The sequence below is a fragment of the Pleurodeles waltl genome, chromosome 7, assembly GCF_031143425.1.
Source record: "Pleurodeles waltl isolate 20211129_DDA chromosome 7, aPleWal1.hap1.20221129, whole genome shotgun sequence".
Classification (NCBI taxonomy): Eukaryota; Metazoa; Chordata; class Amphibia; order Caudata; family Salamandridae; genus Pleurodeles; species Pleurodeles waltl.
Window position 1 is genome coordinate 552898691 of NC_090446.1, and position 72089 is coordinate 552970779.

The window sequence follows — 72089 nt, forward strand, 5'->3', positions numbered from 1 at the left end:
TATGTGAGGACATGCAGCCAGGACAGCAGGTCCACCACAGCAACATTAGTAACATAGGTAATTTTCATGAGTCAAACTGATGTGTACATAACAATTTTATGAGTGGAATTAACCCCTTTGCTGCCAGGCCTTTCCCCCCTCAGGTGCCAAGCCTTTTTTTGGCAATTAGGGGCAGTTTGCGCTTAGGCCCTCAAAACTATTTCTTCACATAAGCTACCCCTGCCAAATGTGTGTCCTTTTTTTCCAACATCCTAGGGATTCTAGTGGTACCCAGACTTTGTGGGTTGCCCTGAAGGAGACCAAGAAATTAGCCAAAATTCAGCGAATTATTATTTTTTTTTTTTTAAGAATGGGAAAAAAGGGCTGCAGAAGAAGGCTTGTGGCTTTTCCCTGAAAATGGCATGAACAAAGGGTTTGTGGTGGTAAAATTACCATCTTCGCAGCTTTCAGGAACAGACACAGTTGAATTAGAAAACCCAATTTTTCAACACAATTTTGACATGTTACTGGGACATACCCCATTTTTACTATTTATTGTGCTTTCAGCCTCCTTCCAGTTAGTGAGAGAAATGGGTAAGAAACCAATACTGGATCCCAGAAAGCTAAACATTTATGAAAAGTAGGCAAGATTCTGAATTCAGTAAGGGGTCATTTGTGTAGCTCCTACAAGTGATTCCTACAGAAACTAACAGCTGAAATCAAAGAATATTGAAATTAAGGTAAAAAAAACAGCAATTTCTCTCCACGTTTTACTCTGTAACTTTTTCCTGCGATGTCAGATTTTTTAAAGCAATACACTCTTATGTCTGATGGACTCTTCTAGTTGCAGGGATACATAGGGCTTGTAGGTTCATTGAGAACCTAACTACCCAGAGCCAATAAATGAGCTGCATCTTGTAATGAGGTTTCATTTTATACTGGTTATACAGCAATTCATTTGCTAAAATATAAAAAGTGAAAAATAGGTATCAAGAAAACCTTTGTATTTCCAAAATGAGCACACAATAAGGTGTTGAGAAGCAGTGGTTATTTGCACATCTCTGAATTCCAGGGTGCCCATACCACCATGTGAATTACATGGCATTTCTCAAATAGACATCTTTTTTACACACTGTCTTACATTTGGAAGGAAAAAATGTAGAGAAAGACAAGGGGCAATAACACTTGTTTTACTATACCATATCCCCCCAAGTCTCCTGAAAAAAATGGTAACTCACTTGTGTGGTTAGGCCTACTGCTTGCAACAGGAAACGCAAAATGGACACATCACATTTTTACATTGAAACCTGACATGTTATTTGCAAAGTGCCTAGCTGTAGTTTTTGGCCTCTAGCTCAGCCAGCACCTAGAGAAACCTACCAAACCTGCGCAGTTTTTAAAACAAGACACCTAGAGGAATCCAAGATGTGGTGACTTGTGGGGCTCTGACCAGGTTCTGTTACCCAGAATCCTTTGCAACCCTCAAAATTTGGATAAAAAACCCTTTTTCCTCTCAGTTCGGTGACAGAATGTTCTGGAATTTGAGAGTAGCCACAAATTTCCATCCAGCATTCCCCCAAGTCTCCCGATAAAAATGGTACCTCACTTGTGTGAGTAGGCCTAGTGCCTGCGAAAGGAAGAGCCCCAAAACACAACGTGGGCACATCACATTTTCACAAAGAAAACAGAGCTGTTTTTTACAAAGTGCCTAGCTGTGGATTTTGGCCTCTAGCTCAGCCGGCACCTAGGGAAACCTACCAAACCTGAGCATTCTTGAAAACTAGACACCCAGGGGAATCCAAGATGGGGTGACTTGTGGGACTCTGACCAGGTTCTGTTACCCAGAATCCTTTGCAAACCTCAGAATTTGGCCAAAAAAACACTTTTTCCTCTAATTTCGGTGACAGAAAGTTCTGGGATCTAAGAGGAACCACAAATTTCCTTCCACCCAGCGTTCCCCCAAGTCTCCCAATAAAAATTGTACCTCACTTGTGTGGTTAGGCCTAGCGCCCACGAAAAGAAATGCCCCAAAACACAATGTGGACACATAACATTTTCACAAAGAAAACAGAGCTGTTTTTTACAAGGTGCCTAGCTGTGGATTTTGGTCTCTAGCTCATCCGGCACCTAGGGAACCTACCAAACCTGCAAATTCTTGTAAACTAGACACCTAGGGTAATCCAAGATAGGGTGAGTTGTGAGACTCTGAACAGGTTCTGTTACCCAGAATCCTTTGCAAACCTCAAAATTAGGCCAAAAAAAGCACATTTTCTGCTCATTTCGGTGACAGAAAGTTCTGGAATCTGGGATGAGCCACAAATTTCCTTCCACCCAGCATTCCCTCAAGTCTCCCGATAACAATGGTATCTCACTTGTGTGGGTAAGCCTAGCACCCGCGACAGGAAATGCTCCAAAACACAACATGGACAAATCATATTTTCCCAAAGAAAACAGAGCTGTTTTTTGCAAAGTGCCTAGCTGTGGATTTTGGCCTATAGCTCAGCCGGCACCTAGGGAAAGCTAGCAAACCTGTGCATTTTTGAAAACTAGACACCTAGGGGAATTTAAGATGGAGTGACTTATGGGGCTCTGACCAGGTTCTGTTGCCCAGAATCCTTTGCAAACCTCAAAATTTGGCCAAAAAAACACTTTTTTCTTCTCATTTCGGTGACAGAAAGATCTGGAATCTGAGAGGAACCACAAATTTCCTTCCACCCAGCGTTTCCCCAAGTCTCCCGAGAAAAATGGTACCTCACTTGTGTGGATAGGCCTAGCGCCCGTGAAAGGAAATGCTCCAAAACACAACGTGGAAAAATCACATTTTCACAAAGGAAACAGAGCTGTTTTTTACAAAGTGCCTAGCTGTGGATTTTGGCCTCTAGCTCAGCCGGCACCTAGGGAAACATACCAAACCTATGCATTCTTGAAAACTAGACACCTAGGGGAATCCAAGATGGGGTGACTTGTGGGGCTCTGACCAGGTTCTGTTACCCAGAATCCTTTCCAAATGTCAAAATTTGGCTAAAAAAACACTTTTCCTCACATTGCGGTGACAGAAAGTTCTGGAACCTTAGAGGAGCCACAAATTTCCTTCCACTCAGCGTTCCCCCAAGTCTCCCTATAAAAATGATACCTCACTTGTGTGGGTGGCCCAGGTGCCTGCAACAGAAAAATGCCAAAAACCTTTAGAGATTAAGGGGATAGCACAGCAACTTGATAAGCACATATTTTTCTTTTATACATCTTTTAGGCTGACTTTGCTTTGGGGGCCCAAACAAGTGAGATATCATTTTACTTGGGAGAATGAGGGGGATGCGAGGTGGTATGAACTTTGTGCCGCAGCGGTGATCCTACAAAGAAAAGTGAGGAAAATATGCTTTTTTAAGCAAATTTTGAGTTTTGGGTAAGAAAATGTTGGAAGATCCAGGCAAGCCACACCTCCTTGGACTCCTTGGGGTGTCTATTTCTATCACATGTCTGGGTTTGGTAGATTTCCCTAGATGAAGGCCGCACCCAAAAACATAGGTGCCCCCCCAAACACAGTTAGTTTTGCAATAGATCATTTTGATGTGTCCACACACTTATGTGATATTCCAAACACTAAAATTGTGAAAGAAACACACTTAGATTATGTTAAAAAGACCCCTCAGCCACCAACCACGTTGGAGGCTTGCTTCATCATCGGGGTCCCACCCGAGACACCTAACTTGTCACAGGTGTGCTGCTACGCCTGATTACAGCGGAGCAGGTTTTGTCATTTTTACCACACATACTGGTCGGATTTGGCACGAGGGTGAGTGATGGTTCAGTGGATCAAATTTTATTAACAAGAGATTTCACGAAAATGAAATGCACTGCTAATAACTGAAAGGCCAAAAAATGAACCAATGACTCACAGCTTGTGAGCTGTAAAGCCATGACAAGGCACCAACCGCTTTACAGTCCATTCACACACCTTTCATACATGACATGCACAAGACCATTCATGCCGCCAGCCACGGGCCCAGCACATTACAACACTCGCATTGACAGACAGCGCTACTCAAGGGACCATCACTTTCATACGCCCACATGTCTAATACAGCAATCATGCCAGCTGATGAGTGTGTGGACTGGCGTTTGGCTGGCACCGCCAGCCAAGGGCCACTCCACGCACACTGACAGCCAAGCGCCACCCCACCCACACCACCAACCAAGCGCCACCCCACTCACACCACCAGCCAAGCATTACACCACTCATACCGCCAGCCAAGTGCCTCCCCACTCACGCGGTTAGCCAAGCACCACTCCACTCACACCGCCAGCCAAGTGCCACCCCACGCACACCGCCGGCCAAGCACCACCCCACGCCCACTGCCAGCCAAGCACCACCCCACGCACACCACCAGCCAAGCGCCACCCCACGCACACTCCGCCATCACTTTTGTTTTGTTGTTTAACAACAAAGAAACCACTAACTATAAATAAGTGCAAAACTACAAACACAAAAGCTCTAACTGAATACATGACAGTAATGCCAAGCGTGAAACTGAACATATAACAATATAAAACAGCAGCAGTTTAGGCTCACGGAATTTCCCAATAATTCTTCTGTGTGTGGTAGATCCTGAAACAGCCACCCACACACAGCCCAGTGTGAGCATGTGAACTGCTAATTTCTTATACCAAACATAAGACTTACGAACAGCAGTGTAAGGTTCCAACCTCTGATCTACTCGATCAACACCACCCATGTGCTTATTATAATCTAAAATGCACACAGGTTTGCGCACTTCAGCAACTTGACCCCAAAAAAACACAGGTGAAGTATTCTCATCATGGATGGTAGTTAGCATGTACACATCCCTCCTGTCTACAAATTTCAGAGCTAGCAGCTCATCATTCCGCAAGGCACTGCACTGTCCCTTCTCAAGTTTTTTACAGACAAGCTCTCTTGGATAGCCTTTCTGATTAGAGCGGATTGTGCCACAAGCAACAGTGTCCACTCTGAACAACTCCTTCAACAACTGAACTCCAGTGTAGAAGTTATCTACATATAAATGGTAACCTTTATTAAACAGTTGTCTACCAAGTTCCCACACAGTTTTCTCCCTCACTCCAAAAGTGGGTGGACAAACCAGGGGGGTCAATATTGGAATCCCTACCAGTGTAGACACAGAAATTATAAACATATGCTGTACTACTTTCAGACAGCATATACATCTTAATTCCATACCATACCCTCTTGCTAGGAATGTACTGCCTAAAAACCAAACAAGCCCTGAACAGGAACAACGACTCAGCTACAGATATTTCTTTGCCTGGAACATAGATCTCTGAAAAACGATCTACCAAATGATCAAGGACAGATCTAATCTTAAAAAGACGGTCAAAATCAGGGTGATCTCGTGGCAAAAGCATTATCTACAAAATGCAGTATCCGAAGAAGAAGCTCATACCGGTAACGACTCATGATTGCAGGAAATGTAGCAGTTGCCATCAGGGGACTTGTAGACCAGTATGAAGACAATGATGGCTTCCTTATCAGCCCCATCAAAAAAAGTTTAACCCAAGAACTTTTTCAACTCTTCCAGATTTGTAGGAATCCACCAGCTAGCTCCAGAGTGTGGCCTAAGTCTGGCAGAGTTGTCCCTCAAATACTGATCTGCATACAAATGAGTTTGCTCAACAATCTCTTCCAAAAATATATTGTCCATAAACAACTCAAAAATGTTGACAGGCAAAACGTTTTCCATATTAACTCGACACCCTGGGAAACCAGTAAACGCAGGCAACTGTGGCTGCTCCATGTTTGGTTCAATCCATGTGTCAGGACTTCCAATGGGAAGCCTTTCAGCCACTGGCTTCTGCACCATTTGCACATCATCAGCACTGAGAGAACTTCATCAGATGATTCCTCTCTGACAGAAAATTCACTTCCAGAATCTTGTACTTCCTCCTCTACCTCAGATGCAGAGTCAGTCTCATAATCCTGGTCAGAAGACGACTCAAAAAGCACACCAACAACCTGCTGAGTGGTCATCCTATGGCTAGCCATGATCCTTCCTACAAAACTTGACTGGACAAATGCACCACAAACAACCAGCACTGTGTAAGATAAGTAACAAACAAAGTGTAGCTTTCTCACTAAGAATTATAAACTCAAAAACTATACCGCTCACTTGCCTGAAAAAGCTTGACTCACCAGCAACTACTCTGCACAGCCACAGCAATCACCAATGATATCCCACTAAAAAGAGAAAAAAAGCAAATTAGACATAAGACAAAACAATAATCATTTTGCATAAATCTAAGGACAATTTCACACACAATCCTGCATTCAGTTCAGCACCTACAAACATGTCCTTCATGCATGGCAACAATAGTCCTTTGGAGCAAATTTATTTACTTACCTAAAACATGCAACTACGCAAACCACAGGACAACCACTGCCAAAACTGCAACAAGCCAGAGCAAAGGAAGCAAAAGCTTTGAACTAGAACAAAAAGAAGAAATACACTGTTATTATCATAAATGCAAATACTTCACCAGTTGACAAACACCCTGCCACCAACCATTTTTTAATTTTCCCTTGTGTCTAGTGTTCTCTGCTTGGGGGCAGATCGGCCTAAAAGTGCCTTAGAACATATTGCCCCCTTTGGGGGGGTGACCCTTTCCAAAGAGGCCACCCCCCACACAAAACACACACATGATCCCTGGCGCTGAGTGGATTCTGCCCCCCCTCCCCTTGGGTGCAGATGGGCCTAAAAAGAGAAATAGGCCAATCTGCCCCCAAAGGGGGCAGAACTGCCCAATAGTGCTTTTTGGCACTTGGGAGCGACCCTTGCGCAAGGGGGCACCCCCACAATACAAAAAAACAAAAGAAAGAAAAAAGAAAAAATCTCTGGTGTCTTGATGGTTTCTGCCCCCGGGGGCAGAAGGGCCTACAAAAAATAGGCCAATCTGCCCCCAGAGGGGGCAGAAATGGCATAGATTATAGTGCCCCCACACACAAAGCACACACACATGATCTCTGGCGCTAAGTGGATTCTGCCGATGTGCCTAAAAGAAAAATAGGCCCAAGGGGGCAGAACTGCCCAATAGTACTTTTTGCCCCTTGGGGGCGACCCTTGCCCTAGGGGGCACCCCCAACACAAAAAAAACTAAAGAAAATAAAAAAGGTCCCTGGAGTCTTCATGGTTACTGCCCCCTGTAGGGCAGAAATGGCCTAGATTACCTTGCCCCCTTTGTGGGGTGACCCTTGCCCAAGGGGCAACCCCTGACACAAAGCACACACACACACACACACACACACACACACACATGATCTCTGGTGCTAAGTGGATTTTGCCCCCCTTGGGGGCCGAAAGGTCTAAAGAAATAGGGTGATCTGCCCCTAAGGGGGGCACAACTCCCCAATACTACTTTTTGCCCCTTGGGGGCAACCCTTCCCCAAGGGGGCACCCCCGAACACAAAAAAAACAAAAGAAAGAAAAAAACAAATCCTTGGCTTCTTCATGGTTTCTGCCTACAGAAAATAGGCCAATCTGCCCCCAAAGGAAGCAGAAATGGCCTAGATTACATTATCCCCATTGTGGGGTGACCCTTGCCCAAGGGGCCACTCCCCCACACAAAGCACACATACAAAAAACAATCCCTGGTTTCTAGTGGCCTTCTGCCCCCCTTGGTGGCAGATCTGCCTAAAAATAAGGCCAATCTGCCCCAAGAGGGGCAGAAATGGCGAAAAATACATTGCCCCCAAAAGGAGAGCGACCCTTGCCGAAGGGGTCATTCTCCCACGCAACAACAACACACACGCACACACTAACACTAATTCCCTGGTGTCTAGTGGGCAATCCTACTGCCCGATAAAGGAAAACCCTTTTATTTCCCTCAATGCCTTTTTCAGAGGGATCCCCCCCACCCAGAGGTAAAACTTACCTCCTTCCCTGAAGACACGCTGGAAGCAAATGGCTTTCACTGCGTCTTTGCACCCTTTCATGATGTCAGCTCGTGATTGCATGCTGACGTCATGGGGGAGCGTGGGTGGAAGGGGAAGCGATTCCCCTTCCAGCCCTGACCTTTGGGGGGTGGCCCTCTGGGGGAGCGCTAGCAATTACCCCGATGGTCAGCAAATGGACATAATGGTCACGTCCGTGGTGCCTGAGAGGCGCAGCCATGCACGTAACCATTACGTCCATGGCCGTCAAGGGGTTAAGGCACAGTGTCGCAAACACTGTACCTACCAAACATGTACAAATTGCCGACATATGGGTAGTTCACACACAAGTCCCCATGAAGTCGTAGCCAACAAATAATGACATATGAGGGGTAACATATCCGACATAGCCCTCATCATCCACCCTCAATCATTCCTGTGTTTTGTTTGTCATGGGAAATGTAATGTCTCCAAAGTCAAACAACTACACACATCAAATGAGTCAACACATATCACAAACACATATCATGACTGTTGTACATCACTGATTGCCATCTGATGTAGCTACCCATTTGTAACACATTCATACATGAGCATTACGTCAAATGTATTGCATGCTGTTCCTTCTGAAGCACACATATTGTTGTTACAGTTCATTCACACACAAAACACACAGGTCATGATTTATACTTTGGTAGCGTCGCACTGCCGTCATTTATTGAGGCAAAAGTGGAGCAAACTTATAAAATACAATAGTATTTTGTAAGTTTGCGCCTCTTTTGCATCAGAAATTGAAGGAAATGCGGCGCAAATTTAGGGCCAGATGTAGTAAGCTGTTTGCATGGTGCAAACTGCAAAAATCACAGTTTGCGCCATGCAAACAGCCTTCTGCAATGCACATTCACAATTTGCGAGTCGGTACCGACTCGCAAATTGTGAAAGCGACCCGGAAATAGGAAGGGGTTTTCCCTTCCTATTTGCGACTCGCATCGCAATGCAGAATTGCTTTGTGACCGCGAATGCGGTCGCAAAGCAATTTGCAGTTACCACCAGTGTCACACTGGTGGTAACTCATTCGCAAAAGGGAAGGAGTCCCCATGGGACCCCTTCCCCTTTGTGAATGCTGCCCAAAAGGTTTTTTCAGAGCAGGCAGTGGTCCTATGGACCACTGCCTGCTCTGAAAAAACGAAACCAAATGGTTATGTTATTTTTTCTATTTTGCAACTCGTTTTCCTTTAATGAAAACGGGCTGCAAAATAAAAAATAAAAACCTGCTTTATTTAAAAAGCAGTCAAAGACATGGAAGTCTGCTGACTTTAGCAGGCCACCATCCCTGTGAGTGCATGGACTCACTATGGGATCGCAAAATGCGGCCCGCCTCATTAATATTTATGAGGTGGGTCTTTGCGACCCCATAGCGAGTCTCAGACGGTGTCTGAGACACCGTCGCACAGACTCGCAATTTCCGAATTGCAAATGCAGAAGTTGCCACATCTGGCCCTTAGTATATTGCATGCTCTACTACATGTGGCCAACCACTATACCACACACTGCAGGACCATCCTATCTCCATCTTGATACAGGGTTTATGCATGTTAAATAATTGAAAATCACGCGAACACAGTTTGAGTAAAAAAATGTGCCCAATTGCATCGAAAAACAACACAAACGTTAACTAAACATACATGGGCCCTTAGCGTTAATTCCACCATGCATGCGGAATCCATTAAAATAGAAGTTTCCCGGTAATGCATGGTATTTTGCTGCACATGTAGGCTATGCGTTGAATATATTCACGCAAACATCGTATGCGTAAAAACAAATACACGCAAGATGGAAAACAGGCCACAAAGGGGACAGGAAGTGATGTAATAGGAAGTCCTGTTTACAGACATGGCACTGTGGGTGTACTTTCACTTTCACTTTACAATCTGTGCTTTTTCTTGACTGTGTGGCTGTGTCTTGGTGTTGCTTGTGTCGGGATTGCGTTTATTGTATCTTGTGTTGTCTCTCTTGTTGTCTCTCTTGTGTCTTTTTGTGAATTCTATTTGTATATTGTACCTGATTAAGTGTTTTTGTGTAGTTTAGTGTTTTTTGGACTGTATTTGTACTGTTGGTGTCTGTTTGGGGGTTAGATTAGTTGGGTTAGTTGGGGTTTGTATTTTGGGTTGTAAGTTTCCTTTTGTCAGATTTATTTTCCTTCCTTTTTCCCATTTTCTGTTTAAATTGTTGTGCACTAACATGTTGGGAAGGGCGAGGCTGACCCGCATGGCTGAGGAGGAGCTTGGGGTCTTTGTGTGGCTTGTGTGCCACTTTCTGCCGATGATGCTGGAGTTAGGTGGGCAAGGCGGCTGCGTTGGGGCAAGGTGCTGTACCACCTCAAACACGACAACGAATGAGCACCAGCAGAAGTGTCACTAGGATGATCTGGCGGCCCGAGAACAGCCACAAGGCTGGACCACCTGGGTGTGGTGAGTGGTGGCCCTGTTGGTGAGTATCACATTGACAAATGTGTACAGTAGGATGCTCCTGAGTGACAGTAGCAGATGTCTTGACATACTGCATGCAATATTTGTGGCCATGTTGAATGCAGGTGGAATAAACTGTTAGGGGGTCATTACAACATTGGCAATAAAAGCCGCTTACCGCCGTGCAGAAGACCACCAACACACCGCTGTGGCAGCGGAAATCCGCCACAGCTAGTATGACCCACAGCACGGAACCCGCCAAAATTCAGACACTCACACAAGTCCGCCACACCAAAGGTCAGTGATAAACTGGTGAAAACAAAACCTCCACCGTCACGCCAACAGAAATACGCCCACACTATCACAACCCATGAATCCACGCGGAGGTCTTTCAACCGCGGTATTCCATTGGCGGTACACACTGCCACGCTCAAAATACACACACACATACAAAACACAGCCACATTGGACAAATCGAAATACACACACCTGATACACATACACACACCCCTCCCACACACCCAATACAATATAAAACACACACCCACATCACCCACAAACCCCTACTACAACAATTACTGAGAGAAGGCCAGAGAGAGACACCACCATCAACAATACTAGCATCCACAGGCACACAACACCATCACCCACATAACTTCTACGCACCTCACACTACACACCACTACATATCAGCACACTTATCACCCCACACACCACCCCACTCATCACCTACACCACCCCATGGCACGGCAAAGACACCACATGTTCTCGAAGGAGGAGCTCAGGGTCATGGTGGAGGAAATCGTCTGGGTAGAGCCACAGCTATAAGGATCACAGGTGCAGCACACCTCAATTGCAGGGAAGATGGAGCTATGGCAAATAATAGTGGACAGGGTCAACACAGTGGGACAGCACCCAAGAAATCGGGAGGACATCAGGAAGAGGTGGAACGACCTACGGGGGAAGGTGCGTTCCGTGGTCTCAAGACACCACCAGGCGGTTCAGCAGACTTGCGGCGGACCCCCACCTCCTCCCCCGCAACTAACAACATAGGAGGAGCAGGTCTTGGTGATTCTGCATCCTGAGTGCCTCGCAGGAGTCGGTGGAGGAATGGACTCTGCCATCACATACACCCACCCTCACCCTCACCCTGATCACTCCAACTCCTCACAAATGTCCCAAAATCACAAACGACACATCCTAACACTAAGCCCTGCATGCAACAACAAAGCATGGACACCCATCACTAAAGCATGCCCACTGCTCATACCCATACAACCCCCTAAACCACCATCACACAAGGTCACACACAGGAATGCAAGCACTGGGGTACATTGTCACCCACCCATTGCACACCATGCCACACACAGATGTAATAAACATCCTTTTACACCCCTGCAGGACCCCTACCCAACGTCACGAGACAGGAGGGTCCACACATGTCCACACCACCAACAGAAGAGGCCCACAGTGATGACAGCACCTCTGTCCAACTGGATCTAGATGACCAGCCCGGCCCATCGGGGACCTCGGGACAGTCGGTTCCCCTCACACAGTCACAGCCCACTACAGAGCTTCCCCCCTCTTGCAACACCAGCACAGCACCCACCCTGCGGGCCCATATCTCCATCCCCAGGACACGTAAATCAGCAGTGTGTCCACCACTACAGGGAACCCAGGCTAATCCACCACCCCAACAACAACAGGGACCTGGGGGCAGTGGTAGTGGGCACACGGTCCAGGGGACGGAGGCCCAGGAACACAGGGGAACTGGGAGGGCTGCTGTGCGACAGGTGTCGGACAGGCCCAAGTAATCCACTCTCCACGAGGCCCTCTCCAACATCCTGGGAGCCTACCACCACTCCCAGGAGACGATGGCAACGGTACTGGCCAAGTTTCAGGAGAACCAGCGCCTGCAGGAGGAACAGTATGTGGACTTCATGGAGGAACTCAGAGCCATCAATTCCACCCTGGGCACCATTGTAGGGTTGCTGAAGGAAGTACTCAACACCAGGAGGGACACTGTGGCACTACAAGGGGCACCTGACACTAGCCTGGATGATGAACTGCCCACCACCTCTGCCGGCGCTAGTGGACAGGAGGCACCACCACAGGACCACCACACCAGCACCCCACCCCCTGCAGAGGGAGAACCACCTCGCAAACGGTCCCTGAGATCCAAGACAAAGACAGAGAACGATGCCAAGTCCCCCGCCAAGATATTAGACCACCCTGAATGTCATCCTACTGTCCCACTTTGTCACCCTGTCCATCCTTTAACTGCCCCAGCTCCACTTCCTATGCCCATTAGGGCGATGCACCTGTGAGACTAATAGAATGGAGTCTGCCATGGACATTCCTCCACCATCACCCCTCACCATTTTGCTACCCCGTCCAATATTGAGCACTAAAATAAAGACCCTTAAAGCACAAAACAATCTGGCGTCAGTCTGTGATTTCTGAATACTGTATTAGCAGTCACTGTGGCAAAAAGCTCTTTCATTTGTAATGTCAACATAGCTATGTTACACAGCTGTAGTCCATGAGGAATCAAAGCAGATGTCACACATTGGGACCCACATCTGTGAAATCGTAAGGGAAAGTGACCTCAGTTGAGAGGTAGTAGTGTTAAAGTGCATGTAGTAGGCAGGTTTGTATTCTTACCTTTGTTTCACTGGAGATATTGCTGGATCACTGAGTCCCTGTTGTCCATGTCTTCTTCTGCTTCCTCGTCTTCACTGTCCACAGCCTCCACAGCTGCAACAACACCGCCATCTGGACCATCCTCCTGCAGAAAAGGCACCTGTCGTCGCAAAGCCAAGTTGTGAAACATACAGCCGGCCACGATGATCTGGCACACCTTCTTTGGTGAGTAGAATAGGGAACCACCTGTCATATGGAGGCGCCTGAACCTGGCCTTCAGGAGGCCGAAGGTCCGCTCGATCACCCTCCTAGTTCGACCATGTGCCTCATTGTAGCGTTCCTCTGCCCTTGTCCTGGGATTCCTCACTGGGGTCAGTAGCCATGACAGGTTGGGGTAACCAGAGTCACCTGCAAATGGCGAGGGACAACTGTTATACACACACTAACCTATAGGGATAACCCCAGACCCAGACAACCATTCCCACTGTCTTGCTTCCAGGTGCTCGCCTAATAGCCACACATGGTGCTTCTGGAGTTGACCCATCACATAAGGCATGCTGCTATTCCGCAGGATGTAGGTGTCATCCACTGAGCCAGGGAACTTGGCATTCACATGGGAGATGTACTGGTCGGCTAAACATACCATCAGTACATTCATAGAATGATAACTCTTCCGGTTTCGGTACACCTGTTCACTCCTGTGGGGGGGGACCAAAGCCACATGTGTCCCATCAATGGCACCTATGAGGTTGGGGATATATCCCAGGGCATAGAAATCACCTTTCACTGTAGCCAAATCCACCACCTGAGTGAAAACGATGTAGCTCCGCATGTGTTTCAGCAGGGCAGACAACACTCTGGACAACACGTTGGAAAACATAGGCTGGGACATCCCTGATTCTATGGCCACTGTTGTTTGAAAAGACCCACTTGCAAGGAAATGGAGCACTGACAGCACCTGCACTTGAGGGGGGATTCCTGTGTGATGGCGGATAGCTGACATCAGGTCTGGCTCCAACTGGGTACACAGTTCCTGGATTGTGGCACAGTCAAACCTGTAGGTGATGATCACATGTCTTTCCTCCATTGTCGACAGGTCCACCAATGGTCGGTACACCGGAGGATGCCGCCATCTCCTCACATGTCCCAGCGGATGGTGCCTATGAAGGACAACAGCGAGCACATAGTCAAACAACTCAGAGATACGTACCCACAGCTTACCCAGAACACCAATCATAATCTAAAAAGTGACCTGTATGTGTGTTGAGTCTAGGCCTAGGTATGTGTGAGGCAGTTAAAAATGAAGCCATGTGGGCCCCTGAAATGGCAGCTGCCTGACCTGTAAAATGGGACAATGGGATGTGATGTAACTGCGCTGGCATTGTCCACCGTTGCAGTAGGCGGTCGAAGACTTCGGCGCAATGCTGCATTGGTTAACATTGTACCCTATGGGTCCCAGGAGCCAATGAGGATGTACGCCGGTGGTGACAGTATGCACCGCCGCGGACGTGACTGTCATTTTCTATCTGTTCAATCACTCGATACCTGATCTTCGACAGGAGAGGACCTACGCTGCAAGTGCTGCTGTGACCTCAGTCTGGAAGAGACAATGGCTCGAGTGTCTGGGGAGAGGGCCCCTGCCTTCACATCGGAGGAGTTGGAGAAACTCGTGGATGGGGTCCTCCCCCAGTACACGCTACTCTACGGTCCTCCAGACAAACAGGTAAGTACATTAGGAGCATGATGTATGGGCTATGCCTGTGTGGAGAGGGGTGGATGTAAGAAGGAAGGAGGGAGAGTGCGGCGTGCATGAAACGACGGTGAGTGCATGTGCCACATGGCAAGGGCAGGGATGGGGGCCAACGACTGTGATAGTGCAGTTGGCAATACGTTTCTCTTCCCCCTGTACAATTCATGTAGGTCAGCGCCCACCAGAAAAAATATATTTGGCGTTCCATCGCCAAGGACGTCCGCACCCTGGGGGTCTACCACAGACGGAGCACCCACTGCCGTAAAAGATGGGAGGACATTCGCTGCTGGAGCAAGAAGACGGCGGAGTCTCAGCTTGGGATGGCATCCCAACGTGGGAGGGGTGCCTGTCGCATCATGACCCCCCCTGATGTTCAGGATCCTGGCGGTGGTGTACCCGGAGTTGGATGGGCGCTTGGGGGCATCACAGCTGCTACAAGGGGGTGAGTACACTCTCATCCTGTTGATTTAGCGCGCAGTGGAGGTGTTAGGGTGGGGGAAGTCGGCTGTGGGTTTCCCTTGGCCAGGGCGAGTTTCGTAGGCAAGGTCCCTCCGTAAGGCAGGCCATGTGGCACCCCACCCCACCTCTGTAGAGTGCCAATTACACCTAGTCATGCCCCTGTGTAATCCATGTGTGCAGATGTTGTCCATAGCCTAGTAGGCTATTTCCCAGGAATTGAACAGTGGAGCCCAAGAGGGCGGCGTAGTGCAGGGGGCTTCTGTGTCTGTCGTGTCCGCCAACGGTAGTGGTAATGCATGCACTCAACATGTCTTTCTTCTGTCGTCCCCCCTTTTTGTGGTCTCCCTGTTCTTGTGTGCATTAGCATCATCAGGCGGAGGAGCAGTGGCACCGGAGCACGAAGGGGCTGCATCCCACATGGCCATGGAGGGTCACACTACGGACTCGGACTTCACTAGTGGGACAGAGGGCGAGGGGAGCTCCACGGCGGGGACAGGAGCTGAGACCAGCGACACGGACTCGTCCTCTGATGGGAGCTCCCTTGTGGTGCCGGCAGCATCTGTGTCCCCCCATCTACAGGTACAGCCGCCACCCCCCTTCCAGCACCACCCTCCCAGCAGCCCCTCAGCCTTTGCCCATGCCCGCTCACCCGGGAAGGTGGGCATCACCTTCGCCCCAGGCACCTCAGGCCCTGCCCCAGTCACCCCGGCTGCCCTCAGTGAGGAGGCCATTGACCTCCTCAGGTCCCTCACTGTTGGGCAGTCTACCATTTTGAATGCCATCCTGGGTGTCGAAAGGCAGTTGCAACAAACCAATGCATTCCTGGAGGGCATTCATTCTGGTCAGGCGGACCTTCAGCGAGCTTTTCAGACTCTGGCCTCAGCACTGATGGTAGCCATTGTCTCTGTGTCTAGCCTCCCCCCTCCAACTTCCTCGACCCTGACCCAATCCCCTGTACACCAGCCTACCCCAAGCACACCTCTGGACCAGCATGCACACAGGTCAACACACAAGGGAAGCTCAGGCAAACATAAGCACCACACATCCCACAGGCACTCACGCAAGCATCACACACATGCAGGCACACCAACATCCACGGCCTCCACTGTGTCCCCCTCCTCTTCATCTCCCTCCTCCCTCCCAGTCTCGTCTCCACTCACACCTGCATACACTACATCTACAGCCACTACTGCCATCACCAGCACACCCACCACCACACCCCGTTCACATGCAGTCACCACCCCCACTACCATTCACATGTCCCCTGTGTCCTCTCCCAGTGTGTCTGTGACGCCACTTCCCAAGATACACAAGCGCAGGCACACACCCACCCAACAGCCATCTACCTCACGACAGCCTCCAGCGCATGCACCTTCACCTAAAGTCAGCACGAACACCTCCTACAATCACAACTTATCCCTCCACTCCCAAACCCCTTCCAGCTACCCGTCCCAGTGTCTCCCAAAAACTTTTCCTGTCCAACCTTAACCTCTTTCCCACACCTCCCCCACCCCATCTGTCTCCTAGGCCCAGAACTAGCACCTCAGCCACAACATCTCTGGGACCAGTGGTGCCTGTAGTCACCGGAATATGGAGTGCACCGGCCAACGGAGCCACAGCACAGACAGTCCCCCACTCCCCCGCTGAACAGGGCACTGCCGTCTCAAGCAACGCTGAATAGGGCACCGCCGTCTCAAGCAACGCTGGCCCATGAGCGCCAAGGGCACTGACGCTACTGAGTCCGTCACGGGCAGAATGAAGTACTCTGGGCACCATGCCCCCTCCAGAACCAGTGGAGAGATACATCCACTACCTCTGTCCTTAGCAGGATGAAGCAGTCTGGGCACCATGCCCCCTCAGAACCAGTGGAGAGATCCATCCACTACCTCTGTCCTTAACAGGATGAAACAGTCTGGGCACCATGACCCCTCCAGAACCAGTGGAGACTGTTATCCACTTGAGAGACTGTGGCTTTGCACTCCCCAGGATAATGCAGTGGGCAACCCACCCACTGTAGAGACTTGAGAGACTGTGGCTTTGCACTCCCCACGATAATGCAGTGGGCAACCCACCCACTGTAGAGACTTGAGAGACTGTGGCTTTGTACTCCCCAGGATAATTTAGTGGGCAACCCATCCACTGTAGAGACTTGAGAGACTGTGGCTTTGCATTCCCCAGGATATGGCAGTGGGCAACCCACCCACTGTAGAGACTTGAGAGACTGTGGCTTTGCACTCCCCAGGATTGAACGGTGGGCATGTGGCCTTCTCGTGGATTTGGTGTCGTGCAATCAACTGGCTGAGGTGTCCCCCTTTCCCTCCCCCTGAGGTGCCTGTTTTCTTGCTCTCTGATGCCCCTGCAGTGTTCTCTCCGTCATGGTCGGGGATCTTGTGTGGGCCTCGCCCATACCGTGTGGGCCCAGTGTTCTTGTGGACCTCATTGGAGCACTACCTGGACTACAATGCTTGGTGTATATTTTGGTAATGCAGATATATATATATTTGCATACTTGATTTTGATATATTACAATGGTTCCACTAATTTCCTTTTGTATTTGCATTCTTCCAGGGGGGGTTGGAAGGTGTAACTGTAATGTATCAACATGTACTTGTGTGTGTGGTGTAGCGGGTGAGGGTACGGGTGTTGAGCGTGTGTGTCCCTGTTTTTTCCTTCCCCTTCCCCTGTATCGTAGGTGCAGTACACACTGTGGTCTTCGCCACCGGCGTTCGTGCTCCTGGTAGAGGAGCAGGAAGACTATAGCAGGGAGAATTTGGAGTTCCTGCTCCATGGTGTCCTAGTTCCTCGTTGGGCGTGTAGAGGTGAGCGTTTTCCCTTCGTAATTCTGTTTCCGCCGTGTTTTTATCCGCGGTGAATCCGTCCCGGAAGAGGTGGCGGATTGACCTGTTGTGATACTGTAGGCGGTACTTTGTCCTCCGCCTGTCTGTTGGCGGTGTCCACCGCGCTGTTTGTTTGTACCGCCATGTCGGTCAGAGTGTTAAAGTGGCTGTCTTTGTTGGCGGTTTCGGACACAATCGTAATTGCAAATTTTTTACCACCAGCCTGTTGGCGGTCTTACAGCCACTTTAACACCGACCGCCAGGGTTGTAATAACCACCTTAGTGTCCCAGTATTGAGATGTATTCCCGATGTCTATACATGTTAACAATGCATTCCTGAGCTTTGTTGAGTCACGTCCGACTATTACTTAGGGCAACATGTACCAAGCTATTTTTAATTCTCACAAATGGCCTAGTTTTCAGATTTTTTGTGTGGACGTCAGGAAACATATTCATTAAAATGCACACCCCCTATTTTGACATTCTGCTATCACATTGCCCAATCACTAAACAGGGTTTGTTAGTGGCATTTAGAAAGGGGCATTCCTTTCTTATTAGTGAGTCGCAGTCTGCTGATTGATTCTTTCTTGACCACTAATGCTGCCACTAAACTTTGGTGCTAACCCATTTGCAACAAGGGAGGGTTCCCCATGGGATCCCTTCCCCTTTGTGAATGCATTCCTGAGCAGGAAACTGTCCCACGGACCACTGACTGCTTAAAAAAAAATATTTAAGTCATAATATTGGTTTTTGAAAAGCTTTCTGTTTACCCTTGCTGAAATAAGGCTGCATTTAAGCGAAAATATACATCCCTATTTGAAAGCAGTTACAGACATGGTGGTCTGCTGAGCCCAGCAGGCCAACATTCCTGTGAGTGCCGCCATTCCCAAGAGGTTTTCAAAATGAGACCTACCTCATCAAAATTCATGAGGTAGGTCATTTGCTACCCCATTTGTTAATTGCAAACAGCGTCATTGACAGTGTTTTACCTCAGATCATCCTACTTGAAAAATGCTAATTGCTAAGTCTCACAATGTGTGACTCTCAAATCCTAATCTTGTTACATGTGGCCCTGAGTAACAGATTTCAGGTGCAATGACAACACCTGTGCCCATGCATTCTGTCAATCATGATCAGGTAAGACACTGTCAGCATACCACATTTCACTGTATTGGGACAGCAAAGTAGGCTATCCATGTTTAGTGCTACATTATCATCATTACACACACATGATCCCTGCCATCATGTTGGCAAAGGGGGCATATACGGCTTAAGGGACACTGCCAATGGAGCATTTGTTACCTACATACAACTGTGCCACATCTGTTATGGACCAATGAATATACGATTATTGCTGACTGAAAATTGACAGACATGTCCATCACACAGTTTCTCATTGTCCCTTGATGCACAAGCAATAATACCTGAGTCACTTGTATTGCAATGCACCAGGGAAATGCCAATGACATTGTCACCCAATTATAAATCATGGCACAATGATTTGTAGTCAGGTTTAGCACCACATGATTGTTAGGCCCAGTGCATGTGTGCATATGTGTGCCCATCACTCACTGGAGTGTCAGTGTCAATGCAAGTCTGTAGTGGTATGTCTGTTGGAGTGATGCATGCAGGATCAGAAGCTCACTCATATAAAATGTTACACACTGTGATATGTTGTCCACACATTTGTACAGTGATCTGACATTGAGCATATATTTCCTTTTCATATCTTACAGATGGACCGGCCCCCTATACCATCGGGGAAATGGCTCGATTTGAGGACCCAGACGTATCCAGTAAGTGTGATACTTTCTGTCCTGTGTAGTGATTGCAGCTGTTGTGTGAGTGACTCTTGTGTGTTGCATTCATTGCAAGCTAGGACGAGCTGACATGTAATCTGATGTTACTTGACTGGATGTTGATATAGTGCTCCATGCAAGGGTTAGACTTTCACAGGCAGAGAGTCATATCTTGGGAGTCTTGTGCTGCACAATAGGCAGCAGCATGTGAACAAGGTGATTAGTAGCCACAAATAGGCCCACATTTGCTTTGGAAGTGCTCCAGTGTCAGAATATTGACACAGAGTAATACCCTCATTTTCACAAGACAGTAATGCATCCGTTTTCCGCACAAACTTGCGCATCCCTGTATTGTAATGTACATGTAGGACTGTATTGGGTAACTGTCCCCCAGCATCTAGCCCCATAAGTTGTACTCCATTTAAGTGACACTTATGTGGTACGCAATAGGCGTGTATGCAGGTCAAGGCCAGACGTGTGCTGGCACCAATGTGGGTGATTTTGGAATTCTGTTGGCAGATCAGGTGTTGATGGTTGTCCACAAATGGAAACATGAATGTAGACGTGATGGACCTATGGATACATTATTCCTAGGTGGCAGCCCTCCTTACATGTGTTCCACTCACTAAATCTATGTACAAGTGGACATGGCGTTGTGGTTGTCCTCGACAGTTGTGATGATGTAGTGCATGCCCATCCACCCTGAGGCACAGGGGTAGGGGAAGAACATATGTGTAGGTAGATGTGATGGTCACAGTGTAGATGACAGTCATCTCATTCAAGCATACATGTGTCCCAAACAACATTGATCCCCTATGATTAGCAACTGCATACCATCCTGCCAATTACATCTACAAATCACAGGTCTTGGGTGCCTTAAAGTTGACTCAGATGATAAGGATTAGTCGGCCTGGCCCATGTGAAGTACTTACTTCATTTGCATTGTGACACATTGCACTACATCAATACACAGATCACTTTATTTGGTACACCTCATGGTGTGCTTTGCTGTGCTGCTAAATACTTGATGTTTAGGCAGCGTTGCCATTTCATTCATCGGGGACAATATATTATCTGTACTGTGATTTGGACTGCATGTGCAATTTGAGGGAGAGTGTTAGATTATCATCTGTACATACATCACACAATGATGACAATGATGGTTGCCTGTCTCATTTTTACAGCTGCCAACATGATTGCAGAAGACATCAGGGATTTCCTGAGGCGGGCAGTGAGGTACAGGCACATCTTGGATGTCAAGTCTGGGTTCCGGAGGATGGCAAGGCGCTATTGGAGAGAGAGCCACAGGAGAATGGCAGGATTTCAGTCAAGGGTGACCGGCATTAGCCACAACAGGTGGAGCCACCACCACAACTGCAGCCAGTAGCACAGTGGCCACCAGACCATCAGCCCCACCTGTTGCACCCTCAACCTTGGGACCAACACCCACCAAACCTCCTTGACCTTCCATTTCAGCAGCACCGACCACCACACCTGCAGTAGCAACTACGTCTGGAACACAGACCACCACATCTGCTGCTTTGGACTTTGCCTTAAATTTTCCAGCTCCAGAGAAACATGTGTAAAGTCATGAAAAAGCTTGACACTCTTCAGGGGGACGTGGACAGAAATAGCCTGAGACTACAATCTATTAAGAAAACTCTGAAGAGGGCAAACCTCTGAACTCCTGCCTTCCCTCACCCTTAATTCTGTCCCCTCCCTCCTCTTTCCTTATGCAGTTCTTTAATGGGTTTACGGGGTTTAGTGATAGGTTAGAGTAGGGTACTAGTATAGATAGGATAAATAGGTGGGGGGGGTTCATATTATTACATGTTAGTTTGTGGGTGGGTGGGTGGTTTGTTAATGTTGGGGCTTTTGTGTATTTTAATTAAAAAAATATTTAAAAAATATAAAAAAATTAAAAAACAAAAAATACATATATATTTGTTTAGTATTAGTTAGTATCTGTTTAGGTTACTATATCTTGTCCTACATGTGTCTAGTCACATAAAGGAAGTTGGGGGGGGGGGCAAATGTTTAGCATGTGTTGTTAAATGTGGCAAGTAAGCTTAGCATGGGGTAGTTAGGGCCAGTTGTGAGTAATGTATAGTTAGGATAGATTAGGTTAGTACAGGTGTGTTACATAGTTTTAAGTTCTGTTTTGTACATGGTTATTAAAGATTTAGGTACTCCCTTACGGCATTTGTCATATCCTTGGGTATCTGGGTCTTTGCATGAGTGTACAGTGCCAATTGTCTGTTGGCCTGTGTCTTCCGTCCTGCATTCACATCCCACTCTCGACATGTTAATTCCCACTTCCAAATGAGCTGTCACATTGACAGCTGCAACAAATCTAAATCTCTATGCATCTGCCATCCATTGTACCCACCACTCAACGTGACTATGGTTCCCATGTATTGGACAGGTAGGTGTGGTTTTAAAGCTGTCATTGCTTGAGTCCTGTGTTGGAATTTTGGGGACTGTGGGACATCTGCCTGCAGCCTGATGTTCATGTGAACACTGCTAAACTGAGTAGTGTCAATTTCTGATGAGGTCAAGTATACAAATTTCACGCTTGTGTATTTTAATTGTACTCCCAGCTTACGTTGTTGGCCAAACACTCTTACACAGCCATTTGTGCTGTATGTTGTTAGTGAGGCATATATGTTTTAAAGCAAATGTCACATACACAATGACTTTATAGTAGGGGATGCAGCCAGCATTGAGTTTCATCTTGTAGATACCTTGGGCCAGAAATATACTATTATTACACTGCATTTGTCTAATTTTTTAATGCAAAAGCAGCGCAAACTTACAAATTACAATGATATTTTGTAAGTTTGTGCTGCTTTTACTTCAAAAATAAGGCAAATGCAGCGCAGAAGAAATAGAAGTCACGGCTCTTGTATGTAAATATTTGCCCAAACTTTTTCTGCACTCTGGTATTGACACTCTGTGACAATTTACATGTTTCATGCATCACAAATCTCCAGCAAAGTAGATTTGTCACATTACACAGAGATAAAGTGGTTGTGTGGGTGCTGTTTATTTTAAAGTGGTGTAGTGCAATATTTACATAGTTCAGGTTTGTGAGCCCATTAGTGTAAAGTAATCTATTGTGATGCAACACAAGTGCAAGGTTGGGGGACATGTCATTGGACATGCTGAGATGATGTCCAGACGGGGTCACGCACCTGAAAAGCAGGATGTCTGCAGGGGCGATGGTATGCCCCGACCTCCTGGAACAACTCTCGGCACATCCTGGTGGACACAGAAACCCCAGCAGGTGTCCCAAAAGGAAATGGAGAGTGGAAGAGAAAGAGACAAAACACTGCCACGTCTTGCCGGTCCAGCCAGGCACCCTGTATCTTCAGGGGGATCAGGTCATTGTTGACTGAGTGATAGTAGAGTTAGTGCACTCAACTTCCTTGAAACTGAATCTCTCTTTCTGATATGGGCACAGGAGTTATAGAAGAACACTGGGATGCTCCAGCACTTTTCTTTGATAATAATAACTGTTGGCACAATTACTAACAGTGCATTACCAAAATCCCAAACTGGGTACCATAACAATAAGTACTGCAACACTAGGGCTGGCTTCACGGAGATTCACTGCTGCACACTACAATTAGAACTGTGGTTGTACTTATCATGCGCAAGAAAGACAAACAAGGTCATTAATTATTTCACATATAACTTTCCTGCATGCATAGGGTTAAACTAAAAGGAACAAAAACAATCTAAGAAATACAAATGTCCACTCTGGATTTAAACAGTTAGGGTGGCACAGTTTGGTTTGGTTTCACTGTGTGTGTGAAAACCCCTTCAAAAGGATATTCTTCAAACCTGAAACATAGGCATAAATGACACAATTTAAATCCATGCTATTCGAGAAAGAAAAGTCACATAAATGCTCTTTTAAAATAGCACTGTCACTTTTTGTAGTACTTGAGCTCAAACAGACTTCCTGAAGCACATTTAGGCAAGTAACTACAATAATAATGTAGAATGTTCAGAAATGCATTTGTCTCTTCAAGATAAGCACTCTGCCAAAATACGAGGCCTGAAATACACCAGCTGTTGTAGGAAAGCTCGGCGCTCAAAGAACTCACTCCCTGGAGCATACTAGTCACTTTGCTGCAGCCTTTTCCGGAGTGCTGGAGGATTGCCTGGTGTCAGCTGATACAGGAACAAAGAAAAGAATTGCCTCAATAATCCTGAATACGAGGATGACAGCAGGGGCTGGACTGCCAAATCAGATGCTGAGATCAGAAAGCAAAACAAAGCCAAGCAGGGAGGCATGCTTCATTCTGCTATTTATAGCCAATCAGGAAAGCAGTTGAGTTTCCATATGTGGATGAGTCACCACACCCAATTACAAGCACATGTCTACACCACACCAAATTACAAGCACATGTCTATACCTGCTCACATTTGCAAACAAGCATGGGTAAAACAAGCATTGATAAAGCCAACTGTGTAACACAGCACATTATGGCCCTCATTACAAATCTGGCGGTCGGTGTTAACCCCTTCTGTGCCCAGGACGTAATGGTTACATCCTGAGGCACAGTGCTGCTGTGCCCAGGACGTAACCATTACGTCCTGTGCACGGAGCCCAGAGGGAGCGCTAGCGCTCCCTCTGTGGGGTTCCCCCCACCCCCCTTAAGTCAGGGATGGAAGGGGAAGCCCTTCCCCTCCCACCCCCAACCCCCCCGTGACATCAGCGCGCGAGCACGCGCGCGCTGATTAGTCACAGGGTCTCCCCCATCGCGCTGGAAGCTCTGCTTCCAGCGCGATTGAAAGAGAAATGCGATTGAAAGAGAAATGCAAAGCATTTCTCTTTCAATCCCATGGGGGAGGCCCGGAGGGGCTTCAAAGGAAAGGAAATTTATTTCCTTCCCTTTGAAGTCTCTCACAGGGTTTCAAAAGCCGGATTGCTTGCAATCCGGCTTTTGAAACCCCACTAGACATCAGGGATTTTTTTTCCCCCTGAAACTGTCAAAAGGGAGCGACCCCTTGGGCAGGGGTCGCTCCCAGGGGGGGCATTTTTTTGGGAAGGCCTTTTCTGCCCTCCCTGGGGGCAGATCGGCCTATTATTAGGCCGATCTGCCCCCAGGGGGGGCAGAAACCTCTAAGCACTAGGGATCTTTTTTTTTTTTTTTCTTTTTGTGATGTTTTCTTTTTTTTTTTAGGTGGGGAGCGACCCCTAAGGCAAGGGTCGCTCCCCTAGGGGGCAATATATATTTAGGCCATTTGTGCCCCCCTTGGGGGCAGATTGGCCTATTTTGATGAGGCCAATCTGCCCCCAAGGGGGGCAGAAACCATTAGACACCAGGGAGTTTTTTTTTTTTGCGTGAATTTCACGCAACGGGAGTGACCCCTTGGACAAGGGTCGCTTCCAGGGGGGGCATTTTTTGAGAAGGCCTTTTCTGCCCCCCCTGGGGGCATATCGGCCTATTATTAGGCCGATCTGCCCCCAGGGGGGGCAAAAACCTCTAGGCACCAGGGATCATTTCTTTTTTTTTTCTTTTTGTTATGTTTTCTTTTTTTTTTGGGTGGGGAGCGACCCCTTAGGCAAGGGTCACTCCCCTAGGGGGCAAATTATATTTAGGCCATTTCTGGCCCCCTTGGGTGCAGATTGGCCTAGTTTGATGAGGCCAATCTGCCCCCAAGGGGGGCAGAAACCATTAGACACCAGGGAGTTTTTTTTTTTGCGTGAATTTCACACAACGGGAGCGACCCCTTGGGCAAGGGTCGCTCCCAGGGGGGGCAATTTTTTGGGAAGGCCTTTTCTGCCCCCCCGGGGGCATATCGGCCTATTACTAGGCCGATCTGCCGCCAGGGGGGGCAGAAACCTCTAGGCTCCAGGGATCATTTCTTTTTTTTTTCTTTTTGTTATGTTTTCTTTTTTTTTTGGGTGGGGAGCGACCCCTTAGGCAAGGGTCGCTCCCCTAGGGGGCAAATTATATTTAGGCCATTTCTGCCCCCCTTGGGGGCAGATTGGCCTATTTTGATGAGGCCAATCTGCCCCCAAGGGGGGCAGAAACCATTAGACACCAGGGAGTTTTTTTTTTTGCGTGAATTTCACGCAAGGGGTGCGACCCCTTAGGCAAGGTTCGCTCCCTGGGGGGGGGGGGGAATTATTTTAGGCCATTTCTGCCCCCCTGGGGGGTAGATCAGCCTATTTTGATTAGGCTGATCTTGGGGGCAGAAACCACTAGGCACCAGGGATTTTTTGTGTGTGTTTGTTTTACAGATGGGGAGCGACCCCTTGGACAAGGGTCGCTCCCCTGGAGGGGCAAATTGTATTTAGGCCATTTCTGCCCACTTTGGGGGCAGATCGGCCGATTTTAGGTCAATCTGCCCCCAAGGGGGGCAGAAACCACTAGGCACCAGTGATCTTTTTTTTGCGCCGTCACGCAAGGGGAGCGACCTTGTAGGCAAGGGTCGCTCCCCAGGGGGGTGGGGGGCAAATTTATTTAGGCCATCTCTGTCCCCAGGGGGGGCAGGCAAGGGTCGCTCCCCTGGGGGGCAAATTGTATTTAGACCATTTCTGCCCCCCTTGGGGACAGATTGGTCGATTTTAGGTCAATCTACCCCCAAGGGGGCAGAAACCACTAGGCACCAGGGATTTGTTTTTTGGCGCCAATGTCACGCAGGGGGAGCGACCCCGTAGGCAAGGGTCGCTCCGGGGGGGGTGGGGGCTCGGGGGGCAAATTTATTTTAGGCCATTTCTGCCCCCCTGGGGGCAGATCGGCCTATTATTAGGCCGATCTGCCACCAGGGGGAGCAGAAACCTCTAGGCGCCAGGGGAAAAAAAAATGTTGTGTTTTTTTTTTGTTTGTTTGTTTTTTTAGAGATGAGGAGCGACCCATTAGGCAAGGGTCGCTCCCCTGGGGGGACAATTGTATTTAGACCATTTCGGACCCCCTTGGGGGCAGATTGGTCGATTTTAGGTCAATCTGCCCCCAAGGGGGCAGGAACCACTATGCACCGGGGATTTGTTTTTGGGCGCCAATGTCACGCAGGGGGAGCGACCCCGTAGGCAAGGGTCGCTCCCGGGGGGGGTGGGAGTTGGGGATGCAAATTTATTTTAGGCCATTCCTGCCCCCCTTGGGGGCAGATTGGCCTATTATTAGGCCGATCTGCCACCAGGGGGGGCAGAAACCTCTAGGCTCCAGGGCAAAATTTCTTTTTGTGTTTTTTTTTTGTTTGTTTGTTTTTTTAGAGATGGGGAGCGACCCATCAGGCAAGGGTCGCTCCCCGGGGGGGCAAATTGTACTTAGACCATTTCTGCCCCCCTTGGGGGCAGATTGGTCGATTTTAGGTCAATCTGCCCCCAAGGGGGCAGAAACCACTAGGCACCGGGGATTTGTTTTTTGGCACCAATGTCACGCAGGGGGAGCGACCCCGTAGGCAAGGGTTGCTCCCCGGGGGGGGGGGTGGGGGTTGGGGAGGCAAATTTTTTTTAGGCCATTTCTGCCCCCCTTGGGGGCAGATCGGCCTAATATTAGGCCGATCTGCCACCGGGGGGGCAGAAACCTCTAGGCGCCAGGGCAAATTTTTTTGGGGTGTTTTTTTTTTGCTTGTTTGTTTTTTAGAGCGGCAGATTGGTCGATTTTAGGTCAATCTGCCCCCAAGGGGGCAGATACCACTAGGCACCGGGGATTTGTTTTTTGGCGCCAATGTCAGGCAGGGGGAGCGACCCCGTAGGCAAGGGTAGCTCCCGGGGGTGGGGGTGCGGGTTGGGGGGGCAAATTTATTTTAGGCCATTTCTGCCCCCCCAAGCCTATTATTAGGTCGATCTGCCCCCAGGGGGGGCAGAAACCTCTAGGCGCCAGGGCAATTTTTTTTTTGTGGTTTTCTTTTTGTTTGTTTGTTTTTTTAGAGATGGGGAACAACCCATCAGGCAAGGGTCGCTCCCCTGGGGGGCAAATTGTATTAAGACCATTTCTGCCCCCCTTGGGGGCAGATTGGTCGATTTTAGGTCAATCTGCCCCCAAGGGGGCAGAAACCACTAGGCACCGGGGATTTGTTTTTTGGCGCCAATGTCACGCAGGGGGAGGGACCCCGTAGGCAAGGGTCGCTCCTGGTGGGGGGGTGGGGATGCAAATTTATTTTAGGGCATTTCTGCCCCCCCCCGGGGCCGGCTGAGCTAGAGGCCAAAATCCACAGGTAGGCACTTAGCAAAAAACACCTCTATTTTCTGTGAAAAAATATGTTGTGTCCACGTTGTGTTTTGGGCCATTTCCTTTCGTGGGCGCTAGGCATACCCACACAAGTGAGGTACCATTTTTATCGAGAGACTTAGGGGAACGCTGGGTGGAAGGAAATTTGTGGCTCCTCTCAGATTCCAGAACTTTCTGTCACCGAAATGAGAGGAAAAAGTGTTTTTTGGCCAAATTTTGATGTTTGCAAAGGATTCTGGGTAACAGAACCTGGTCAGAGCCCCACAAGTCACCCCAAATTGGATTCCCCTAGGTCTCTAGTTTTCAAAAATGCGCTGGTTTGCTAGGTTTCCCCAGGTGCCGGCTGAGCTAGAGGCCAAAATCCACCGGTAGGCACTGTTTTCAATGAAAAAATGTGATGTGTCCACGTTGTGTTTTGGGCCATTTCCTGTCGCGAGCGCTAAGCCTAGGTGCCGGCTGAGCTAGAGGCCAAAATCTACAGGTAAGCACTTTGCAAAAAACACCTCTGTTTTCTTTCTAAAATTTGGATGTGTCCACATTGCGCTTTGGGGCGTTTCCTGTCGCAGGCGCTAGGCCTACCCACACAAGTGAGGTATCATTTTTATCGGGAGACTTGGGGGAACGCTGGGTGGAAGGAAATTTGTGTCTCCTCTCAGATTCCAGAACTTTCTGCACAGAAATGTGAGGAACATGTGTTTTTTTAGCCAAATTTTGAGGTTTGCAAAGGATTCTGGGTAACAGAACCTGGTCCGAGCCACACAAGTCACCCCATCTTGGATTCCCCTAGGTCTCTAGTTTTCAGAAATGCACAGGTTTGGTAGGTTTCCCTAGGTGCCTGCTGAGCTAGAGGTCAAAATCTACAGGTAGGCACTTTGCAAAAAACACCTCTGTTTTCTTTTAAAAATTTGGATGTGTCCACGTTGCGTTTCGGGGCGTTTCCTGTCGCTGGCGCTAGGCCTACCCACACAAGTGAAGTATCATTTTTATCGGGAGACTTGGGGGAACGCTAGGTTGAAGGAAATTTGTGGCTCCTCTCAGATTCCAGAACTTTCTGCCACAGAAATGTGAGGAACATGTGTTTTTTAGCCAAATTTTGAGGTTTGCAAAGGATTCTGGGTAACAGAACCTGGTCCGAGCCACACAAGTCACCCCATCTTGGATTCCCCTAGGTCTCTAGTTTTCAGAAAGGCACAGGTTTGGTAGGTTTCCGTAGGTGCCGGCTGAGCTAGAGGCCAAAATCTACAGGTAGGCACTTTGCAAAAACACCTCTGTTTTCTTTCAAAAATTTGGATGTGTCCACGTTGCGCTTTGGGGCGTTTCCTGGCGCGGGCGCTAGGCCTACCCACACAAGTGAGGCATCATTTTTATTGGGAGACTTGGGGGAACGCTGGGTGGAAGGAAATTGGTGGCTCCTCTCAGATTCCAGAACTTTCTGCCACAGAAATGTGAGGAACATGTGTTTTTTTAGCCAAATTTTGAGGTTTGCAAAGGATTCTGGGTAACAGAACCTGGTCCGAGCCACACAAGTCACCCCATCTTGGATTCCCCTAGGTCTCTAGTTTTCAGAAATGCACAGGTTTGGTAGGTTTCCCTAGGTGCCGGCTGAGCTAGAGGCCAAAATCTACAGGTAGGCACTTTACAAAAAACACCTCTGTTTTCTTTCAAAAATTTGGATGTGTCCACGTTGCGCTTTGGGACGTTTCCTGTCGCGGGCACTAGGCCTACCCACACAAGTGAGGTATCATTTTTATCGGGAGACTTGGGGGAACGCTGGGTGGAAGGAAATTTGTGGCTCCTCTCAGATTCCAGAACTTTTTGACAAAGAAATGTGAGGAACATGTGTTTTTTTAGCCAAATTTTGAGGTTTGCAAAGGATTCTGGGTAACAGAACCTGGTCCGAGCCACACAAGTCACCCCATCTTGGATACCCCTAGGTCTCTAATTTTCAGAACTGCACAGGTTTGGTAGGTTTCCCTAGGTGCTGGCTGAGCTAGAGGCCAAAATCTACAGGTAGGCACTTTGCAAAAAACAGCTCTGTTTTCTTTAAAAAAATGGGATGTGTCCACGTTGCATTTTGGGGCGACTCCTATCGCGGCCGCTAGGCCTACCCACACAAGTGAGGTATCATTGTTATCGGGAGACTTGGGGGAACGCTGGGTGGAAGGAAATTTGTGGCTCCTCTCAGATTCCAGAACTTTCTGCCACAGAAATGTGAGGAATATTTGTTTTTTTAGCCAAATTTTGAGGTTTGCAAAGGATTCTGGGTAACAGAACCTGGTCCGAGCCACACAAGTCACCCCATCTTGGATTCCCCTTGGTCTCTAGTTTTCGGAAATGCACAGGTTTGGTAGGTTTCCCTAGGTGCCGGCTGAGCTAGAGGCCAAAATCTACAGGTAGGCACTTTGCTAAAAACAGCTCTGTTTTCTGTGATGTGTCCACGTTGTGTTTTGGGGCACATCCTGTTGCGGGCGCTAGGCCTACCCACACAAGTGAGGTACCATTTTTATCGGGAGACTTGGTGCAGCGCTGGGTGGAAGGAAATTTGTGGCTCCTCTCAGATTCCAGAACTTTCTGTCACCGAAATGTGAGGAAAATGTGTTTTTTTAGCCAAAATTTGAGGTTTGCAAAGGATTCTGGGTAACAGAACCTGGTCCGAGCCCCACAAGTCACCCCATCTTGGATTTCCCTAGGTCTCTAGTTTTAAAAAATGCACAGGTTTGGTAGGTTTCCCTACATGCCGGCTGAGCTAGAGGCCAAAATCTACAGGTAGGCACTTTGCTAAAAACAGCTCTGTTTTCTGTGATGTGTCATTGTTGTGTTTTGGGGCATATCCTGTCGCGGGCGCTAGGCCTACCCACACAAGTGAGGTATCATTTTTATCGGGAGACTTGGGGGAACATAGAATAGCTAAACAAGTGTTATTGCCCCTTGTCTTTCTCTACATTTTTCCCTTCCAAATGTAAGACAACATGTAAAAAAGACGTCTATTTGAGAAATGCCCTGTAATTCACATGCTAGTATGGGCACCCCGGAATTCAGAGATGTGCAAATAACCACTGCTTCCCAACACCTTATCTTGTGCCCATTTTGGAAATACAAAGGTTTTCTTGATAGCTATTTTTTACTCTTTATATTTCAGCAAATGAATTGCTGTATATCCGGCATAGAATGAAAACCCACTGCAGGGTGCAGGTCATTTATTGGCTCTGGGTACCTAGAGTTCTTGATGAACCTACAAGCCCTATATATCCCCGCAACCAGAAGAGTCCAGGAGACGTAACGGTATATTGCTTTTGCATAATCTGACATTGCAGGAAAAAGTTACAGAGTAAAACATAGAGAAAAATTGATGTTTTTTTCACCTCAATTTCAATATTTTTCTTTTTTAGTTGTTATTTTCTGTAAGAAACCCTTGTAGGATCTACAAAAATTACCCCTTGCTGAATTCAGAATTTTGTCTAATTTTCAGAAATGTTGCGGTTTCTGGGATCCAGTGTTGGTTTCATGCCCATTTCTGTCACTGACTGGAAGGAGGCTGAAAGCACAAAAAATCGTAAAAATGGGGTATGTCCCAGTAAAATGCAAAAATTTTGTTGAAAAATTGGGTTTTCTGATTCAAGTCTGCCTGTTCCTGAAAGCTGGGAAGCTGGTGATTTTAGCACCGTAAACCCTTTGTTGATGCCCTTTTCAGTGAAAAAAACACAAGCCTTTTTCTGCAGCCCCTTTTTCCCATTTTTTTTAAAAAAACGAAATGTACACTGTATTTTGGCTAATTTCTTGGCCTCCTTCTGGGGAACCCACAAAGTCTGGGTACCTCTAGAATTCCTAGGATGTTGGAAAAAAAGGACGCAAATTTGGCGTGGGTAGTTTATGTGAACAAAAAGTTATGAGGGCCTAAGCGCGAACTGCTCCAAATAGCCAAAAAAAGGCTCGGCACAGGAGGGGGAAAAGGCCTGGCAGCGAAGGGGTTAAAGCGACGTTAATACCGCCAACAGGCCAGCGTTAAAAAAATGGGATCACGACCACGGCGGAGACCTCCATCATAGACAGCCACTTTAACACTCCGACCTCCACGGCGGTAGGGATCAACACCGCAGCGGTCACCGCCAACAGACAGGCAGAAGACAACCTACCGCCCACCCCATTACAACCCCCCAATCCACCACCTTTCCCGGGGCAGTACCAACGTCATCAAAAACATGGCGGGAACAGTGTTTGGAAGGGAAACCACTCACCTCTCGACACTCAACGGAGAACCAGTACACCATGGAGCCTGAGTTACAGGTCCTCCCCATGCTAGTGTACCTCCTCATACACCAGGAATATCAAAGGTGGCGGCGACCACCACGGTGAGCACTGCAACTAGCACACAGGGGAGGGGGGAGGAAAAAGAGAGTGACACACACATGCAACACGCAACACCCCCACCTCCACCCTCACCCTCACCCACAACACCATACACACAAACACATGCATCAACATTACATTTACACCCCGTAACCCCCTGGAATAACGCAAAGACAAAAGGAATTGAGTTAAACAGTTATATTTTAGACATAGTAAAATATACGTAACGATTCAAAAAACAGTATTCACAAAAATATACAATATGTACATAAGGTTGTACATTGTCCTTTGCAAATGTCTGTGGCCCACTGGGGCAAAATCATGGGCCAAGGTCTCACTTGACTCCTGCCTCAATACTGAGAGAACACTGCAGGGGCATCAGTTTGAAAACACACAGGCACCTCCGGGGGATGGGAAAGGGGGTGCGCCTCAGCCGGAAGATGGAATAACGCCACTGCTCCTCGAGGGGGCTCCATGCCCACTGCGTGGTCCTGGGGAGTGCAAAGCCACAGTCTCTCAAGTGGGTGGCTTGCCCACTGCTTAGTCCTGGGAAGTGCAAAGCCACAGTCTCTTAAGTGGGTGGTTTGCCCACTGTTTGGTCCTGGGGAGTGCAAAGCCACAGTCTCTCAAGTGGGTGGTTTGCCCTCTGCTTGGTCCTGGGGAGTGCAAAGCCATAGTGTCTCAAGTCTCACAAGTGGGTGGTTTGCCCACTGCTTGGTCCTGGGGAGTGCCAAGCCGCAGTCTCTCAAGTGGGTGCTTTGCCCACTGCTTGGTCCTGGGGAGTGCAAGGCCACAGCCTCTCAAGTGGATGCCTGTCTTCACAGGTTCTGGAGGGGGCTTGGTGCCCAGTGTGCTTCATCTTGCCAAGGAATGGGTGAGTGGATGCCTTTCTCCACAGGTTCTGGGGGGGGCTTGGTGCCCAGTGTGCTTCATCCTGGCAAGGATATGGTCAGTGGATGCCTTTCTACACAGGTTCTGGAGGGGACATTGTGCTCAGTGATGCAGCACATGGGGTGTGGCAGTTCACATTCCCTCACCTGGGTGTCTGAGGCACGAGATTTGGTGGAGGAGGCACCAGCCCTTCTCCTGCAGCCTCTGATGGCTGGCCACCAGGGATGCTGCTGCTGACAGCAGTGATGGCAGTGGTGGTGCAGGTGGCAGTGCTTGCAGCAGGGATGCTGGCGGTACTGTCCGTGGTGCAGGTGGTGGGGCTGTTGGTTCTGATGGTGGCCACCAGGCCCCACTTGCAGGCTCCAGCACCTGTGGTGCCTTTCCTTGGCTTTTCTGCCCCTTCTTCACCTTGGCAGCTGCTGTTGGGACCTTGGCTCTGGCAGCTGCAGTTTTGGAGGAGGCCTTGCTGGGTGGGTCATGCTCCTTGCCCTTGGTGCATGCTGTCTCCTTCTTCACCTTGGCAGGTGACGGTATGGTATGGTCCTTTGCAGGGGTCGGTGGCAGACTGGCTGGCCTCATGGGTGCCTCCTTGAAGCCCCTGAGAGTTGCAGGTACCACAGTGGATGTCGGGTGGTGGCTGAGGTTCTGGACTCTCTTGCCCGAGGGGAACAACGGGGGGAGAGGTAGGGAACAGGTCAATGTTTGCCAGGAAAAGGTTTTTAGACACACTGGGGTGGGAAGATGGAGAGCGTTTGTGAGTGGAGGGAGAGGGAGTGGTTGTAGGAGTTGTCTTTCTGCTGAGTTTAGGTAAAGGTGCACGGGCTGGATGCTGTTGTGAGGTGGATGGCTGTTGGGGGGGTGGGTGTTTGCGTTTGTGTACTTAGGGAGGAGGGGTCACAGACACACTGGAAGAGGACATAGGGGACATGTGCATGGTTGTGGGGGTGGTGACTGCCAGTGAGGGGTGTGTTGTGATGGGCGTGCTGGTGATGGAGATAGTGGATGAGGATGTAGTGCATGCAGGCGTAAGTGGAGACGCTACTGGGAGGGAGGTGGATGAAGAGGAGGGGGACCCAGTTGAGTCAGTGAGTGTTGGTGAGTCCGCATGAGTATGGTGCTTGTGTGAGTGCCTGTGAGATGAAGTGTGGTGCTTATGTTTGCCTGAGCCACCTTCGTGTTGATTGGGGTGAATGCTGGTCTGAAGGTGTGCCTGGGATAGGCTGGGGTTGAGGGGATTGAGTCTGGGTACAGGATGTTGGAGGGGGGAGGCTGGACACAGGGACAACGGCTGTCATCAGTGCTGAGGCCAGAGCCTGAAATGCTCTCTGTTGGGCCAACATGCCAGAGTGCATGCCCTCCAGGTATGCATTAGTTTGTTGTAAATGCCCTGCTACACCCTGGATGGCATTCATTATGGTTGATTGCCCAACAGAGAGGGATCTCAGGAGGTCAATAGCCTCCTCACTGAGGGCAGCAGGGCTGACTGGGACAGGGCCTGAGGTGCCTGGGACGAAGAAGATGCCCACCTTCCTGGGTGAGCTGGCACGGGAAACACGCTGAGGGGCTGCTGGGAGGGCGGTGCTGGCAGGGGGGGTGGTGGCTGTACCTGTCGTTGGGGTTGGCACAGAGGTGTCCGCCACCACCAGGGAGCTAACATCTGAGGAGGAATCACTGTCTGTGGTCTCCCCTCCTGTCCCCGTCGTGCTGCTCCCCTCGCGTCCCGTCCCACTGGTGCCCTCACCCTCAGTGGATTTGGCCTCATGGGCCATGTGGGATGCAGCTCCCTCCGTCGCCGGTGCCTCTGCTCCTCCGCCAGATGATGCTAATGCACACAAGGACAGGGTGACAAAACAAAAAGGGGGGGAGACAGAGGATACACTTGGTCAATGCCAGCAACACCACTACCAGTGGCATACACAACACACAGGGATCAGCCCTATGCACTGGGCCATGCCCAACCATTTACTAAGACATTCACCAGCCCAAGGGGTTCAATACCTAATGTGATTGGCTGCACACCTGAAACCCACAGGACCCTGCCCAGGAGTAAATGGCCGCCAACACTATTGGGGTAGGAGTGATACTGAGCCTGCCTAACAAGGGAACTACCCTGTCATGTTCTCCGTGGCCTAGGGGCACCCACAGCCCACATCCCCCACCCAGGCTCCTCCTAACGCGTGTAAAGTCATGTTTCAGATTCTTTACTCCCCCCCTTGTGGCTGCTGTGATGCCCTCAAGCGCCCATCGAACTCCGGATCAGGGGAGTCATGGTGCGACGGATACCCCGCCGTCTTCTTTGCCCAGCGGTGCAGGTCCTCCAACCTCTTGCGGCAGTGGGTGATCTGCCTGTCAAAGACCCCCAGGGTCTGCACCTCCTTGGGGATGGCACGCCAAATACCCTTTTTTTGGTGGGTGCTGACCTGCAGGAAGAAGACAGCAGAAAAGGGAATTATTCACCCGTTCGGACTGTCATACTCATTGCCCCAGCCTCCCTCATAATCTTGCGCATGTCTGCCAGCACCCCTGCAATGGTGACCAGGATGGTGTATATTTTTGTTAGGTCATCCCTGGGCCCCAGGTACTGTCCCTCCTGCAGCCGCAGGGTCTCCTGCAGCTTGGCCAGTGTCTGGTCCATGGCCTCCTGGGAATGGTGGTATGCTCCCAGGATGTTGGAGAGTGCCTCGTGGAGAGTGGGTTCCCTGGGCCTGTCCGCCCCCTGTCGCACAGCAATCCTCCCAGCGTCCCTGTTGTCCTGTGCTCTGTGCCAGCTACATCCAGGACCCCAGGTCCATGGTCGTCCTGGGTTTGTGGGGTTGCCTAGGGTCCCTGTAGTGGAGGACACACTGCTGATTGATGTGTCCTGGGGACAGTGGCATGGGCCCGCTGGGTGGGTGCTGTGGTGTTGTTTCCTGAAGGGGGAGGCTCTGTGGTGGGTTGGAACTGTGCCTGGGTACCCAACTGTCCAGAGGTCCCGGTTGGGCCAGGTTGGTCATTGAGATCCAGGCGTGCAGAGCTGCTGTCATCACTGTGGGCCTCTTCTATGGGGGGACTGGATGTAGCTGGCACCTCCTTTCTTGTGACGTTGACTATGGGTCCTGTGGGGATGCAAATGCAATGTTAGTGTCTCTGTGTGGCCCATATTGTGCATGGTTGTGTTTCCCTCTATGATTGTGATTAACCTGTCAGCTTGGCCTTGTGTGAGTGGTGATTTACTGGGTATGCTGTGGTGATGGGTGTCCATGCAGGTCTGTGATGGGGGTCCATGCATTTGTGTTGCATGCATGGCTTGTTATTGGGATGTGTGGGTTGTGATGGTGGGGTATATGTTAGGTGATGAAGTGATGGGAGTGAGGGTAAGGGTGGGGGTATTTGATGGCATGCAGGTTGGGTGGGGGATGTAATAGTACAGACATGACTTACCAGTGTCCAGTCCTCCTGCTACTCCTGCGGGGCCCCCAGGATGCAGGATCGCCAAGACTTGCTCCTCCCATGTTGTTAGTTGTGGGGGAAGAAGTGGGGGTCCACCGCCAGTCCTCTGTATGGCTACCTGGTGTCTTGCAACCACGGAACGCGTCTTCCCCCGTAGGTCATTCCACCTCTTCCTGATGTTATCCCTTGTTCTGGGGTGCTGTCCCATGGTGTTGTGCCATAGCTCCATCTTCCTAGCTATCGACGTCTGCTGCACCTGTGATCCGAAAAGCTGTGGCTCTACCCGGATGATTTCCTCCACCATGACCCTTAGCTACTCCTCTGAGAACCTGGGGTGTCTTTGGGGTGCCATGGATGTAGTGTGCGTGAAATGTGTGAGGATGTGTGGGGTGGTGTTTTGTGGTGTATGCAGTGATGTGCGTGTATGGTGTATGGGTGATGGTGTTCTGTGCCTCTGATTGAGTGGGTGCTCCTGCCTTGTCTCTCTCTGTGTGCTATCATTTTTTTCTATAAAGGTTTGTGGGTAATCGGGGGGTGTTTTATAGTGGTGTGAGTGTTTGGGTGTTGTGTGTGTATGTGTGTCAGATGTGTGTAGTTTGAATTACCTAATGTGGTGGTGTTTTGTAAATGTGTGTGTATTTTGAGCACGGCGGTGTGTACCGCCAATGGTTTATCGCGTTTGAAAGATCGATGTGGTGATTCATGGGTCGTGACACTGTGGGCGTATTCCTGTTGCAGTAATGATGTGGATTTCGCTATCACCAGTTTATCACCGACCTTTGGGCTGGCGGACTTGTGTGGGTGTCTGTATAGTGGCAGAATTCTCAGTGTCTGTCATGATACCCGTAGCGGAATACTGCCGTGGTCACGGTATGTTGGTGGACGTCAGCATGGCGGTAGGTGGCATTTACCACCAGGGTTGTAATGAGGGCCTATGTTTACTTAGAAACATGAAGGTTTAACTAAGAACAGAGATATGATTTAATCCTAATCCCTGGGTATGCTGACAGATAATGCAGGAGGCACCTTGGGTATTCCTGACAGATGAAGTGTTGTTCAGTGCAGAGGAACATGAATTGCCAATTAAGTAGTGAGAAACAATTGGAGTCCATAGTGGTGAGGTTAGTAGTGTGTCGGTGAAGAGTGCATGTCACCAACTGTAGCAACACTGGCATACTGTCAAGCACAGGACAAAGGAAAATCAGTGCCCATGTGGCATGGGCTGGTGCTGCCAGGTACTTTTACAGGTGAATATAATCTGTTCCACATCTTCATCCTCTGATGTGTGTGTCCTCTCCTCTGCCCTTGATGGTGGTGGTGGTGGGTTTGAGGGGGCAACACACACTTCAGTGGTTGGAGAAGTGGACTCCAAATTCCCAACAGCTGCCATCTGTGGCACTAGATATGGCATCACTGCAGCAAGGAGGAGCTGCTGATTACTGAGTATGGCAGCACCATCCCTGTGGTAGGCAGCCATGTCTGCCCTGAGGGAGTCCAGCTTGATGTCATGCATGCAGCTGAAAGATTGGGAGGGCAGGTGTTTTGGCAACTCCCTCACAGCAGTGGTGAGGTCCCTCACACACTGTTTGACTCCTTGCAGTGGGGATTGTGTGACTTTTATGGCTGATGACAGTTCTGCGGACATCATCATGCACATGTGCATCCCCTCAATGCTGGCTGCCATAGTTTGCATCGCCTCCCGCACCTCCTTGGCCAGCTCCTGCTGTACTCCCACTACTGTCCTCTCAAAGGTGTCAGAGTGTCATCTGAGTCCTCAGATGTGTATGAGCTGGCAGGTCGTACTATTGGGGTAGTGGGTGGGTTCTCTGGGATGACTGCTACATGTGTGGTCTGTGTTGTGGTAGTTGTAATGTGACGTCACTGATTTCCCATAGTTGGTACATTGTAATCTAATGCATTGTTCCTGTCATTAATGTTTGCAGTCTCTCAGCCCTATGGAACCACCTGCATGTCACATGTATTGTGGGCAGTTTGGGGAATTGTCTGCGTCACATCTTCTAGGTGTGGGTTCTGTCCAAAATTTTGCTTGCCACCTTCTTGTCCTAATCAACCCTCCCTCTGTTTCCATTAGCATGGAGAGGACTTGCAATAATTGTTGGTGTGCTGATGCAACATGCACCACACATAACAATGTGGCCCTGTTGCAGTCTATCAATTTTCACATGCACCTATACGGTGCTGAGACCTAGCGCTATACCATGTATTGCATTTCCATGAAACAAATACAGGTGTCACCATTGGTAGTCTCTCATGTTGATGTTTGCGTATGTGTGCTACATTGCATTGCACTGATGGGCCTGGCAGAGCTCCATTTCCTCTTATGACTGTGCGGGTGTGTTTGCCTAATTACACACATATGTCCACTCCCTCAATGCTGACACTATGACACCTGAGATGTTGCATGGTGGCATTGCAGCTATTGTGACACAGGCACAGGGGTAGATCTTAGAATGGGCAGCATGGGTATGAGATCACTGCTGTGTACTTCATAATGTATGTGACAGTGCCTGATGTTTATTGAGTCTATGGACATGAGCAGTTGACAGGAGTTGCATTGGATAGGGATTGATAGGGATTGATCACATAGTCATACTGATCCCTCATTTTGAGTGTGTTTGTGCCAGGGGCACCTAACTGCCTTTTCCTAATTGACCAGCACACACAGCACAGGTAGTAGTGGCAAGTTGTGTCTATGGTAAATGCCGCTTGAGCCTGAGCATTGGCCTTTAGTTTACATTCTGACAGTACCAGCTGTCCTGTGACAGCAGCCAAGTTTTACGTTCTACCCCACCCTCCTGGACTGCTTCAGCATTTCCAGCAGCCTTGACATGGCCGTGTACCCCCATGCAAAGGTTGTTGGTGTTGTGCTGTGCCCCTGGATGACCCTGCACAGACCATGCACCGATGCCATGCCCGTTGCCCTTTCCACTGCCTGATTTTCAGGGCTGACATACTTTGTATGAATATGTGACAGAACAACTAGGTCCTAAACAACTATAGCCGAAACCACTACTGCTAAACAACTGAAAAGTTTCTACAACTAAGTACTGAACAACTACTGTCTAAACACCAATTGTGCCTGAATAACAATTGCCTGAACAACTAATATATATATATATATATATATATATATATATATTCTAAACAACTAATAAACCATAACAAACTAAAAGAAAACCTTACCTTAAAATTAGTTGTTCAGGCAATTGTTATTCAGGCACAATTGGTGTTTAGACAGTAGTTGTTCAGAACTTAGTTGTAGAGACTTTTTAGTTGTTTAGCAGTAGTGGTTCAGGCAAGTAGTGGTTTAGACCTAGTTGTTCAGGATGTTTCCCAAATCCACCCACAGGCCGATGGAAAGGCACAACCTGCCCATCAAATAATGAACCACTAGACTGACGTCAGTTCCGGGGCGGGAACCACCACTGCGCAAAGCCAGGTGGAAACGAACCAAATATAAGGAAACACTCACCGGAGGCCCACACAACACACCGACGCAGATATGGATAGAGAGCTGCAGATCATGCCAGCCCTGCTACTTGCCATATACCTTCACGACGGAGACCACTGACCAAGACGACAACGGTAAGTACTGAAACCTACGAAGCAAGGGAGGAAAGGGCACAGTTACATAACCACCCACTCCACCCACCCTGCAACGCTCCCACAACCATTCACAGGAGCACAACCCATACACCCCACAGCAAGAGGTACTTACTCGACACAAGGCAAATCCAACCTGACCATTTTACTTACAAATGACCCACACCCACAAGCAATGAAACAAGAATCCAGGGTTAAAGAGTGTGCCCCCAAAACACAAGCCACACATACATTTTTAATGCAGCTCACAGAGCTAACTATTCACAATAAGGCCAAAGGCCAGTTCATAGTGCCAGATGTTTTTGGGCTACAATGGCTCCAAGCTGACTCCCAAAAGTGCTACGGTACTCCACCTAATGGGGCAACAATAGGGCATCCCGGCACCTCAGGGAACAGGGGCAGGAGGTGGTGGGGGTGCGGATTTGTGACGGGTGGGGCTTGGACTTGCGTTCGGAAGGTTGAGAAGGTATGGCCTTGGAAGGTGGGGGTGTGTGCTTTGACCGGGGAGAGCCAGATGGAATTGGCTGTGCACGGGGCTCCTTCCTCTCTGGGGAAGGGGCTTGGGATTGTGAAGGGTGGACAGGGGTGGGCTGTGAAGTGGAAGGAGTGGAAAGGGCAAGGAGGTGTGCACGCTTAGGGACAAGAGGGGGTGGGCCAGTGGGTTGGAAGAGATCAGCACGGGTGAGGAAAAGTTTTTTGGGAGCAATTGGGTTGGGCCTGGAAGAGAGCGTGGGAGTGGAGGCAGAGGGTGCAGACGTAAGTGGTGTAGGGGTGCGCCTTGTGGGTGCAGGTGACTGGACAGTATGCTGAGCTATGGTGGATGTGTGATGGGTGGGTGTCTTGGTGCGTTTGTGTGTTTTTGGAGGAGGGAGGGTAGACACAGTGGGAGAAGACAGGCTGCCAGTGTGGATGTATGCTGTGTGGGTGTCTGCAAGTCTGGTGAGTGTGCTGCGTGTGTCAACTATAGTAGTTGTGGTGAGTGTAGGTGTGGTGTCTGGGGTGCATGTCTGGATGTCTGCTATTGTGGTGAGTGCAGAAATAGGCTCAGCAACAGTGACTGAAAGTGCAGTACCTGGGGGTGTGCATGTAGAGGGGACAGACAGGGAGGCAGAAGAGGTGGGCACACTAGGGGAAGTGTATGTTGCTGTGTGTACATGTGTATGTTGGCTGTGTGAATGCTTGTGGTGGAGGTGTGGTGCTTGTGTTTAGAAGTGTGCTTCTTGTGTTTTGAGGTGCTTGACTGCGTGTCAGATTCTGTGCTTTGGATGGGTGAAGGGAGTGGGATGCAGGAAGGGATAGAGGAGGTTGGAGGGATGACAGAATGAGCAGGAAAATTGGCTGCCATCAAAGAGGAGGCCAGACCCTGAAAAGATCTCTGTAGGCCAGACATGGCACAGTGAATGCCATCCAGATAGACATTGGTCTGTTAGATCTCTGATGCTAGCCCCTGAATGGCTTTGACGATGGTTGCCTGCCCTACAGAGATGGTTCTCAGGGGGTCAATAGCCTCCTTTGTGAGGGCAGCAGGGCTGACTGGGGCAGAGGAGGAGGTGCCTGGGGCGAAGGAGATGCCCACCCTTCTGGGTGAGCAGGCACAGGCAACTCGTGAGGAGCAAATGGGAGGGCGGTGATGGCATGGGGGGTGGCAGAAGATGATACTGTAGGGGTGTGCCCACTAGGGTCCACCACCACCAGGGAGCCCCCATCGACTGAGGTATCAGAGTAATTACCTCCAGTGGTAGTTGCCTCCCCCCTGGTACTCCCCTCGCCCTCCAACCCACTGGTCCCCTTGGCGTCAGATGACTCTGCCTCTGAGGATCCGTGGGCCGCTGCATCCCCACTTGCCAGTGCCTCAGCTCCCTCGCCAGATGATGCTGATATACACAAACAACACAAGAGAACAGAGATGGGGAGACAAAACAGGAGAGACACGTGTAAATAGCTGAAAGGAGTGAACATAGTGGCCAGACATACACCCACCCAGAAGACCCTCCAACAGGCCGCACCTTCCACTATGCCCATAGTCGTGCCCCTGACTAGTGACCAGATCCCTGCTCTACACCTATCCCCCCTGAGCTACCTAAGGACCCGACGTGTAGGAGACCTGACCCAAACACCCCTACACCCTATGGGGGCCATCATGTAGATGGACATCAGTCTGAGTACCTGCAACTAAGCAGCATAAACCCTAATGCCTACACAGACATCCATCAAGGGTTAAGATTGTGATATGTGTATTCACCCCCTTGGGACTGCTGTGCAGTCTTCAAGCGCCCATCCAGGTCTCGGTACGCCACTGCCAGGATGCGTAGCATGAGGGGGTTCAGTGCCCGACGGGCACCCCTTCCATGTTGGGAGGACTTTCCCAGCTGGGCCTCACATATTTTTCAAACCCAGCACCACAGGTCCTCCCACCTCTTCCTGCAGTGGGTGCTCCTCCGGTTGTAGACCGCCGCGGTCCACACGTCCTTGGCGATGGCATGCCAAAGTGCCCTCTTCTGGTGGGTGCTGACCTAAAAGGGGCACACAGAAATGTAACACAGAGGTCAGGCACTTGGGAAAAATGTACAGCTGGCTATACATCCACTACGGGACGGACAGTACTATCAGACTTACAGGACATACGCACACAGCATGTCATGAACCATGGCCCATGCAGGATCAGAGGTGCACACATATGTACTTCCAACACCATCCATTACACACAACCATTGCCCCCAATCCCCTGACTCACTTGTAACTCTGGCCGTCCTTAGAGCTTGGCATACAGGGGCAGGACCCCGTCCACTAGCCTCCCCAATTCCTCCTGGGTGAAAGCCGGGGCCGTTTCCCCTGCAACATGAGCCACTTCCATGGCCAGAGGCAGGACACAGAAGTACACTCAGTGGAGTACCTGCTCGCACGAGATCAGGGAGTCAAGTGAATTTGGGATGACAAATTTGCATACGCACCACGGCGATGTGCGCCGTCACAGGCAATCATGATATGCCAGGATTCCCCATTGGCATCCATGTTAACCAATGACTGTGCGAACGGAGGTAAACACCGCCTCACGCTGTTGCAATGAACTGCTAGCGGTATGAGGTCACTTCCACCACGACAGTTCTGGTTTACAGGGGGCAGACATTTTGGCCTTAACTACGCATTCATAAAAATGATTTCTGCACAATGCAGGCCCTATTATTCACCTAACACATCTATGCATGTGACCATTAACAATACCACACATGACAAATCCTGTTCACTCATTATGGTCTAGATGAAATTCTGTCAAAAACATTTAACTTTTGAGTCCCTACAATCAAGTTAGCAGTGCTCAATGAATGGCAATGTGTGCCTATGTCTGTGTGTTCATCACACGTGTTTGAAATCCCTCCTAGGTACCGACCCTGGTGGCGAGGAACGGCCCATCGGTGTACAGACCAATTGTTGATTTGCGGACCATGATGGAGCGTCACATCATAATCAATTACAGACTCACCCGTGCAACAATTCTCGAACTTTGTGCATTAGTGGATCCTGCACTGACTCTGGCAAATCGTAATCAGCATGCCATCCCTACTGAAGTGCAGGTGCTCTATGCACTCCATTTCCTGGCCACAGGCTCATTTCAAGTGACAGTGGGCATGGGTGCAGGATTTTCATAGCCAATGTTCAGCATGATACTGACAAGATTTCTAAATGCATTTGTACGACACCTGCAGTCGTATGTGAGGTTTCCCCAAAGTACTGACCTCCCTGCCATCAAGTCTGACTTTTATGCATTTGCAAACATACCCCATGTGATAGGTACCATCAATAGCACCCACATACCTATAATACCCCCCGAGTCAGTGAACCGGTGTGCAGAAACAGAAAGAACTTTCACTCCATGAACATCAAATTGGTATGTAATGCAGACCAGTACATCTCACATGTGAATGCCATGTTCCCCGGTTCAGTCCATGATTCTTTTGTGCTGAGGAACAGTAGTGTGCCACACAAGATGGAACAACTACAAGAGGACAGAGGGTGGATCATAGGTAGGTGTTTCTGTCACTAACTGCAACCTAGCAGACAGCCAGGCTGTCTGACTCAGAGGCTTGACAATGATTGCTCTGTTTTGCACCTTTTTCTAGGGGATTCTGGCTAGCCCAACTTGCGTTGGCTCCTGACACCAGTGAGGAATCCTGGGACAGATGCAGAGTGGAATTTCAATGAGGCCCATGGACGTACTTGGAGGGTGATAGAGCGCACAATAGGTCTCCTGAAGGCTAGATTTCATTGTCTATATATCTTTGGGGGTTCCCTGGCCTATGGGCCTGAAAAGGTGTGTAGAATAGTGGTGGCCTGCTGCATGCTGCACAACGTGGCAGTGAGAAATTCTATCCCCCTCTTGGAGGTGGATGATGTGGAATATCCTGACCAGCTTCCTCAGAGAGGGGACAAGAGTGCTGGTGATGATGAGGAAGGGGAAGATGTCAATTCCAGAACCCAACTGATACAACTCTACTTCCAGTAACTATGTGGGACTAAGGGCTGACATTGGTGTTTGTGAAACATACTGTCAGTGTGCTTTGTCATCTGGGGGGCGGTTTGAATCTACTATTTGCAACTGGGTCCAGGTCTGCATGGGACCAAACACAATTTAGTGGTTCTTTTTGTGACAATATTTAGGCACAACAACATGTAAGGTGAGTGTGTACTTTCATGGTACGCATTACAAATCAAGTAGTTATCAGCCAGTTGCATCTATACTTCACTTTGCTCACACATTATGACAGGGGGCAGTGTTACAGGTGTGATATGTGTTTTATTTGGGGCAGGGATTGAATAGTGCAAATTACAGTGATGGCAGTTGGTCATGGATGTTTGTCCTCAATGCCAACATGGTGGTAGCCTTGTTGTAAGTATTGATGGGTCCATTGATGCTTACATGAGTTCTTATTGATTGTTAGCACTGTTTGGTGGTTGATTGTGTGGGATCGTTGGTGGGCAGATTGTTGCAGAGTCACTTATTTGAGGTGGCCTTGTTTTTGGTAGGGGTTCCAGTCCCATATCTTGGCCTGAGGGTCCGTTTGTGCACCTGCTGTTGACCTAGAGGGGATGAAATGGTTGTTCTTTGTGTTTCCTCTGAGGGTAGTTTGTGGACTATTGCTGCTGATGCTGCCATTGTCTGGTCTGATTCCTGTGCTGTAGTGGGGGCCTCCCGTCCTGTGTAGGTCTCAGACTAGGTTTGTACCAGCTGCAGCAGAGCTCCTGCTATGCTGGCCATTGTGGCATTGTGCAGTTTCCACTGCTCCATGGCCTCTTGGTGGTGTTCCTGCTGCATCCTCTGACTATGCTCCAGGGTGGATACTATCTGGGCCAATCTGTCATGGGCATGCTGGTAGGCCCCCAGGACCTCAGAAACACGTCCTGGTCTGCAGCATCCATCCTGTGGCCTCCCCCTAGGCCACTGAGGCCCTCCCACTGGGCCTAGCCTCCTGTGCCTGTGTCCCCTGCACAGCTGTGGCGGTTCCACTTGTACTGGGGCTATCATCTTCCTGCCTGTTGGTAGGGGGTGAATGTGGGCTCTGTACCTGTGTTCCACCAGTCTGTGGCCTGGATACACAGGTGTGGGGATGGTTGCCCTGGGCTGCGTTTTTTGCCTGGGTGGTAGGGGTGTCAGTGGTATCCTGGGTGGGGCTTCTGCATGGTGACAGTCCAGGACTGTGTGAGGGGCCAGCCTGCTCATCAGTGTCCAGGGTTCCATCCCCAGTGTCCTGTGAGGTGCCTCTATCTCCGTGGGGGGCATTGCCACTCCTTGTCCTGTCTGTCAGGATGGCATGGGTGGTGGTGCCTGTTGGGGGAAATGGACATGTCTGTTACAAATGCATGATAGGATGGGGTGCACAGGGCTGGGCTCTTTTGTGCAGGAGTTACACTTTGGGGCCATGCAGGGTGCCTTTGTGAGGTTTGCACTGCATTTTGCTTAGGGTGTGGAGTTTCATTGTGGGTGGTGTAGTGCCATTGTGAATCCTTGCAGGGGTAGGTGGCTGTGCTCAGGGGAAGGGATGTGGGCCTGTTAGTGGGTTTGTGGGCATGCAGCGGGACTGGATGTTGCAGGTGTGGCCTGGGTGGGGTAGTGGTCCTGGTGGGTATTGGATGGGTGGGTGCATTCCAGGTGTGATGGATATGGGGTAAATGTAGACGACTTACCCGAGTCCATTCCTCCAGTGAGTCCAGTGAGTCCCGCAGGGTGCAGGATGGCCAGTACCTTTTCCTCCCAGTCAATGTATTTGGGTGGTGTTGGTGGTGGTCCTCCTCCAGTCTTCTGGACTGCAATGTGGTGCCTGGATGCCATGGCCCTGACCTTCCCCCGCAGGTCATTCCATCTCTTGTGGATGTCGTCCCTGGTGTATGGATGGTGTCCCACTGCATTGACCCTGTTGACAATGGTCTGCCATAGCCTCATCTTCCTGGCGATGGGTGTGTGCTGCACCTGAGCCCCGAATAGTTGTGGTTCCACCTTCAGGATCTCGTCAACTATGGTCCTTAGCTCCCTTTCTGTGAAATGTGGATGTTTGGGGGGGTGACATGGTGAGTGTGGTGAATAGTGTCAGGGTGGAATTGCGGTGAGGGTGCTCTTCTGTGGGTCGGTGTGAATCTTGTGTATATTGGTATTTGGTGCCTGCTTCTGGTGATCTCTGTCTTCGTTGGCCTACTTTTGTTGCAAAGGATTGTGGGGTGTGTCTGTGAGTGTTTTATGGTATTGTGAATGTGTGTCAGGTGTGTGGGTTTCTAGCTTATCCAATGTGTGCACTTCTTGCTGTTGGGTTCACTTGCCGCCCGTGGCGATCTGCACCGCCAATGGTCATTCGGCTTCCACTGACTGCCAAGGTGATTTGTGCATCATTATTTGGAGGGCGGGATGTGGGTGTGCTCGGTGGTGGCGCGGTGGGAAGTCCAGCATTTTGGCCGACAGGGTCCTGGCATTGACTGGTGGAATGGTGATTTTTGGCGGGTTCGGGATTTTGGTTCATTTATATGGCGGGTTTCTATTCACCGCCAATGGCAGTCTTCTGTTCATCGCCGCCACGGCGGTCCGCGGTGTTTACCGCCGTGTTCATAATGCCAAAGTGTCTCTACTTAAATTACAATACTGTCAAAAAGTTGTGAAGTACCTGGGTCATCAGATTGAGAAAGGATCAAGAAAGATATCCACAGAAAGGATTACAGCCATATTGCAGATAAGTCCCCTGACCACACAGAGAGATGTCAGGATGTTTTTAGGGATGGTAGGCTATTGTCGCCAATGGATTCCAAATTTTTCAGTCATTTCGGGACCACTGCAGAAGCTGACTCATAATGAAGTTACTGACCCTACAATGCTAGACCAGTCTGGAATGAAAACGTTCACTGAATTGAGAGACAGTCTGTGCTAAGCTCCAGCTTTGGGTAGGCCTGACTACACAAAACCTTTCACATTGTTTTGTCATGAGCATGATGCATGTTCTCTGTCTGTCTTCACACAGGTCCAGGGAGGTGTAAAGCTCCCAGTAGTATATTTTTCAGCTACTTTGGACCCAGTTGCAGCAACCTTACCAGGTTGTTTGCGCGTAGTTGCAGTGGATGGGCAAATCCTTACACAGTGTGAAGGCATTGTGATGGGACATCCCCTGACTATAACGGTCCCTCACTCTATTTAGATTCTACCTTACAAGGACGAAAACCCAATATTTGACTGTTGCGAGGTTGACAAGATATGAAATGAGTATTATAGGGTCACCAAATGTGTCATTGAAGAGATGTACAGTGCTGAATCCAGCAACATTACTTTCAAATGAAAATGTTGCAATTGAAAATATGGAAGAAGTTGAGCATGATTGTCTGGAAGCATCTGACTTGTGCACAAAATCAAGACCTGACTTTAGAAATACCCGATTGGAAGAGAATGACCAAATTATCTTTGTTGATGGTTCCTGTCTGAGAGGCAATGCAGGGACACTGAGAGCAGCATATGGCGTGTGCACAATTACTGGTATTTTGGAAGCTTCTTGGCTTTGAGGAGTGTATTCTGTCCAAGTAGCAGAACTGGTAGCCCTTACTAGAGCGTGCTATGTTTCTGCTCAGCTGAAGGTTACAGTCTTTACGAATAGCCAGTATAGATTTGGGATAGTCCATGATTTTGCCCAGTTGTGGTCACAGAGAGGTTTCATGACCTTTTCTGGTTCACTAGTGAGAAATGGTGAAAGGATTAAAGAACTGTTACATGATATTTAAATGCCTGAAAAGGTAGCCGTGGTAAAATGCAGTGTACATCTGAAGTCGCATGACTTTGTGTCATTGAGAAATGGATATGCGGATTGAGTCGCAAGGTTTTGCGCATTGAACTGTATAATATCTAAAGATAAGTGGGAACTATTACCTGAAGAAGACAAAACATGTCCAAAGTTTGCATTTAAAGTAATTGACACCTTGAAGGAATTGAAAATATTGCAGAATAATGCTGGCAGGGAGGAAAAACGTTCATGGAGCATAATGAAATATGTACAGAGACAAGATGAGTTGTGGGTTTCAGAAGAGGGTCAATTGGTCTTGCCAAATAGTCTGTTGTCTCAAATGGCTAGGTATTTTCATGGTCAAGCACATGTTGGAAAGGATGCCATGATTCGGTTATTCAAACATGATTTGTTCAACCCAAGGTTTAGACAGGTTGCTTAAGCAGTTTGCCATTGTTGTGTCATTAGCCAACAATTGATCGTGCAGAAAGGGACAGTGGTTAATTTGAGCCACATTGGAAGAGCAGGAGGTCCATTCAGCAGAATGCAGATGGATTTTATTGAGATGTCTGTGTGTGGAGATTTGACATATGTGTTGGTGATTGTTTGCATCTTTAGTCGCTGGATTGAAGCGTACCCTACACCAAGAAATGATAGTCTCACAGTAGCGGAACTACTACTTAGGGAACTGATACCGCGTTTCGGGTTTCCGATATCTTTAGAATCAGATTGGGGAAGTCACTTCAACAATGAAGTAACTAAATTACTGTTTGCAGCATTTAACATTGAGAAGAAGTTGCATGGTAGTAACCACCTTGAAGCATCAGGACTAGTGGAGCAGATGAATGGTACCTTGAAGTCAAGAGTTGCAGAGCTGTGTGCGTCCACAAATATGAAATGGCCTGACGTATTGCCTTTAGTTTTGATGTCAATCAGAAACACATCCGACAGAAAGACAGGATTGTCACAGCAAGATATCCTTATGGGCCGAGCCATGAGGTTGCCAGTAGTGCCCTTAAATGCACTTGTCAGCATTACAGATGATATGGTGTTGGACCACTGCAAAGGTCTGGCTGATGTGGTTCGCTCTTTCTCTTAGCAAGTGGAAGCTATCACACTGCCACCGATCCATGACCCAGGGCACAACCTGAAAGCCGGAGCCTGGGTTGTGGTCCGGAAACACGTTAGAAAAACGTGTTTGGAACCTCGTTGGAAAGGACCATTTCAGGTAGTTCTGACAACTACCACAGCTGTGAAATGCACTGGAATTACGAATTGGATCCATGCCAGCACATGAAGAAAGTGGCTTGTCCACTGGATCCTGAGGAAGAAGAGTTGTTGAGAGTACCAGCATCAGCGAAACAAGTCTCAGGGCCGGAAAGAGAACAAAGAGGAATTGAGACCGGATCTGAGCCCGTTGAGAGCGGTTTAGTCACTCCTGTGACAGATGAAGAAGACCCCCAGGAAGGTGACATACAGCCTATCTCAATTGAGGCGGCAGGAGAGCCTGGTCAGAGGAGGGCTTTCCCAGAAGCAGACAAACTTGAGAGACAAACAGAGCAATTGCCAGACCTAGAGGAGAAAGAAGTCGAGGTAGATCAAAGACACTGTGATCTGACTCCTCCTGAACCTGTTGCAGATCCGTCAAGAGAAAACACTGCAGAACAAGGGGGATGTTTCAAGTTCGACTCTGAAGAGAACACTGACAAAAGGTCCACTGAAAGGAGATAAGTGGCTGGAGTCACAAGGAAAAGGAAAGGAAGTGGTTGCTGAGACAACAATTGAGGAAGAAAGAGATACAACAAGGAGAGAAAATCTAAGTGAAGGAGAATTGAATGGTGATCGAAAGTTGAAAAGAAACAGAATAGCAAGTCGAAGATACGCAGGTCCTGAATGGGTGTATGCAACTACAAGCGAATGGCAGCAAGAATTTTTATCTTTTTGTTTTGATAGAGACATTCCGGGTCAGTATTTTGCCACTTGAAGAAAGCTGATGAACTGAACTGCTGAAACAATCTGAGAGACAATGGGGGTCATTCTGACCCTGGCGGTCAAAGACCGCCAGGGCGGAGGACCGCGGGAGCACCGCCGACAGGCCGGCGGTGCTCCAATGGGGATTCCGACCGCGGCGGTAAAGCCGCGGTCGGACCGGCACCACTGGCGGGCTCCCGCCAGTGTACCGCCGCCCCATTGAATCCTCCACGGCGGCGCAGCTTGCTGCACCGCCGCGGGGATTCCGACCCCCCCTTCCGCCATCCAGATCCCGGCGGTCCGACCGCCGGGATCCGGATGGCGGTAGGGGGGGTCGCGGGGCCCCTGGGGGCCCCTGCAGTGCCCATGCCACTGGCATGGGCATTGCAGGGGCCCCCGTAAGAGGGCCCCTACATGTATTTCACTGTCTGCTGCGCAGACAGTGAAATACGCGATGGGTGCAACTGCACCCGTCGCACAGCTTCCACTCCGCCGGCTCGATTCCGAGCCGGCTTCATCGTGGAAGCCTCTTTCCCGCTGGGCTGGCGGGCGGTCTGAAGGCGACCGCCCGCCAGCCCAGCGGGAAAGTCAGAATTACCGCCGCGGTCTTTCGACCGCGGAACGGTAACCTGACGGCGGGACTTTGGCGGGCGGCCTCCGCCGCCCGGCAAGGTCAGAATGACCGCCAATGTTTGAGAAAGAGACTGTCGAAAGTAACCGTAAGAGACATTGGTAACCTGATTGACTTTTGAAACCTGATTCTGACAAGCTGCTGACTGATTTCGACAAGGGATCCTGAAAGTAAGACTGAAAGCTGTAAATAACTGCTGAAAGAAGAGTTGTTTGTTTTTTATTTTTGATGCAGTTTTTTACATTTTCTTCTGCTTTCTGATTCTTTACAGATCATGAGTAACATTAGCGAGCAGGGTAGGAATACTAGGCACTGTAAATATATGAGTATTGGTTTGCCAATTATGTGTGGGATATTGTTTGTGGTGTTGATTGTGGGTATGTCACTTCTTGATAAGAGTGAAGTCAACCTTACTTCTGCTTTTGAGACAACTACTGATTAGCAGCAATACAGAGGTTTAGGTTAGATGAGAAGTATTTGCATGGGGATACTAATGCACAAGGAAAACTTTCTCCTAATGTCTTCTATCGCATCCTGAGTGAGTATGTTGAGATGATGGATGTGAGGAATTGTTATGTGTGTTTGCAGATTCCTTCATCTGTTGAGGAAAGAGCTACGTATCATAGTTTGCCTTCAACATATGGTATAAGTTGTGGTCTGCTGCTAACAAGATTTTATAACCAGGTGTACATCCAGTACATTTACTCAAATTATGACATGGTGTTTTTGTTTGTCCCTATAATTAGGTATTTGAGCGCAATAGCTAAGAATAATGACATAGTATTAGTTAGAGATTTCTTTGAACCTACATTGACCTTTGGCACAGTTTATGGTCACAGGAATAATCTGACATGCTTGTTTACACCTTTAGAGAAAAGCTTCTTAGATCACACAGATGACGGGAGAAAGGTGTTAAAGGAGAAGTTAGAAAAAGGCTTAGAGAAAAGGATTTACAGGAAAAATTATGCTTATAGTGCAATTAAAACGCAAGGGAAATTAGCTTTAGATGCGCAGCACGTAGGGAAACTTTGTATATGTAGGTCTAAATCACACACTGACACTTTATTTGTGGGAATGAGTGAATGTAAGCATGTGTTTTTGTTTCAGAGTAAATGGACATTTATGTTGAATGGACAGGACTCGGCAATTACCAGAATTTATTATGGTATGGGACGTGTTATTTGGGGATAGTTTTCCCAAAGATTTATCAAATGGATGATTTGAAGAAGTTTCCGAAAGTGACTGAATTACATCATATGAGACAGAGGAGAGAATCTCCTTCTGGTATAGTGGTCGATATATTTGGAGCAATGATTCCTTCTGTAGGAGTAATTCTAAATTTGATAAAGAATCGAAAGTTGTCTAATATTGTGGATAACATGCTGACAAATTTTTCAGGAGCCATATTCCTGATGGATACTGAATTAGCTGCTGAAAGAGCTATGACTCTTCAGAAATGTCTTGCTTTAGATATTCTTTTAGCGAAGGATGGCAGAGTCTGTAGAATGATTGATTCTAGGCATTGTTGTTCGTACATTCCTAATAATAGTAGAGAAATTAGAGGCTTAATTGCTAGACTGACTAATGAAAGTGCTGATTTGAAAGAATTGAAAGAGCCAGGTGCTTTGGAAAAGATTGGCAAAGGTTTTGCTTCAGTTGAAAATTGGCTCAGCAACATTTGGAATGGGATACTATTGAAAATCTTTCAAGGGATATTAATTATTGTGATTTGCCTAACTGGAATATGGGGATTGTGTAAATTCTGCAAAATAATAAAATTGAATGAAAGAAAAGGGAAAGATTGTTCAGGGAAAATTCAAAAAAGGAACAAAGGTATGAAGGGATTGAATTGATAGAATTTTAGCTGATGCAAAAATTTGTTGGTGGTAATTAGTGTGATGACACATTTAGTCATCAGAGGAGGGATTGCTAGCGCAGGTGTTTTTATAAAATGTATTAATGAGTATTCATGTATTCTGAGTAATGGATCTGTGTAGAAAATATAATAATGTAGATAAATAATGCACGCATTTGAAAATGTGATTAAGATGAGTGGCTGCCAATGTTCACAAAGTATACTTTTTAATAATTTAATACTATGAAATATTGAGCATATGTTGGACTAATGTGGCAATATGTCATATTAAAGGTTATGCATTATGTCTTAGCTTTATTAGTTGTAGGCCTTAACTTAGCGAAGGTCTTGGCCTACTTGCCAGGCCTCATGTCAATCTATATTTCTTAACATTTAATAAATGGCTGTCCTAGAGAGTTAAAATGTGGTTTTCCATTTTATTGTGTAAATGTGCTCACAGCTTAGAATATTTTCTCGTGAGAACTAACTGCTAGAAGATGCTGTTCCTGCTAAATGTAACAACATGTAAGTAATGTGTATAAGACTGACTTTCTCAGGAGGAGAACAATGGAGACACTGACTGGAGTAGAAGCTGCAATAATATTGTTGCCTGGCGAGCCGGATGGTGAGGACACTGCAGGACAACCAATTAACGACATGTGAACGGAGTAACAGTAGAATTCATAAATTTGGAGTTTTAGAGTTATTGGACAAAGTGTGAACATGCGATCCCTTGACCAATAGGGAGTTGGGAAATAGTTTTAGTAAATTTGATTTAACAGGACTGCACTGAGAAGAAACCAGCATTTGCTATAAGCCCATTGCCCATTTTCTTGCAGGCCGAAAATTCAATATTTTCTTGTGCATCTTGACAAGAGACATGCTTAACTTTATTGCTTAAAGACTGCGTTTTCTGAACTTTGATGCTAAATCCTGATGACTTGTTGATCGACTGCTGTCCTGATGTTGTAGACTGTCTTGTCTTGCCGATCCAATTGAGGAGAGGTATAAATCGTACCTATGTGTCTGTTATACATATTTGCTTTTTCTTTCTAGGTACCAACCGCACAGTTTTAATAGAGCCATAGTCAGATGTTTTTCCAAATTTGTGTTACTAAATTGTTTTGCATGAAGCCCAACATGCTGATGCTAATCTGATGTTAGTTAAGGATCCTCACTAATGAAAACCTACTAATAAGAAATAATACTTGATGAGTTTCTTTGATGAATCTACGTTTATGTGATCTCATTGCAGAACTGTCCTTGTTATTAAGTTGTACTGTAACCTTAGAATCTATAATAGTTCAAGCTTTGATAAGATTACGTTCTTCCGTCGCTTTGGACAGCCAGTGTTGTTTCTGTATGTGTATCATTTGATTTTGAGGTTAATCCACATGACCTTAGCATTGTTAATATAGGGAAATAAATATTTTATCTTTTACTAAAAGGTGTGTCTATTCATGGCTGAAAGTTCATGGTGCGTGACAATTACTGACTCTATTGATTATTAATGTCATTGATTACTGTTAATTATTGATATAGCTTAATGGTTATTGATTATTGATCTGCACGTACTGGAATCATGGTGGGAACATCTTAATTGCGAGTCAAAAGGTTCACAAAAGGTTCATCAACCTATTTGCATTCCCTTGTAAGTTTACTTATTAAGGTCAGACGCGCTAACATCTGTTGGGGCACCTGTGCACATACAATTTAGAAGTCAACAGTCACTAGAAAACAATTTGAGAGGTGTTATTGAGGAGCCTCTGGAATTATAGTTTGTGAATTATAAAAGTGATGATTCTAAAACACTATAGAGACTCTTTTAAAGACTTGGGAGATTCTTTTGACACATCAGCATACATAGAGAAGTGCACTAAAGTAATTGTGAATGCTTGATTATTATTTGAATGTTTTTGTTTGCTAACTTTATTTCTTTCCCATTCTATAGTTCCATAGTTCATCATTTTGAACTCATTCCCTTCCTCATCCATTGCGGTGTGTTAAATTAATAAGGCACAGATTGTAAGCTTCAGTACAACACAAACTCTAAGTTCATCAAATGGAGAGAGCATGATGCACCAATAAATATTAACATATGGTGCATTCCTGCTCTCTTTCGGCGTTGGTGCACTTGTAGCCACCAAGCATCAGCGCAGACACCTCTGGGGCATGGTGCAAGGGTGCCTTTGTTACAGGCAGGACTGTTTTTGTGCAGGAAGGAAAACCTTCCTGCACAAAACCAACGTTAAGAGGTATTTTCTTTTTTCTAAGTGTACTGCAGAATGCAGCACATTTAAAGAGGAAATAACCAGGAGAAATAAACATATTTCTTCTTATTACTCCTCCCCTGGAAAGGTGTAGCCTTCTGACACATTCCCGGCTGTACCACACTTAGTAAATCTGAGAATGCGGCAAAATATATGGGTGCATGCGTAGGAATGATCATGCTCCACGATGGAACTCCTTTCCACACAGAGTAACACAAGGCAACAACTTGTGCTTCATTGTGTTACTCCAGTTTTACTAAGCCACACAGAGCCACACAAGCTGGCTGTGTGACATAGTAATTCTGATTTAAGGGCTTGCATTTCCTTCGGTCACCTTCCCTGATACAAGGGCAATGCAATCACTTGATAATTCAGGCCTTAAGAGTTCATAGTGACAAAGCCTTATTTTCAACAGGATATTTTCCCTGGAGTACCCACTCTAACCAGGGGCATTGAAAATGTGCATAATAATGCAAAGTTACACATAAATATGTAAAATGCAAATCTGTCATTAACAATATATTTTAGTATGGAAGGTGGCCTTGCATTTTCTTTTGATATAAAGGCAATTTGCGATTAAAAATGGTGTGAAAAACGCAAGTGCATTTAGCACTTCTTTAAGAAATCTAGATATTTCAATTTACATCTGAAGAACAGAAACTATCCTAGCAAGTTGAGGAACTGTGAGAGGAAGTGTGTGTGTGTGTGTGTGTGTGTGTGTGTTTGTGTGTGACAGTGTCTTTGTAAATGTGTATGAGTGAAAATGATTGAGAGAAAGAGAGAGTGTGGGAGATAGTGAGAATGATTGTGTGTGTTAGTGTGTCAGTATGTTTGCGTGTGTAGAATGAGAGAGTGGTGGAGTGTGAAAGTGAGTTTCAATGAGTGAGTAGGGGGTGAGTAAGTATGAGTGAGCATATGTCTGTGCATGGGTGTGTTTGTGAGTCTGCCGCTTGCAATACAGAAGAGGAGTATTAAAATATCATATTCCTATTGCACCACATTCAGCAGAGTATCTGCACTCCTACCAAGATAAGTACCTACTGTTCGCTGCCAATCAAATCTATTCATTTGATTGCTCCAAAACCTGTGTTAAAGTGTTTAGGACTTTAAAATCAATGAATTATTAGATATGTAATCCCCATGCCAAAGATGCATGTGTCTAATATATTCTATGTTAACACCAACTAAGCTAATAAGAGACCATGAGTATTCTTTTCTTGGGATAATTTTATGCTTGCTCAAGTGTATCTACTCACTCATAATCTGCCCTCATTGTGGACTCCTTCTTTAACACACTTGAACTCTACTCTAGGGTTCTCTCATGATCTCTTTCCCCTCTCCTTCTCATTTTACCTCTCATTGGCTCTTCTGCCTTATGACACACTATTTCACCTCTGTTTGCTTCTGCTGTTCGATTATTATCCACTTCACCTGACCTTCACCGTACCATGATCGCTGATCATGTGTTAATATTCAGTGGTTATAACCATTAACCATGGCTTCTGGATGGTCTTGAAGACTGCATTGCACTATGGAGCATTTACCTAGTTTATCTTCCACCTTCCTTAGCATGTTGAAACCCCTGTTCTTTTTTCTTAAGCCTCCTAATTTTTCCCAGGTACCTAATTTTCTATTTGAAGTAGTATTTGAGTAATGGCTGTGCTGCATGAAACTGCATAGATAGAAAGTAGCTTATTTGCAATATGTAAGAACAGTAGCAGTGGTGGTTTGTGAAGAGGGGTATTAGGGCTCTGCACTGCCACCTGTGAACCACCACATACTTCCCCTTTCATCTGCAGACACAACTCTTTATCTAGTATAGCAGGTTTCACGCAAACATGACTTCTGCTTTTTCATGAACACAGCCGATGCACATGTCTACCCTCTCCGCATCTTCAGTCATCTGATGATAAGAGGAGGAGGGGGCTGAAGAGGCTGAGCCATGGTCCTCTGTGCATGCCACCAGTAGCACAATGTGGGCCTGATTTATGAAAAGTTAGCCTTTTTTACGCAAAAGCAGTGGCAACTTAGGGCCAGATTTATACTTTTTGACCGAAAACTGGCAGTTTTACATAAAGAATTTTAGCTCTGGCTAGCCTCATTTCTTAACGCCACCCGTGCGTCATATTTATACTTTGACACACAGTGGAGCTAAGAACAGGTTAGAACCATTTTTTCTGATGCTAACCATTGCACCTTGTCGTGAGGCAAAATTACGTTAACATAGGAAAAGTGACTCTAATCTGGTTTGCGACATGGAAAAACATAGCAAAACAGATAAAAGCACCATTTTTACAGCAATAGCATCAAAAAGAGACTCAAACACAGCAAACAGTGCTAAGGAGCCCCAAAATGGATCCCAGAAGCTAGAAAAGATCCAAGGGACACCCCACACAACCAGGAACTAGCCAGGAGGACACAGACAAGACCCGGGGGAGAGACAAGAAGAAGTGTTGCTTCAGCGCAGAGGAGCATGAAATCCTGGTCAGAGAGGTGACGGAGCACCAGCATCAACTATTCATCACCTCTAAATTTCCAGTTGGAAGAAGAGAGGCAATTTGGCAACAAACTGTGGACAAGTTTATCAGTGTGGCAGAGGTCAGGAGAACTGTCACGGAGTGCAAGAAATGCTGGCATGACTGTAAACACAGAACAAAGGATATAATGGCAAGGAACAGCAAGGAAGCACTGCAGACTGGAGGTGGGAGTCCAGCACCACAAGAGGACCTGGACGAGATGGAGGGGATGGTTGCAGCCGTCATCCCGGAGGAAATGTACAGGGGAATAAAATGCCTAACTGTCAAGTGCAAGAAGGGGGAGGCAGATACCTACTACCCAAAGTGGGAAACATCCTGAACAACTAGGTCTAAACCACTACTTGCCTGAACCACTACTGCTAAACAACTAAAAAGTCTCTACAACTAAGTACTGAACAACTACTGTCTAAACAACAATTGTGCCTGAATAACAATTGCCTGAACAACTAATTTTAAGGTAAGGTTTTCTTTTAGCTTTTTATGGTTTATTAGTTGTTTAGAATATATATATATATATATATATATATATATATATATATATATATATATATATATATATATATATATATTAGTTGTTCAGGCAATTGTTATTCAGGCACAATTGTTGTTTAGACAGTAGTTGTTCAGTACTTAGTTGTAGAGACTTTTTAGTTGTTTAGCAGTAGTGGTTTAGGCTATAGTTGTTTAGGACCTAGTTGTTCTGTCACATATTCGGTGGATTTTACTGTCATTGTCGGCACTCCTCTACTGGCGGTGGGTGGTTTTCAGGATGCCTATGTTTCAGTTGGTTCATTATTTGGCGGTCCGGACTGCTCCTCTGTTGATGGTTTTTACCGCCATCGCCGGCGGCGCAGTTTTGACCGCCGTGTTCATAATGAGGGTCTTTATGACCATTCTTTCCTAAATGGTTCAGTAAGGTAATCATATTTGCACTCATCTTTTGTTTTAGACGCAATCAGCTAGTTGTCAGTGTACTGCACCAAGGTCGTTTGGCGAACCAATTCCAACAACTCCAAATCCTTTTTCAAGATCTGATTGAATATGGAAGGTGACTCTGAAAACCCTTGAGGAATCCTGCACCAACGATAAACTCAATCCAAAAATTCGAAATAAAAGAGAAATTGGCTATCCTCATGAAGAGGCACAGAAAAGAAGGCTTGTGACAAATCAATGACAGTGAACTACTCAGTATCACATGGAATCTGAAACATTATCACAGTTGGATTTGGCACCACAGGGCAACATTTGACTACAATCTCATTTATTTTTCTCAAATCCTGGACAATTCAAACTTTCCCACAGGGCTTTTGCAAACCCATTATCGGTGAATGACATGGGCTGCTCAATACTTCCTTCAAAACCCCTTGCTTTACAAAGTCGGCAATTATCTGGGTTACCTTCATAAGGACATCTTGCGGCATGTGGTACTGTGGAAGCTGAGGAAAAACTGCATTCGACTTTACAGTAACTTCAACTGGCTCAACTCAATTTATCAGACCTACTTCTTTTCCTTTCAAATGCCACACCTTCTTCTTAACCGTTCCCTGCAAAACGGGATGAAGCTCCTTCACTGTGGACATGGGGAAAAATTCAATCAGAGGATACTCCTCATTTGTAGTTCCACCTTTTAACTCTGGGGCTTGTTCATCTTCATCTGAATCTCAATTCCATCATTTGAACAAGTAATCGAGCATCTTGTTTCACCCAACAAGTCTGTTCCCAGTAGGGATACCGAACTTGAATCGCAGACTTGGAATTTTTGCAATCCCTGAAAGTTACCAATTTAAACCTGAACTGGTACTGAAATGGGGTTGGTCAAATACTGATTCGCTACACCTACAATCTGAACTGTTTTACCTGAAAGGGGCAAGTTTGGAAATTCTGTACTTCTCACTGTAGAATGTGTAGCTCCCGTGTCAACCAAGAATAAAACTCTGTGACCCATAACCTTTCACTTCACATAGGGACCTCTCTGATCTATTTTAAGCAAGTTGTAAACACACATGGCTCCTCATCTGAAGTTTCGCCCATCCACTCAACATTTATCCCATTCACTTTGTAACAAGAATTGGTGCACTGTGTTATTACTTTGGTTAAGCCTCTGACCCGTGACCTGTTGTGAAAGCATCTTCTGTTGCTGTTCCATTGGGGCTTGAGGTATTTGAATTTGTTGTCTAGGTACCATGGGAACCTGCTGTTGCATTGGCTGCAACTGTGTCATTTGTACGCGTGGCATTTGCACCTGCTGCACGGGTTGAAAATTCTGTACTTGATTCAAATTATTCTGAAAATTTGGATTAGGACCTCGCACTCTCGGCCCTCTCATGTTCTGGAACGAGTTGATGTCATTATTTTGCTGAACAACACCTTCCTGCACCCATCATCAGACACTTCCGTTTTCAATGTCCAACGGCTCGGCAAACATGACATGGCAATAATTTCTTCATACCCTGCATATCATTCTGAAATTATACCTTACCAAAGTCTGGACCACGGTTCACATTACCTCCACGACCTCCACCTCTCATCTTGGGCTGAAACATCATATTTCCCTGCTGCTGCTGCAATAACTGGTGTGGAAAATTCCCTTGGATTCCCGTTTGAACGGCTTTAATCTGCATCGCCGTCGCCTTCTCTTTCAGCTTTCTTTGCTTCAACTCAATCTCATCACTGCAGTACTTTGCATACTGCAACACCTCATCAATCGGCTTTGCTTGCAGACAAATCAAATAACTCTTAATCATCTGGCTAATTTCAGGTCTCAACCCTTCCACAAATCCGAACACAAAATTAATTATGTCATTCGCCTCAATGGTCTCTATCCCACTGCAATGCTTGAACGCCTGCAACGCTCTCTCATAACACGCACGTATTGACGTATTGCTTCCTGAGCTGTCCTGTCAATGCTCTGCCAATCAATATTCTTGGGCAAAATTCTTGTTTTCAAAAATTCAATCACCTTATGGTAATATTTCATATATTACTGTGTCCCTGTTACTGGAGTGAATCTTGGGATTACCAGTGGCTGCACTTGGGGCAGTAAAAGTGGAGTTGGTTCAGTCTGAACAAACACCGATCTCGAGAAAACCTGTTCTGTAAGCACCATTAGGTTCAAAGTCATTTCCATAATGGGCACATTAGGGTAAATTCTCTGAACCTTTGGTTCCCATCCTTTTCTGTCACTTTGCACCATTGCTTTAGCCAACGACATGGCACAACACCCTTCTCTTCCATTACAATGTAAGCTGGTGTGCCTTCTGGCAGTGTAGCCTCGCCTATACTCGTTGTAATATACATATCTCTCTTTAAAGCACCCTTTAAAGCTTTGAAAAATGTCATCTTTTGGACCTTCTTGTTTTTCAAAATCAAATCAGGAAGTGACTTTTAATCCCAGTATTCCCTTCACCTATTTTCTCAACCAATTGCCTCTCACGGACGTCTGCCAATCCGTGCACGACCCTTCTCACTAACCAACCTATCCCATTGTGGCTCCAATGACAATACACTTGCATGTACTGCGGATGACAAAGTCTTCCGGCTTGTCCTCCCAAACTTCGATTCACACAAAACTAATACAAAAATTGCGAGCACTATTAAAAAAACTAAACCAAATATGCTGGTTTACTACTGGAAAGATAACATAATCACTTGGAAAACTTTACTAATTTTTCACTGATGGCTTTTCCCGCACTTACAGCTACTCCTTCTTTCTCAGTCTCCCAGATTCGCAAGCAAAATTCGACCTGCAAATTTTACTCTCAACTCATCAGTGCATCTGTCCTGGTGCACACAGGACTCACCAGATCTCAGTCGGAATTTTCTTTCACTCTCTTGGACTCAGACTATGACTTGTCGACCACACCTGATCAACCTACTAAACCGACAAATTACAACAAAAAACAAAGGCCCTCATTACAACCCTGGCGGTCCAAGACCGCCAGGGCTGTTTCGGAGGAAGCACCACCAACAGGCTGGTGGTGCTTCCCATGGCATTATGAACGCGGCGGAAGCGCCCCGGTCACACCGCCGGGGCCGTCGGTTTCCGGCCACAATTGCTCCGGTGGTGTTAATCCGCCAGGGCAGCGCTGCTTGGGATTACGAGTCCCCTACCGCCAGGAAAAGGCTGGCGGTACGGGGAGTCACGGGGCCCTGTCAGGTGGCCCCTGCAGTGCCCATGCCACTGGCATGGGCAGTGCAGGGGCCCCCTGACAGGGCCCATGCAGCTTTTCACTGTCTGCTATGCAGACAGTGAAAAGCTAGACAGGTGTAACTGCACCCGTCGCACGGCTGCAACACAGCCGGCTCCATTTGGAGCCGGCTCCCGTGTTGCGGCCGAGATCCCAGCTGGGCCGGTGGGCGGAAACTAGGTTTCCACCCGCCGGCCCAGCGGGGATCTCCAAATGGCTGCGGCGGAGGTGCGGCCCCATTGGCGACCGCCCGGCGGTCCGATCTTGGCGGGCGATTGATCGTAATGAGGGCCAAAGTGTCTCATTCACTTTTCTATATACTCCGTACATCAACAACAATGTGGACAATTTTTTAGCACAAAGCACCACACACATCTGAAGTTATTCTTCTACAACTTCATTTGGAGTACACAAACTCCCTACACCCTCACACACCACACAAGTCACCTGCGATTTGCAAAACTATGCAAGCGCAACCTACTTCATTCACACTGTCACTAGAACGCCGAGAACATTCTCAAACAACCATTAGCAAGATCCGAGATTCTAGGAAAGTCATTTCTGGACTTAGGGGAGCATTGTCTCTCCAATTAACATCATTGAAACATAAAATCCAAAACTCAGAAATAATGAACTCTCAAAGGACCAAATCATCAAGCTACCACCATCTCTGGGAACACCTACAACAAGCTCTTAGGGAGATGAACCATCAGTCTCTGCTATCTTCTCTGTACCGGACGTCTATAGTGAGCTCCTCAAGAGACAAACCTTTACCTCTGTTACTATCTCTGGGCTCTTAAGGATACTAACCATCACTTCTGCTACCATCACTGTTAGCACGACTGACCTTAATAAGTAAATTTACAAGGTGACGCGAACAGGTCGATGAACCTTTTGACTCGCAATCAAGATGTTCCCACCATAATTCCAGTACATGCAGATCAGTAATCAATAACCAATACACAATATCAATATTCAACAATAATCAATTACATTAATAATCAATAAAGGCAGTAATTGTCACGCACCATTACCTTTCAGCCATGAATAACCACACCTTTTAGTAAAAGTTAAAATATTTATTTCCCTATATTAACAGTGCTAAAGTCATGTGGATTAACCTCAAAATCAAATGATACACATACAGAAACAACACTGGCTGTCCAAAGTGATGAAAAAACATATTCTAATCAAAGCTTGGACTATTACACATTCCAAGGTTAGAGTGCAAATTAATAACAAGAACAATTCCACAATGAGATTGCATAAAAGTAGTTTCAGCAAAGAAACTCATCAAGCTTATTAGCAGATTTTCATTAGTGAGGATCCTTAACTAACATCAGATTCGCATCAGCATGTTGGGCTTCATGCAAAACAATTTAGTAACACGAATTTGGAAAATCATCTAACTATGGCTCTATCAAAACAATGTGGTTGGTCCCTAGAAAGAAAAAGCAAATATGGATAGCAGACACATAGGTACGATTTATACCTCTCCTCAATTGTATTGGCAAGACAAGATAGTCTTTGTCATAAGGACATCACTCGATCAACAAGGCATAAGGATTCAGAATCAAAGTTCAGAAAGAGCAAAGTCTTGAATCAATAAAGTTAAGCATGTCTCTTGTCAAGACGCACAAAAAAATATTGGCCTTTCGGCCAGCAAGAAAATGGGCAATGGGCTTTTGGCAAATGCAGGTTTCTTCTCAGTGCAGTCCCTTTAAATTAAATTCACTAAAACTATTTCCCAAATCCCCTTTGGTCAAGGGATCGCATGTTCACACTTTGTCCAATAAAACTAAAACTCCAAATCTATGAATTCAACCACTACTTTGTTCATATGTTGTTGATAGGTTGTCCTGCGACATCCTCATCATCCAGCTCGTCAGTTAACAATATTGTTGCAGCTTCTACTCCAGTCAGTGCCTCCATTGTTTACCTCCTGAGAAATCAGTCTTGCACACATTACATACATGTTGTTAGATTTAGCAAGAACAGCATTTTCTAGCAGTCGGTTCTCATGAGAAAAGATTCTCAGCTGTGAGCACATTTACATAATACAATGAAAAAATCACAGTTTAACTCTTGATCCGTATAGGGAAAGGTGCGGAAGACATTGTGACGCGAAGGGTTAATTAGCTTGAACAGTGTAGATGAGCGTGATGCCTGCCGAAGCCAGAGCAATGTGGAAGAAATTCACGATGTTCACTTTCAAGCTTGTTTTCTTTTGACATTCCGTAGATAAACTTATTCGCAGCTGCATGTGTGAGAAACAGGCTGTGAAGGAGATTCAGTCTCAACCTTGAGAACGAGACCACAGTAAAAGATGGAATGAAAACAATGGCCAGGGAATGGCAAGGCAGCCAAGAGACATGTACTGATAACATAGCTAGAAAATACTGGAAGGGGATAGAATCCAAGCTTTGGGTTACTTAAACACTGAAAGGTGGGTGAGTGAATTGAAGCTCGCAGATGGAATTGTGAAACTGTCATCTTCAGACCCAGAGCTGCCTCCCTGTTGTGCTGTTCCAAGACCGTGACGCTCGAGGGGGAGAGAGGTCCAAGCGGGCGGTAGAGGGATTCCCAGCGTTTCGTGGACTAAGTTAAGTTCCACCCAGGGATGAAAGGCTTTTGTTTCTCTGCTCTATTATTATGATTGATTATTATGCTTGCACTGTGTTTATAATCTGAAGAATTCAGCTCGTTTATAGTTTTTCTTGCTGAACATCGTAGTGTGAGCCTGCTACAGTAATTGAAATATGCATTTTAGTGTGCAGTAAATCAAAGCTTATCTGAAGTTTTCAACTTGTTTATAGTCTGCTTTCTGAACATCGTAGTGTATCACATTTTGGTATACAGTTATTCCAAGTTTATATCTGCTCTTTGTAGTGTACTTATATATAAATAGATGCTTTTTCATTGCTATTCTTATTCTGTCAATGAACTCTTTGCTCATACGTGTACATAGATGCCCTTTGTAGTATACTTATAAATGAATAGATGCTTTTCATTGCTATTCTTGTTCCACTATTGTTGATGTGCTAAATGCCTGCATTTACCTGAACTTCTAGTAAAGCTAAGTTGTATTCATAATTGGCGTGTGGTCCTTCATTGAGCGTCCTTATTGACTTATACCGAACAGGTGTCAATCAGTCACCTGGATAAGAGATTTTGGTACCAGAAGTGCGACATAAGTCAATAATGCCTCTTTGGGGACGTAAGAAAAGTGAGGCAGAGAGCGGAAGACAGCATGGGGCAGAAGCCAGATCCTTTCCCGGGTGGTTAGCAACTGACCCATTCTCTGGTGTGGCAGGACTCCTGAACCGGTGGGCAGTGCCGGTGTTATGGGAGGCATTAGATGACAAAGTGACTCCTCTTTTAGTGGAAGATGCAGTTGAGAGTGTGAAGCTAAGAGGGGCGAAGCTGGAGCTGAAAGCAGTAGGGCAAGTGGGATGGCTTTTCCTGTCTACGCTCCGTACGGTATACAGGAAAACATTAACACAAGATGCAGAGATAAGAAAACTGCAGGATGAGGTTGCAGCCTTGCAGGAAAGGCAGTTACTTATGAAAGAAACTATAGAAAGTGCAGTGACGAGGGGTGATCAAATGAAGGCAAGGTGCACTGCATTAGCAGTACGAGTAGCAAAACAGAAGAGTAGGCAGAAGCCTAAAATACCCTCAGCTGTGCAAGTGAGGGCATTGGTGCTCAAAGAAAACTGGGATCCTTATACTTGGGATGGAACAGTCTCGGATAATGATGATGACTGGAATTGGGAGGATGAGGTGGAAGTACGTGTAGCAGAACTAGGTGGAGTTGAAAGTGGAGAAGGATGTGTAGGTTAAATTGAAGGTGAAAGGAGAAGTGTAATGGAGGTTCGCCCACTCGTGCAGAATAAATCAAAGGGAGTGAATGGTGGGCAAATACAGAATTCACGTTTGGTTAGATATTATACACAGAGTGAATTGTTAGACATAACTCGTATGTTTAGGCAGATGCCAGCAGAGCCCTTGTTTAAATGGTTGGGGAGATTGTGGGACACTGGAGCAGATGGTACATATTTGTCGCCAACCGAGCTTTTGAAAATGGGATCAATAACTACACATGCTACGTTAGGGCAACGGTTACGAGGTGCACAGGGGCACCAAGCTTTCTCTCTAATGGGTTGGTTGATGGAAGGAGTGAAGCAATTGTACCAACTGCTATAGATGTGGAGGAGAGTTGGGGTCCTTGGCATACAATTTCAGAGGCAAATGAACAACTGCGAGAAATGGGGATGCAGAACGCAGTGTACTCCCAACAGTTTTTAGGACCTGATGTTAAACCCGTGACAGCAGGGATCTGGGCACGGTTAATCAGAAATGCCCCTCTGCATATGAAAGGTGCCTTGTTGGCCCTTCTAGGACCTGCTCAGGGAAGACCAGTGGGGGATGTGGTATTATTAATGGCACAATTAGAAGGGGTTGATAGACAAAAATCAGCAAGAGCAGTGGGGCAGGACAATAAGTATAAGGGAGGATAATCTACAATAAAAGTGACCAGATGACAAATGTGGATAGATTTGTTGAATGCTGGGGTGAAGAAAGAGGAGATAGATGGAAAGCCTACCCCTTATCTGCTTAATAAATGGAAAGCATTGCAGCGTAGATAGAAAGAGAAAGAGGCATTTAATGAGAAACAGCCCTCAGCACCACCCATGGAAGAGTCTGAGAAGGAAAAAACAAAATCAGGGAAAGATAGGAAATTGCCTGTCTCAACTCTATATCCTGACTTGTCCAGCGATGGCTGGGAAGTCCCAGACCCCTTATTATGAAGGTCAGGCCAAACCCCGGGGGTCAAAGCAGTGCAAGAGGTAAGCCCCGGGGACAGGCGGCCATATGTACCTCTCATCATTTATTGGCACAAAGGAACACAACATGTTATGGCACTGCTCGATACAGGTACGGAAGTAACTTTGATAAATGGAAACCCTAAGAGGCTGCCAGGGAAGGGTGTGATAATTAATGGTTACCGGGGCGCAGAGACAGAGGCCAAACCTGTTAAGCTTAAATTGTCAATCGGTAAAGGACCCCCATTCACGGCAGAAGTTTTAATAGCTGAAGTACCAGAATACATTATTGGCATGGATTTGTTACTAGGCAAAACTATTGATACAGAATGGGGAACATCTAGGACAGTTCTGGTTGGGCATGCAAAGTGGAGTCCATTACATGTGCCTCCTCCAAAGGAGCCGGTGTGCATTAAACAGTACCGCATACCCGGAGGTCATAAAGAGATTTCAGAAACCATACAGGGGTTGCTAGATGCAGGTGTGTTAAGGCCGGCTGTGAGCCCATTTAACTCTCCTATATGGCCCGTGAAGAAACCAGATGATACCTATCGAATGACTGTCGACTATCGACAACTGAATAAAGTGGCTCCACCCTTGGCAGCCACCGTCCCAGACATCATCACACTGGTAGAACAGTTGAGTAAAGATGTGGGGGAATGGCATGCCGTGATTGATCTAGCAAACGCCTTCTTTTCAATTGATATTGATGAGGCCAGTCAAGACCAATTTGCAATAAGCTGGCAGGACAGACACTTCACATTCAGGAAGTTGCCCCAGGGGTACATGCATAGTCCCACATTGTGTCATGGGCTAATAGCCAGAGATTTAGCCAACTTCTCGGATGGAAACACCCGACTTGCACATTACATTGATGACATCATGATCACTGGGGACACTAAAGAGCAAGTCTCAGACACACTGGAAAGATTAATTGAATACATACAGCAGAGGGAATGGGCTATTAACCCAAAAAAGGTCCAAGGCCCGGCACAAGAGGTGAAATTCCTGGGCGCTATTTGGTCAGGACCAGTAAAAAGAATACCACAGGAAGTTATTGATATGGTACAGCAGCTAAAGATTCCTTCAACTAAGGCAGAAGCACAACGATTTATTGGTTTGATGGGATTCTGGAGACAACACATCCCTCACTTAGGATTAATATTGAGACCATTATATCAAGTTACACGAAAAAAGCACCTTTTCCAATGGGGACCTGAACAGCAAGAGGCCTTTGAGGGAGCAAAGGATTCATTACAGAATTATTTTGCGTTAGGTCCCATCACAGAAGGAGACCCTTTTGAGCTGGAAATGATAGTACAGGATGATGTAGTGATGTGGAGTTTATGGCAGAGGCAAGGAAAAAAGAGAGTGCCACAAGAATTTTGGTCAAAGAGATTAACTCCATCCATGAGCAATTATACCCCTTTAGAAAAAGAACTAGCAGGAGCATATTGGGCACTAGTAGAAATAGAGTGCAGAACTGGTGACCGGCTGGTTACCTTAAGAACACGGGTCCTCTTACTAGGCTGGATAAGAGAAGGAGGGGTTGGCACTAAAGTAGGCAGGGCGCAGGAGTCTACCATCGTAAAGTGGAAATGGTATCTGCAGCAGAGGGCAAAACCGGGGCCAGCAGGAGTATCGAAGTTACAAGAAGATATGCTGGGGGCAGTGGACTTACAGGCAATGGTCTCCTCGCCAGAGCCATCTGAGATGGAGTCCTCACCATTTAAATCAGCCCCACTTTTTTAACCGCTCACAGAAGAAGAACAGCAAAATGCATGGTTCAGAGATGGTACCGCCCGGTACCATCAAGGGAAAAGACAATGGCAAACAGTCGCATTCCAGCCTGCTACAGAAACGCTGTTGCTGCAAGGAGAAAATATTGGATCAAGCCAGCTTGCAGAACTGCAGGGGGTAGCAGCAGTGATCGAACAGGCCCCCATCGGAGAGAAAACATTTGTGTACACTGACAGCTGGGCCACCTACCAAGGACTAGTAAGCTGGGCCCCGACTTGGCTCAAGGATGGATGGAAAATCAAAGGCCCACCCCCCATTTGGGGAGGTGAGCAGCTATGGGAAGAGATGTGGGAGAAAGGGCAAAAATGTCAAATCTATGTGGGACATGTGGATGTCCATTGCCCATCGGACACCTCACTTGCATCTCTATTCAACAACACCGCAGATCAGATGGCCAAAACACGAACAGTGGTCATCAATGAGGAGCCTGAAGCTGCTCTAGCAAACTGGGCCCATGCAACATCTGGCAATCTAGGAGAGAATGGCACTTATGCATGGGCACAGCAACGACAGATTCCAGTTACTAAAGAACAGGTCTAACAAACAGTAAAAGAGTGCCCCACATGAAACCAGATAAGACAAATGCCCCTGCAGAAGAAGCCTAGCGGCCATATCAGAAGAGAAACCGCAGCTGCTACAGTGTGGCAATTGGACTATATCGGGCTGCTACCAAAGGAAGGAGGAAAAAGCTACGTATTGACCATGGTGGACACCTACTCTGGCCTTATGCTGGGTATGCCCTGTAAGTCTGCAGACCAAAAGTCCACTTTGTAAGGGCTAAACTACCTGATAAAACATTATGGGGTACCTGATGAAATCCAAACAGATAGGGTCACACACTTTTCAGGGAAAACAGTGCAGGATTGGGCGCAGGAACAGGGAATTCGGTGGATTTTACACCTGAGTTATTATCCACAAGCTGCAGGCATGATTGAGAGATATAACGGATTGTTGAAAGAACAGCTAAAAACGTTATCAGCACATCAGACTCTAAAAGGATGGAGTAGTAATTTAGACAAAGCATTGTTCGAATTGTACAATAGACCAGTTGGGCAGCAGACTCCTTTCATTCAGATGACAGGGCATGATAAAGAAATCACCCACACAATGATTGTCTGGAAAACAGACCCTCAAGCTTGATTACCTTTACAGGCTACTTCTGGCAGTATCGGACTGGACCTGTTTGCTCCAGAGGATGGAGAAATACCCATAGGACAGGTGAAGACTGTTCCCCTATGAATAGGAGTGAGAGTACCACCTGGAACATATGGTAGAGTTGCCCCTCGATCCAGCCTAGCCATCAAGGGAGTGTCGGTGCTAGGGGGAGTCATAGACCCAGATTTTAGAGGAGAGGTTAAAGTAGTATTACTGAACCAAGGAGATGCTACTGTATCGTATCAAGCACATGACAGACTTGCCCAATTGATTTGTGAACAAGCGTATACCCCCCACATTGAAGAAATATCTGCCCACCCCGATAACACTCAGAGAGGTGAAGGAGGATTTGAAAGCACAGGAAGAAGAGTATGGGTGCATCATCCAGGGAAAAAGCCAGAGGCAGGAGAGATATTGAGTCAAGGGGTGGGGAGTACGTATATTGTACTTTTAAAGAATTCTAATGTACCTGTATTTATACCTGCAGTGAGACTCACCCCACGGTTGTAAATGATGACATCTGAATCGATGACGTGGTTCCTGTTTGTGGTCATGATTATAACCGCAAAAAGTATATTGGTCTGACCGAATATAGCAGAGAATGTCATTACCGACCTTCATGTCACTTGTGCACCTCAAGCCGCTAATGTAACTGATGACCAGGGAAATGTTTCACTTTGCAACGTGAAGGTACCTGGAGGCAAGTGGATGGCTGCCAAAGCTGTAACCTGGAAGATAACTAGACGTCAAATCCGACATGCCAACGGACTGAACGAGTTGCAGGGAATGCCCGCAACAGTACAGGCATTGAAGTATACGCTAAACATGATATGTAAATATTGTGTTACCATTGTACCTTTTACACCAGTACAGACATATCCGTGTAGATCTTATGATTGTTCTAACAAACAAGATATTTTACCAGGACATATGGTGGTTGTTACAATGACTAATAGAACCAAAGGAGTTCGATACTCCAAACCGCCCGCCTTTAGGTTTTATGTAGCCGAAAGACGCAAGGTCAGCAATTTAGGCAACGTTTCCATAGTTCGATATAGAATAGGATGTAAGCAAGCTTTGCATGCAAGCATAATTAACCATATTGTGTTACAGATAACTATTGCCAAGGGGAATGTTTCTAAGTATGATCCATTATGCACACCATGGACACTACAGTTATGGCCCTTGCCGAAGTTACGCATCAGAAGAGATCTAGGATCCATGATAGCCGGGGCCACTGGAATTGGGGTAGGGGCCCTGAACGCTTTTGATATTGAAGCAATCAGGAATAAGCTATCTTCTACAGGATATAGTACATGGGAGGCCATAAAAGTAATTTCACAATGGGGGCCCACGTACTCACAAGAAGTATGGAAGGTTCTGCGTGGGTTGTATCGTGATTGGCAATGGCATAATTTCACTTATGAACAATTTGGAAAAAGCTTTCAAAGCACACAAACAGTGTCCAAAGGAATTCAGTGCACACTATGGCAAAGCATTGTTAATCAACAGTATGTAGACTTCAAAGCGGAATGGGGACAGCTTCAAGGTGAATATTGGAGACAACAATTGCATTTCCATGAGGAAATATGGGTAAAGCCCATACAATTTCATTGTGAGGGAGAGATGTGTTATGCTCATTTTGATATAGCTGGAAGTGATCTTCCTCCTGAAATATGGTGCCCCTTTATATTTCTCCCTGTAATAATAGGTGAAGAATGGTGGATACCTCACACTGACAAAAAATGGATTGATCAAACAAATCACACCGTAGATCCCACTAGATGTGCAGAATGGTCTAAGGGGTGGGTATGTACCCACACTGGACGGGCGCTAGATCCATGCCTTCACCCAATACCAGGAGAATGTGAATGGTTACCGTATCCTATTAATGGCACAGACTTATGTCAGATAGGAACAGAGAGTATATGTTACGTTACTAATCATCCCTTACTTATTGACGGATTTGTACAAACCCCCGGAGAGCAGGTAATGTGTATGTGCAATATTGCCAGCATTATTGACATAAGTACTCACATCCTATACCGACCGACTAAGTTCACCACAACCACATTACAGACGCAAATGCAAGCACAGTTAGAATGGAACATCCCACTTGTTGTGAAGCTACCTAGACTAGAGGCAATCAGGCGCTACGCACAAATCACATTTGCTAAATTCGACATGGCAGCTAAATATACCAAGGATACCGCCATACAGATGACCATAGACGCCAACAGCTTATGCACTCTGCTTCACGCATCCAGCAAGTAACTAA